This window comes from Perognathus longimembris, chromosome 5, assembly GCF_023159225.1.
Source record: "Perognathus longimembris pacificus isolate PPM17 chromosome 5, ASM2315922v1, whole genome shotgun sequence".
NCBI classification, from domain to species: domain Eukaryota; kingdom Metazoa; phylum Chordata; class Mammalia; order Rodentia; family Heteromyidae; genus Perognathus; species Perognathus longimembris.
In genome coordinates, this window is record NC_063165.1 from 74,840,142 (window position 1) to 74,900,876 (window position 60,735).

Below are 60,735 nucleotides of genomic sequence, written 5' to 3' on the forward strand. Positions count from 1 at the left end.
TAGGTGCCAAGACAATGCTCCACCTGCTACACTCAGGCTGGAACTTTGAGCCTCCAAAATGGAGAGCTAAATAGCTTCTCTTTACTTCATAAGTTGTACCAGCTATTTTGTTGTAGCAACAGGAAACTGACTAGTACAAAAGGGGATGGTAAAGCATTCTGTTTGTTCTGCCTGTTCCACGGGACTTTTAGTGGCTGCAGGACAGTATTGGAACAGAGGTTTTTCACTGTGTTATTTTTCAGGCCATGTAACCATACGCCCTGTTTTTTAATTATTAGATTTAAATATAAAACACAAACTGCAAGGAGCAGCAAGGGCACCCAGCCAGTGTCACTGGAGACAAGAAAGCTCTAATCAAGAAGCAAGCAGTGGGCACTGCCCACTGAGAACAGGAGGAGGAGGCTCCCAGAGTACAGCACACCACAGCTGGTCTGCAGCCTGGCTTCAACCCTGGGAACAGGAGCTGGTCCTTCCAGCCACGCCTGGCACTGTGGTGACAAAATGTGACTAGCATGGTGACAAAATGTGACTAGCATAGTGACAAAATGTCCCAAATCAGAAGATGGAGCAAGATTGCAGGCATGTCATCCCCCATGGAGAGAAACAAACCTGTCCTGTTTGGAAAAAAGCAGGTGCTCTAGAAAGTTCCAAAGCCTCTGGGTACTGGATTAGGCCAGCCAACTTCCCAGGAGCAGGGAAAGAGGCACCTCAGCAGAGCCCAGATCATTCCAGAAACATCTCATTTCTAAATGTTCTCAAGAAGCAGTGTGGGTTTTAAAATGTTTTTGAGCCTGGACAAGTGGGTGGGTGGTGACTGTTCACACTGCATTCCACTCAGATATTTACTTGAACTGCCAATCATTTTCCTGTAAAAATCTGTGTCTGTGTCTGTGTGTGTCTGTGTCTGTGTCTGTCTGTCTGTCTGTCTGTCTGTCTCTCTCTCTGGTCTCTTAGCTTTTTCTCTAATTTAATTTTCATTGTTATTATAAAGGTGATGTACAGAGGTGTTACAGTTACATAAGTCAGGCAATGAGTACCTTGCTGTTTGGACAATGTCACCCCTTCCCTCACTCTCTCCCAGGTGTTCCTTAGCTTTTTTGTTCAAGGCTGGTGCTATTCCATTTGAGCCACAGCTCTGCATCAGGCTAGTTAATGAGAGACAAGAATCTCATGAAATTTCCTGCCTGGGCTGGCTTCTAACATAGATCCTCAGACCTCAGCTTCTTAAGTAGCTGAAATTACAGACAGGCTTTAGCCCCTGACACCAGGCCCTGTTTTATTTTCTTTTCCTCCAGTTGTTAAGTTCTTTCACAAATGTCATTGTTCACAAGCACAGAAAGACCAGTTCTCTGCTTGTAACCTTGAAAATAGGGGAGTGTTTCAGAAATGACACAATAAAAGTTGAAGTCACAGAATAAGGAAAGGAATCTCAGACAGAATTGCCACAATCATCTGAGACTGACTGAGAACTAATAAAAGCCACACACACAAAGGGATGTTTTCATTTTTTCCACCTGTCATTCCCTGTTGGGTTTTCTTGCTTTTATTTTTTTTCCAACTTTAGCCACAGAAAATGTTTGTAGGGGGCTGGGATGTAGCTCAGTGGCAAAGCACTTGCCTAGCAAGCGCAACATCCTGCCTTCAATCCCCAGTACCAAAAAAGAAAAGACAAAAAAAAGTGTAGGCATGAAAAACATGGGCTGGGTTTCCCAGAAGATGCTCGTTGTTTAGAACATAAGCAAACAAAAGGAGACTTTGGCATCTTAGCAACTCAAGGAAGAGTTCCTATCTCCTTTCTTCACTGGAAAGAGAAAAGGAGGAGGGAGGGAAGGAATTGGGAGAGAAAGAAAGGAGGAAAGAAGAAAGAAAGGGCAAATAAGCAAGTAAGCAGGCAAGGAAGGAAGGAAGGAAGGAAGGAAAGAAGGAAGGAAGGAAGGAAGGAAGGAGTAGAATACTTGCCTGGTATGTAGGGTCCTATCTTTTAGTTTTTCACTCAAAGCTAGAGCTTTAACATTTGAGCCAAAGCTCCACTTTGAGCTTGTTGTTTGTGGGGAGTGTTAATTGGCCACAAATCAACTGCCTGGGTTGGCTACAAACTGTGATCCTCAGATCTCAGCCTCCTGAGTAGCTAGTATTATGGGCATGAACCACCAGTGCCTATCACTTTCAGAATTTTTAAAAAGTAATTTTTTATGTAAAAAAATCAACTAAGATATCCTGCTTTTATTCAAATGTCTCTCTCTCTCTCTTTCTCTCTCTCTCTCTATATATAATTTCCAAAGTTTATATGCTGTGACTTAACTCTCAAAGGGATGGTATGAAGTGGTTGGGGCCCTTGGGAAGTGATGAGTTCTGCCCCCATGGGTGGCATTAGTGCCCTTAGAAAGGGTGTGAGGGACAACGTTTGTCCATCTTTGCTCTTCTGTCCTTCCTCAACGTGAGGATACAGCAAGAAGGGGCCATCTAGAAACAAAGAAAGCCCTGAGCAGATGAGCAGACACCATATGTACTGGTGCCTTGAGCTTGAACTTTCCAGATTTCAGAACTATGAGAATATGTTTCTGTTCTTTATTAATCACCCAGTTGGGGCATTTTGATATAGTACACATGGATTAGCATAGGATATATAGGTATGTGAGTGTTCCTGAGCCTGAAGCCAAAGTGTGCTTGGTGGTCTCTACTCTTTCCCAAGCTATGGCTTCCAGAAGTGCTAGTTGACTGAGAAATAAACGTGAAGGGGGTTGTGAAATTCAGATGCATTTATCCCACCTTAACAAAATCTTAGCACATCACTTACTCTCTAGGTTGTTATTCTTTTTTTTTTTTTTTTTTTTTTTTTTTTGCCAGTCCTGGGGCTTGGACTCAGGGCCTGAGCACTGTCCCTGGCTTCTTTTTGCTCAAGGCTAGCACTCTGCCACTTGAGCCACAGCGCCACTTCTGGCCGCTTTCTGTATATGTGGTGCTGGGGAATTGAACCCAGGGCCTCATGTATAGGAGGCAAGCACTCTTGCCTCCCCAGCCCCTAGGTTGTTATTCTTGTTCCATCATATGATAGAGAACACATGCTGTCATTAGCATAGACTAACCATAGGACATACTCATTGGTTACTGAAAACCAAGATTAATGAGAAAGTAAAAACAAAACAAAACAAAAAACAGCAAGCTAATGTTGGTAGCTCATGCCTGTAATCTTAGCTACTCAGGAGGCTGAGATCTTAAGATCATATTTTGAAGCCAGCCTGGGCAGGAAAAGCTATGAGACTTTTATCTCCACTTAACTACCAAAAAGCTAGAAAAATTGCGGTGGCTCAAGTAGTAGTACAAGAAAACCTCAGGGATAGCGCCCTGGCCTTTAGTTCAAGCTCTAGAACCAGCATAAGAAAAAAAATAGATCAAGTAAGAGTTTCGTTTTCAAATTTAAGTGTAAAAGATGAGTGGGGAGAGGGCACAGAGAAGAGGTTAGCAGTATGTGGAATCTCATAAAAGTACTTCAGTTTAATAGGAGTAGTCCACTGTTGTTTACAAAGCAAAATAATGCGAAACATACCTTAAACAATGGGAAAAAATTAAATATACGTTGTTTCCTTGTTCCCTAATCTGGGCACAGTAGCATCAGTAGAACTAGTGTGTCTTAGTTAAAACAGCAAAAGTTGAGCTGGGCACTGGTGGCCCATGCCTATAATTCTAGCTACTCAGGAGGATGGAAGTTCAAAGCCAGCCCAGGCTAGAAGGACCATTAGACTCTCATCTCCAGTTAACCAGCAAGAAGCTGAAAGCAGAGGTTTAACTCAAGTGATAATAGTACCAGATTTGCAGGATAAAGCTAAGGGACAATGTCCAGGCTCCAGTTCAAGCACCAAGATACCCAACATAACACACACACACACACACACACACACACACACACACACACACACACAGAGTCTTGCTTGATTTTAAATAATTAACATTGGTGTACATCCTACTATCCTGGGTTCCTTCATCTCCCTCAGTCTCTCCATCACATGAATTCAGCAGGAGGAGCTAACAGCAGATGGAAATAGGGAAATACAGAAGTATCCATACCACCTGCAGTATCGCAGGAAAGTAAAGAGCTAGTCTCTACTTTCCAGCATCTATCAAATCACTGAACACCTACTTGGTGCAGACTGCACCAAGTTACTGTGAGGAATAAAAGGTAAAGATAGGCAGGGCACTGGTGGCTCACACCTGTAATCCTAGCTACTCAGGAGGCTAAGATCTGAGGAGTGCAATTTGAAGCCAGCTCTGGCAGGAAAGTCTGTGAATCTCCAATTAACCACCTAAAAACTACCACTTTGAAAGTGGTAAGAGTGCTAGCCTTGGGCAAAATCTCAGGGACAGTGCCCAGGCCCCTGAGTTCAAGGCCCATGACCCTCCTGACCCTCAAGATTGAGTTAATGATAGGCATCAATTATTTTTCACTTTAAGTTCTTCCTTGAAGTTGGGTTTTGCTTTTGGTTTCTGCAAGTTGTTGTTTATCTCAAATGTTTACGAAGTGAAAAATGATGATTCAGAAATAACTGAACCACCAAACTATCTTTTTCTTTCTTTAATGTTACTAACTATAAAATGGGGTAAGAAAACTTCCTCTCATCTGTCTCTCACACACTTAGGTATAATACAATCAATGTATGATGGAATCAATTAATAAAATCCCTTTCAGCCAGGTGCCTGATACACTACCCTAGACAAGATAGTTGAACAAAGTAGAGGCAGTCTTCTATATTCATGGGTTCCTTGTTTGTAGACTCAACCTACTACAGGCCAAAAAAAATGCATAAAATGTGTGCCTACACTGAACATGTACAGTTTTTCTTGTCATTATTCCCTAGCCAAGATGGAATTTAGCAATGGATACAGTACACATATTGTATTAGGGATGAGAAGTGATCTAGAGGTAATTTCAAACACATGAGGGAGATGTGAGTAGATTATAGGCATAGATAACTATTCCATGATATACAAGGGATTTGAACATATTAGGGTCCTAATCCTCAAGGATATGGAGCAGAAATGTAGTGTTTTAATATCAAATATTTCAATGGTAATGAAAAATGGTTGTGTCTTCATAAAAATTAATATATTTCATAGCATCTACCTACTCTCAGTCAACCTCTTTCATACACTAATGCTCTTAAGGGCATTAGTATTGAAAATTGGGACTCTTTGTCCCAATTAAAAAAAATAACTCCTAATTATGACTTACAGATTTCAGTGCTAATAACTCGTATTTCATGAGAAAAAGTAATTCAATTAAGCCATTCACTTTGAAAAGTTCTTAGTAGTGGAGTTGTAGCTCAGTGGCACACAGATTGCTCAGCATGTATGAGGTCCTTAGTTTGATCTCCATCACTGCAAAAACAAACAAGCAAGTAAAAGAATCAATACTTTAGAATACTATTGCCTAAGAAGTGGTAAGTATAGACAACACTTAGTAAAGAGTGACTCTTTTTTATGCTTTTAGCATCAGGCCTGAAATAAAAATAATTTTCCCCATATGTTCCCATATAAAAATGTTACCTTTTAGTCCAGCTTAGAACTGTCCTTTGGAATTGTCAATCATCATTTCATGCTTCTATAGTCTATGTAATCCGAGGCGGACTAATTCATTCTGTTTCCTGAGCTGTGAATCTTTTCTTAAACTTTTATTTACTTATTGTGTGCTGGTACTGGGGCTTGAACTCAGGGCCTCATATTCTCACTTGGCTTTTTTGACTCAAGGCTGGCTCTTCACCACTTGAGCCATAGCTCTACTTCGAGCTTTTTAGCTATTAATTAGAGATAAGAGTCTCTCCCATTTATCTGCCCAGGCTGGCTTTGAAATGCCATCCTCAGATCTCAGCCTCCGGAGTAGCTAGGATAACAGGAACGATCCATGTTAACAGGAACAATCCATGGGGGTCTGGTTTGTGATCTTTATGTACTATTTTGCTTACTCAATTAAGTGAGTGGTTGAGTGACAAGCCCATTGATATTTTTTTCTGTCATTTTTGTTACTATATATCCATTGTGGTATTTTCATATGTACATACAATATACTTTGATCTAATTCACTTTCTTCGTGCCTTTTGTAAACAATTTTAATGGGCTTCATTTTCCTATTTCATACATACATATGAAGTATTTCGGTCATATTCACTCTCCCTCCCTCCCTCCCTGCATCCTGCTAGTTTCCCTCCTATTTTACACTCATGCCATTCTTTTTGTTGTTGTTGTTAAGTCCACATTCTACATATGCAAAAGGACCGGCAATATTTGTCTTTCTCAGTCTGGCTTATTATTTCACTTCTGATGATTTCCTGTTCCATCCATTTTTCTTACAAACAAAACTTTATTCTTCTTTGTAAGCCATTGGTATCAATATAAAATACTAATAGCCAGCTGATCAACTAGGAAGCAATGAGTAGTAAAAGATTCTGAACAAATTGTTAGATGATGATACTAATTTCCATCTCCTCAGCAATTAACTACCTTCTCCTCAAATCACTCACAAGAAAAAGCTACTATGGGACTGGGGTGTGGCTCAAAGTGGTAGAGCACGAGCCAGGGCAAAAAAAGCCCAGTGAGAGCACAAGACCAAGTTCAAGCCTTAATACTAGCGCGCGCGCACACACACACACACACACACACACACACACACAACTATCATGGATAAAAAAAAATCCTTCTGCTGTTTTAAAGGAATTATTTCTTATTTTTGGTGCTTAAAAAGCAAGTATTGCTAAGAGGTAGATGACTGTAGTTGAAGGCCTGAAAATATCAGGGAAATGTTCTCAGCTCTTATTTATCAAATTGTACCAGTGCTTTCTGTAAACACTTGTAATCTCTATTTTGCAGGTGACATAAAACGTCAGTGGAGTTCTATTATCAAAGCAGGGCATAGCACTGTGTTTGACACAATGCCAGCAAATGGAATACCTCCTGCACAGAACCTGTTGGATTACTCATAAATGTCAGAAAACAGGTCAACCGTTTAGCAAATTGGCTAGACATCCCATATAGAAAGACAGAATTTCTACACGTCCACATTTTGCATTGTTCCAAGAGAAGTTGAGTGACGTCTCTGTTATGGTCCAATGCACCGGAGGCACAGACTACGTGAGGGGAAAAATAAGTTTCAGGTTTATAATAAAACTAGACTCTGTCTTGCAGATACTCTGCAATGTGTTACATTAAGTAAGTATTTTTCACAATTATGAGGAACAAAAACTTGAAGTGCTTTGAACAGAGAACACAGACTTTGAGGACCAAGGTAAGTGAGACAGAAGAGGCTGGATGGATTGTAGATATAAAAGGCTACTTCATTGCCATTTGTAAATATAATTCGTGAATGGTGAATCCTTGAAGGAAGAGAGGAGAGATTGGTAAGATTTCTGAGAATCAAACGGTGGTCACATTGGGGATAAACCTGCTTGCTTGGGAAAGACAGAGAAAAAATTCAGAGAAACCATGTAGGAGACTTCCAAGACAGATTCTTCTGATTTTTTTAAATTGTTGTTATAAAGGTGATATACAGAGTGGTGACAGTGACATAAATCAGGTAAAGAGTGCATTTCTTTTTGGACAATGTCACACCCTCCCTTGCTCTCTCCCAGTTTTTCCCTCTTGTTGCTTCCCACAAGTTATATAGTTCATTTTTGACATAGTGTCTAGTGAGTACCACTGCTGCATTTGTTCACCCTTTGTCTAACCTTTTCTGTGACCCCCTGACCCTTCCAAAGACAGATAAGTGAACAAACAGAACAAAAAGAAAAAAGATGAAAAGAACAACAAAGAAAAAAATCCCATTCCCTGGAGTTAATTTTGCTAAATATTATTTTATATGATCAGATGCACATAGGCCCTGCGCCTTTGCAGGGTAGATTCCTTAGGAGAATGTGATTGGGAAAAGGGAGAAGCTGAAGATATCCAACCACCTTCCAGGTGACCTGCAAGGAGTGTGACTGCAAAGGCTGAGTCTAAAGCACGGTCCTCTTCCACAGGTAGACCCTCAAAAACTTCCTTCCTTCTCTAAGACCCAAGGTAGATGGTCTCCAACAGGATGGACCACATGGCTGAAGGGTGGATCCACATTATTTCTCTTGAGGGGATAGAATCAGTTTAAAGCAGTCTGGGTGCGAGCTAGGTAATGCCATTTTCTTAGCTCTACTGTGGACCAACATGGCAGTACAGGAGCAATAGTAGGCTAGCAGCAGGCAATCTCTCCTGCTTTCCTTTCCTTTTGGTTCTCTTTCTTCCTGACAGGTCTCTCTCTCTCCTGAGCACGCCTGGCCCAGCTACAGAAGGATTTGGGTTATTGGCTATGAGAAAAGAAGTTTCCCAGTGAGCTTTTGCTTTAAGCAGAACATATTACACATGCTGCACATGTGTAATACATGTAATCCAGACACAGGTCCTGGTGTCACATGTGTGATATGCAGTGAAGAGCAATCTCTGAGAGGTGTCATGGCAGGAGCTGTGGTAGTTATGAGGACCCGGATCCTCAGGGCGGGAGCACCACAGTGGATTGCTGATCACCATGGGGGAGACAGCCTCATTTTCTTTTTGTGCTTCCTAAGGCACCTATGAGAAGGACAGTACACATACACAAGTAAGAAACAGAGTTCTTAGGTTCTTACGGCTCATCACCTTTCTGGAACTTTCTCACCATTTCTGAAGTGAAATGGTCTACTTCTCTATATTAGGAACATAATTGTGAAACAAATATGTGTGGCTACTCCCCCAAACAGGAGCATAGAAGGCATCGGAGGCAACTAAAGATATTTTATTCTTTTTTTGTCACTTATGATACTGATATATTTATTTCTTTAAATTTTTATTATTATATAGGTAACGTACAGAGGGGTTACAGTTACGTGTTTTATTCTTTATCAAATAATTAAGAATGTGGAGAGGAGACTCATAGGAATGGATAGATGAAGGTTTGAGCATCAGTAGATTTGGGATTTAGCATCATTTTCCTTCAAACTCAGCTTAGCTAAACACACACACACACACTCACACACACACACACTCACACACGAATATTCCTGCTCATAAGCAATGCTTGAATCCACAAATCTGCTGGATCAGAAACTCCGAGGAGGCAAGATCTGCACCTTTCATCCCTTGCCTGTGTCACCAACCTGGCCCACAGGCTCTTAGTGCAAGTGTGTAGACTGAATGAATTGTTGAACAGCAGTACTGAGCACTAGTTTCCTAATTAATTCGGAAAATCTGCAGGTCATGAATACAGACCTATTATAATACATGTGTCAAAAGAAGAAAAGGAGCCAAGCACTGGTGGATCATGGTCTGTAAAATTGCTAATCAGGAAGCTGAGACCCAAAGGGTCATGGTTCAAAGCCAAGGTAGGAAGAAAAGTCTATGAGTCTCTATTTCCAAACAACCAGAAGAAAGCTAAGCTGGAGGCCTGGATCAAATGGCAGAATGCCAGCTGAGCAAGCGCAAAGTCCTGCATTCAAACCCTAGTACCAGAACAAAGGAGCGGGGGAGAAAGTTAGCCTAAGAACTAAAGAATGGTTAGATTAATTTTCGTGATTTTTTGGTAGTGCTGGGGATTGAACCCAGAGCCTTGAGCATGCCAGACAAGTGCTTTGCCACTGAGCAACACCCACAGCCTGATTAGTTTGTCCCCCACCCCACACCAAATGGCTTGAAAGTAATTAGAAACTTAAATTATACTGTTTTCTTCCTGCTTCCCATCAAAGACCAAGTGCCAATCTATACTGAGAAAGTAATAACATTTAAAAAAATAATGTGTTTGAAGCTTTGTTTTATGAGAATAACTTCTTAGAGCTGTCAAACAATTGAATGCAGCAGTCAGCCCAGTAAATTTCTAAAAATAATCCATCCCCAAAATAAGAATCACCTAACAGGGAGTGAGTCAGAGGGGGAAGTGAGACTAGTAGAAAAGTAGTTTCAAAATGTGTGTGTACAGTTTATAAGCACTCAAAGTTTTTACAAGATGGCAGGTAAACAGCTACACGGTGACATCTTGTTCTTACTATCAGACACATAAGACTTTAGACTTGTATAGAGACTCATACAGTGAATTGGCTATAGCTGTTTCTTTTCTTTTTCTTTTTATTTGTTCAGGACCAGGACTCAAACTTGATATTTGATGCTTTTGCCCATTAGCTAGTGTTCTAGCATCTGAGCCACAATTCCAACCCCCCAAACAGTCTTTTCTTATATCAGTAATGAAATAACAATAACCATAACAATAACCGGTAATGAAATAACAATTTACTATGGAAGAGAAACTGCAGGCAGGCATGACAGCACACAAGTTTCATCCCAGCATTTAGGAGGCTGAAGCAGAAGGATTTCAAGTTCAAGATCAATCTTCCTTCCTTCCTCCTTTGTTTTCTTTTCTTCCTTTGCTTTCTCTCTTCCTTACTTTCTTCTTTCCTTCCTCTTTCTTTTTGCTTTCTTCCGGTCTTTCTTTTTACTTCTTTCTCTCTCTCTTTCTTTTTCTTTATCTCTTTCTTCCTTCCTTCCCTTTTCCTTCCTTCCTTCCTTTCTTCCTTCCTCTTTCTTCTCTTTCTTTCTTTCTTTCTTTCTTTCTTTCTTTCTTTCTTTCTTTCTTTCTTTCTTTCTTTCTTTCTTTCACTAATATTGAACTGAGGGTCTTGAACTAAGAGTCTAGAATTTGCTAGACAGGTGCTCTACCACTTGAGCCACTCTACCAGCCTTTGTTGTGTTCTTATAATGAATACGAAGTATACCTAAAACTAAGTGTGTTTGAAGAAGAGTTAAAAATTATTTCTATATGATGACATAAGTAACATGCCTACCCTCCAAAATCCCCTTTACTGAAGTACCCACGAGCCTTTAACCTGGACCAGATTTGGTCTCCCTTTCTTCCAGTCAAAGTCCTCAGTGCCAGAGATAGCCTCCCATATTAGCTTCTGGTTCTTATTTTATTCATGGCTCTAAAATTATGCACAGTGCTTCTTTTTATAATAGTGACGTGCCAAGATGACATGGCAGAATGTTTTCCTTAAAGCAATACTGAGACACATCTGTTCAAGTCACTCAGTTATCATTTAGCAAGAACAAGATACCAAAAGTCATGGTATAGATGGAGCCACATGATCCTTTTAGCACTGGAAATATTATTGTTTTTATTTTTAGTCTCTCATGGCATCTGATAACTTACAGTGATTTTTTTTTGGGGGGGGACTGGGACTGGGACTTGAACTCAGGGCTTTAAGCTTTTGCTTAAGACTGGAGTTCTGCCATTTCCACTTTCCGCTTTCTGGTGGTTAATTCACGGTAAGAGACTCATTTCCTGCCCTGGCTGGCTTTGAACTGCAGATCCTCAGATCTCAGCTTCTTGAGTAGCTACAATTGTGGGCACGAGCCACCAGGGCCTGGTTACAGTGATCATTTTATGAAACTTATGAAAAAGAAGATTAATAACAGGACAAAAGGTCATGTGTCATATGACTCTTCCTTATAGTGAGGATTAGAGGAATAAAAAGTGGACAAGAAAGAGTGAAGCATGGGGGCTGGGGATATGGCCTAGTGGCAAGAGTGCTTGCCTCATATACATGAGGCCCTGGGTTCAATTCCCCAGCACCACATATACAGAAAATGGCCAGAAGTGGCGCTGTGGCTCAAGTGGCAGAGTGCTAGCCTTGAGCAAAAAAAAAAAGAAGCCAGGGACAGTGCTCAGGTCCTGAGTCCAAGCCCCAGGACTGGCACAAAAAAAAAAAAAAAAAAAGAGTGAAGCACATTTCAAGTTTGTGTTTTCACTCAAGGCTGTTGCTTTATCGCTTAAGCCACACCTCCATTTCCTATTTTAAGTTACTTTTAAAATAACAACTGGGCACTAGTTAATCAGCTTACTGTCATTTTTAAACAAAATTAAGGAAAGTTTGAAACTTGGGAAAATGTTTTCTCATCTATATCCAAGCAAAGTGATCTAGAGTTTAAACTAGCAATTCACAAGTATATTTCATGTCAGAGGAAAAAAAAATGTGTTCACAGTAAAAATGAAAGCAAGCAAAATTCAAATTAGTATGGTTTGTGGGAAATGATTTGGAAAGCCCTGCTTTAAGAAGACTACAAAGTAAATGTAGGTAGCATGCTGTTAGTATTTATTAAATACAATTTGTTTATTTTAGTTCTCCACTTCTGCAAAACAGATTGCCCCAAAGTGACTATAAACAATGTGCATTTGTGATCTCTGTGTCTGTGGGCTGAAGGTCTCCAAGTGGCTTAGCGGGAGCCTCTGGCTCAGCGTCTCTTATGAGCTGCCACCGCACTGTGGACTGGAGTTACAGATGCATACAGATGTATACAGATGCCTGAACAGTGTGTAGCTGTTGGCAGGCTTCAGAAGAACCATCACCAGGGCCAGGCCCCACTGGCTCATGCCTGTAATCCTAGCTACTTGAAAGGCTGAGATCTGAGGATCGCGGTTGAAAGCCAGCGGGCAGGAAAGTCTGTGAGACTCTTATCTCCAACCACCAGAAAACGGGATATGGTGTTATGGCTCAAAGTGGTAATGTACTAGACTTGAGCTGAAGAGCATAGGGACAGTGTTCAGGCCAAGAGTTCAAGTCCCACAACTGACAAAAAAAGAAAAAAAAAAAAAAAAAAGAACTGTCCCAGGTCTGATCATGTGAGCTTTCCATAGGACTTCCAGGAGACGTGGAAGCTGGCTTATCCAAGAATGACCTCATCGTCTCATTCATTAGAGAGGACTCAGGAGGCCCAGGTTCCAAGGGAGGGGACAGCACAATGATACTAGGAAGAGGAATTGTTGGGGATTATTTTTTGTTTTTTTGTGGTGCTGATACTGAGGCTTAACTCAGGATCTGGGTATTATTCATAAGCTTTTCTGCTTTAAAAGGATGGTGCTCTACTACTTGAGCCCAAACTCCACTTTCACTTTTTAGTGGTTAACTAGAAATCAGAAAAATTAGAAATTAAAATTAAAAATTAGAAATAACAGTCTCATGGACTTTCCTGTGGGGGCTGGGTTCGAACTGTAATCCTTAGATCTCAGCTGCCTGAATAGCTAGGATTCCAGGCGTGAGACTACTAGCACCCAGCTTGTTTAGATAACTTGAAGTCTGCCTACTGAACTTTGTTCATTTTAAATGTAAGATTCTTCAAACAGAAACAACATTCTCATGGTTAAAATTTCAAAATTTCCACTCCAGAGGATGTGGAGTAGGAAGTCTTCCTCATGGCCATTTGCCAATCTTAAGCAAATTGCTCCCATTTTCTTCTATGTCCCTTCAGAGGCATCCTCTCAAGCATGGCCTTGGAAGAGTGGGACCCTACGTAGAATACAAGCAGAAAACCACTTTAATTCTTCCCTCCCCCTCTGCCAGTTCCAACCTGCTGGGGCAGAGATAAAGCTTCTCAACTCTGTAGATAAAATCTGAGGTGATGACTAGTGCTTTTTATCTCCCTGTTTTATGATGAGTCCGCTAGACATGGTTCGTCATTTTATAGTTTCATTTTTATATATTATATAGCTTCATTTTAGAAATGAAATTCCTAGCCCCGGGGAACACATAGTCAAAGCTCGGAACTTTAAAGTGAAGGCTTCGCCTGTTCCCAACCGGATCTACTTAGGTTGGAAGCCACCTTCCCCCAGCAGGTGGGGGCCTCTTGGGCCTCTCTCCATTCTCCCCCTTGATCTTCTGTCTTCTCTACATCTCAGCCTTTTCTCTCCATCAGGGCTGGGGGAGAGGAAGTGAGGGAAGGGAAGTAGAAACTTCAGCTTCTTCAGAGGCTTCCTCACAAGAACTGTAGCTTTCCTGAGGTGCAAATTTTCTCCTTCATTTTCTTCAGCCCCTGGTGATTAGGTCACTTCTGCCCTCATAGGAAGTGGGAAAGGCCTCCAAGACAGGTCCAGAAAGGCCAGCTTTCCCTCCTGCTTGCCCTCCATGTGTTCTGGGAAACACTGGCATGCCCTTGATATCATCTTAGACTCTGGAAAACTGGCCACGACTGTTCTTGCTCCTTGAGGACTTCCTTTAACTTCTCATGTTGTCTCTTTCAATTCTTTTAGGAAGCATTGTATCCTGGGGAGAAGGTGTGCTCAATGTATCATTCCAGGAATTAAAATCCACAGGAGGAGATGGATCTGCTGGTTGAGCACATGCCTGTCTCCTGTGAATAGGAAACGAGGGCATTTTCTTGAGGAGGGTACTTCCCACATGCTGAGATACCTTTGAAGATAAAACAATGATAGGAATTAAGTCTACAGTCTTTCAATAGTCTTCCTTGACTGAAGGCATCCAGGAGAATCTATATTCAGATAGGGTCATAACTCTGGTAAGAAGAGAAAAAGAGCCTGGCTAGGTGATTTGGGCAAAGGTCCCTCCACAGGGGTTCTGCCTCCCTCACCATGGCCTTGAATGGTCCTGCATGGAGACCCCTAGACATCACATCACCATGGCCTTGAGCAGTTGAGCTTGAGGGCCCTTCCATTGCCCCTGAAAGACTTACACATGACATGTGGACTGATTAGACCCCAGAGGTGAGCTCCAGGGCTCCAAACAGAAGGGCTACAGGACACATGGAAAGCTCTTGCAGGCTCTGATTCTGTCTGGGGACTGATATGGTTCCAGGCTGTCCAATGATCTTGAGAGTCTCATATCTTTCCTCTAGGGAGACCTGCCTTTACCAGGTAGGGAGATGCCATTTCATTAAGATAACTCTCCATTCTTTTGCTTCTGCCTCCAGAATAGGGCTCCAGAATAGCTGGGATTAAAGACATGTGCCTTTATGCTAGGCACTGTGGTCTTCCATCGAAGTGAAAGTGTTTTCAGCAGTGGATTTCCAATTCCCCTACCTGGTTCTGCTGTGGTTCATCTGCCCTTGTGGTGATTTTACCCCAGAATCACTCCCCACTCATGCCCTTCACCAATGGTCTCAAGAGGTCCTGTAGTTACTAACAGCTAACTTGTCCTAATTACCACTGAGACATAAAGGAGGAGGCTTCTCTAGAGTGTGGGGGCTCACTTAAAACAATAACCTCTAGGTCCTGTCATGGACTTCAGTTGTCCTTTCTACAAACTTAATCTTGGATGGAACAGAAGTCAACTCCAAAGCTGCCTCTGTTCTGATCATATGTGAGAGAATTCCAAAACCCTAGCAATTTTTATTCTTCTCCCACCCTTCTCCTTGTACTCCAAGTTCAGGTCCATTTTCTGAGTTTTTGTCCTGGGTGTGCCTGTGGGCATCTTTCTTCTTGCCCCTTCTGGCTATAAGCGTCTTGCCACCTGCTTGGAGATTGAGACTTTGTTACCTTATCCAGTGATGAATGCCTGCCTGTTCACCTTCTGGAACTTCTACATCTGCTATTTCAGTTCCTAGTCCCAAGTAGCCCGTGCCTGTCCTGTTTGATTGATGACTACCATCAGCGTGGCTTCTAAGGGGACTCAGTTCCTTCATCCTGGCAGAAGACTGTAATTGCTCACTTGGGCTTCATGAAGGTGGGTACTACCAGAGGGGAAGCCCCCAAAGGAGCCATAAATTGAAGTTAGAGAATACTCAATTTGAGGGGAAAAAAAGCCCCACCCATGAACTATCCTTGTAATTACGCCATTAGATTTAGCACCTTCATTAAAGACAATCACTTAAAATTATTGTATCAATATCAATTTCTTAATGTTTACAATTGTGTCACATTTTATTAGAGGTTAATATTAGGAAAAGCTGAGTGAATTCTCACTATTATCTTTGTAACTTTACTGTCTCTAAAATGATTCAAAGATTTAAAACAGAGTAATACAAGAATACCAATAGAAACATTAAAGTGTTTACCTTATCAAGTACTGTGTGTGTGCGTGTGTACGTGTACACACACGCACACACACACGCCATTACTGGGGCTTGAACTCTGGGCCTAACCACTGTCCCTAAGCTTTTTTGCTCAAGGTTAACACTCTACAAACTTGAGCCAAACCTCCACTTCTAGCTTTTTGCTGGTTAATTGGAGATAAGAATCTCACTGACTTTCCTGCCCAGGCTGGGTTTGAATTGCAGTCCTCAGATCTCAGCCTCCTGAGTCATGCTAGAAAGAAATTTTGACCCTAAATTTCTCTAAGATAAATAAGAATAGGAGGTATTGAAATCTTAGCTCCTGGCACACACATTTATGATGGTAAATAGGTTCCATCTTGCATAAACTATGGGGCAAATTAGTTGCTGCTTTTTGGGTTCATTTTTGTGAAGGTCATTCTTTCAAAAATAATAATTAATGATCCTTTTTGAGGGGCTGGTCCTCGGGCTTGAACTCAAGGTTTGAGCCCTGTCTCTAAGCTTTTTTTTTTTTTTTTGCTCAAGGCTAGCACTCTACCACTTGAGCCACAGCTCTACTTCTGGCTTTTTTGGTGATTAATTGGAAAGAGAAGTCTAATGGACTTCTTCCCAGGCTGGTTTCGAACCTCAGTCTTCAGATTGCAGTCTTCTGAGTAGCGAGGATTACAGGTGTGAGCCATCAGCACTGGGAAATTATTAACCTATGGTGGGACTTGCATTTTTCAGGATATATCAGTCCACCAAAGAGATACAGCTCCCTATCTCCTGATGCTTATGTTTAATGGGGGTAGAGAGAAAACAGAAATAAATAGTGAACATCAAATAAATAGGTAACATGGATGATTGAAGGCAATATTGTCATATGGGAAAAGGAAAAGGCATCAAGATCATGTATGGGGAATGGACAGGCTTTAGTGGAGAAACACTTGAGCAAAGTTGGAGGTGAGGGAGTCAAGAATGGATTCATTGGGTGGAAATATTCCAGAAAGAAAGAAAAGCCAGTGTGGAAAGATTTGGCCCAGAGCATGCCTGAAGCATTTGAGTAGCCAGGGTGAGTGGGCGAGATACTGAAGGGGGAAAAGTAGAAGGCGAGGTCAGAAGGCCAGAATGATGGGGGGTAGTGGAGAACACTGATGATAGAGGACTTTGGTTGGCTCAGAAGAAAATGGAAGCCTGGGACCCGTGGCTCACCTCTGTAATCCTAGTTATTCAGGAGGTTGAGACTGAAAGGCCAAGTACAAAGCCAACCTGGGCACACAAATCTGAGAGACACTTATCTCCAACTAACTAGCAAAAGCTGGGAGTGAAAGCGTGGCTCAAGTGATGGTGTGCCGGCCTTGAGTGAAAAGAATACAAGCTAAGCTACTGTTGAAGCCCCAAGTTCAAGGCCCAGAATCAGCACAAAAAATAGGCAAATTAAAAAAAAAAAAAAGGAAATGGAGATCTATTGCAGAGTTTTGAGCAGCAGAGTGCCCTGATCTGACTGATGTAGAAAAAGGACCACTTTTTTTGGCGTTTTGTGAACAGACTATGGCGGGCAAGAACAGAGGCAAGGAGAGCACCTCGAGGGCCCACACAGGAATCCGAGACAGATGATGGTGGCTTCCAGGAGACAGCAGTGGGGTGGAGGAAGGCATGGCTTGGAGGGGGCTAGCTCCAGCTCGCCAGAAACAACGATCAGGTTTTGGGAGGTTTGCAAGCCAATCGTGAAACATGCCAACATGAAAACTTAAATATACTCGCAATTAAATTAATTCTATTGGAAATGAAAGTAATACTAAAAGATTCATCACTTTTTAGTCCTTTGTACTCAATTTGACACCATTAGTATTATTATTAATTAGTATCCATGTCCTTCAGGTTATTTGCATCTGAAATGTGATGTACCTAATTACTCTCAGATGGGAGGCTGCTATGCACTTCCCATTCCTTTTTCAGTGACATTAGGGGGATTGTCATTTAGAAGTAATCGGCATCATAGACACTGGCAAATGCTATTCACTAGGGTTCTTTTTTCCCCTCTCTCCCCTAGCCCCTGCTAGTACTAAGATTTGAACTCAGGGCCTCATACTTGCTCAGTGTGTTTGCTCAGCTGGCTCTCTACCACTTGAGCCATGCCTCCAGTCTAGCATTTTAGCTCTCAGCCTCCTGAGCAGCTCCATGAACAGGTGTGATCACTAGCCCTGGGCTATTTGTTCGTTGTCAGAGTGACCTAATTGTGAACATTGACCAGCCCACCCTTGGACCATTGAGGTTCCTCCTATCCAGAAGCCCTTGCTTTTATCATGTCCCTAGTTTATAGTCACACCAGGGGAAAAGCTAACAAAGAGGCTTCAAAAAGTGTCATTTCTGTGACAGCAGCATAAAGGTAACACACTTCCCTTAAGTGTCACACCACTAATATGTAGGAAGGAAGTCATGTGAAATCACCATACCTGAGACTGAATTTTTAGTGCTGGCCCTAGCTTCAGGCCCAGAGTGCTTCGAAGATGTGCCTCTGTGAGCAATGGTAAAGTTTCCCCATCGATTGCATGATCTTTAAATACCTGGTGACATACAAAAGGTGTATGTTAGATTTGTACTTTCTTTTACTCTCCCTTCCCCCCACTGGTACTGGGGCTTGAACTCACAGCTTGGGCGCTGTCTCTTAGCTATTTCCACTTAACACAGGCTCTACTATTTGAGCCACAGCACCACTTGTGACTTTTTGGTGGTTAATTGGAGATACAAAGTCTCTGGGGATTCCCTGTCTAGACTGGCTTTGTGCTATGATCCTCAAATCTCATCCTCCTGAGAAGTTAGGATTGCAGGCACGAGTCACTGGTGTATTTTTTAAAGTTCTTATTCTCTATACAGACATTTCAGTGTTGTAGGAAACATTAGGACTGCTAGAGGATGGTATAGACATTTACGAAACTTCCTATTTTTAGTGGCTCACTGTTCTGTGCCCCAGTGGCACATTTTTCATATTCTTAAACACCTTTGGAGTGAACTATAAATCTGTTTATGGGACTCAATTGTAACCTGGCCCAGTTATTATTTGAGGTCTTATTTATCCCTTATGCTCCCCTGAGCCATGATGGTATATGGTAGACACACAGTAAACATTGCTGGATAAATCAACAAGTGGAGAAATGCTCTTGAATAAAAGGATGTGGATAAAAAGCATCATGAATGCCATCTCTGCTATTGAGAGATGCAACGTCTTTACTGACTTCTATGTGGAGTGAGAAGAGGAAAGGTCACTGGAAGCCTGAGGCTCAAGCCCGTCATCCCAGCTATGTGGGAGGCGGAAATGGGGAGGACAGAGTGAATGCAATGAATGCAATGGTGCCCCATCTCGTCCCAAGGCTGGAGAGCTGCAGGTGCATAGATTCTAGGACAGATGGTAGGACCAACCACAGGTTTGTGGCGTCCAAATTTCACCTGCTGCAAGCTTTCCATATTCGCTTGGGGCTTGCTTTCCTTCTATTTTAAGTCTTCCTCACCCTCCTCCAACTTTAGATCCCACAGTGTTCTGCCTTGTTTTCAGCAGAGCAGACAGCTTCCCAATTTAAAAAAAATACAAAGGAAGAAACCAGTAGACAGAGTTCAACGTTTGAGCTATAAACCTAAAAGCAGACATAGTCTCCTATTGTGCTGATTAATGGAAGCAGAGTCACATCTGTCTGTCATCTATCTATCTAGCAATCATTTATTTATGGTTGTCACTGGGGTTCTGAGCCTCAGGGCTTTGCATTTGCTAAGTGGGTGCTTTACCACTTGAGCCATCCCCAGACCTTTTTTGGCTTTTTTTTTTCCAGGTACTATCTCATTTTTCCCCCTGTGATGGGCCTTGGATTGCAATCCTCCTACCTACTCTCTGAAGTAACTGGAATGATGGCTGTGTACTTGAATGCTCAACTTATGAGGTATTACTAACTTTCCCAGGGCTGCTTGGAACTAAGACCTCCAGCTGGGATTACAGGTGTGAGCGGAGCTGCCAGTCCTGGCTGTTGAACTCAGTCTCCTTCAGCTTGCTTGCTCACAGCTAACACTTTACCACTTGAAGTGTGGACTTTTCTGACCCGGCTGGCCTGGAACTGTGATCCTCTGGATCTCAGCCTCTTGAGTAGCTGGGTTTATAGTCATGAGCCACCATTGCACAGCTTCCCTTCTTCCTCCCCCACCCCTTTAATCTTTCCCTTTTCCCTTTTATTTTCTCTTTTATCCTTTCTTTCTTCATCTTTTTCTCTCTTTTTATTAACTTATTTAGTCCACTGGGGTTTATTGTGATATATCCATATATATACATGTTGTATCCTAACAAACTCACCCCCTCCACCATGCTCCCAGCTCTTCTTCTACTTCTTTTTGTTTCTTTATTGTCAAAGTGTGATACAGAGGGGTTACAGATTCATATGAAAGGCAATAAGTACATTTCTTGTTCTACTTGTTACCTCCTCCCTCATTTCCCCCCTTCCCCTCTCCCCCTCCCCCCCGAGTTGTGCAATTGGTTTACACCAAATGGTTTTGTAAGTACTGCTTTTTAAATGGCTTGTCTTTGCAATTTCAACAGGTTCCACTGTTCTATTCTCACCTCCCTCTCCTGCTTAAAGCAACACAGGGAAGACTTCCTGGTGGGTAGTTCTTGTTTTTGTTTTGTTTTGTTTTTTTTGTTTGCCAGTCCTGGGGCTTGAACTCAGGACCTAAGCACTGTCCCTGGCTTCCTTTTGCTCAAGTCTAGCTTTCTACCACTTGAGCAACAGCACCACTTCTGACTTTTTCTGTTTTATGTGGGCTTCGTGCATGCTACGCAAGCGCTCTACCACTAGGCCACATTCCTGGCCCATTTCCTGGTGTTTTTGCTTACCTTATTTGGCTGATGGGTTCATACTTTATTGAGTTATGTAAATGATGAATTTAGCATGTATAGAACATTTAGCATCTACCAGTATCAGGCACTCAATGCTCACACAAATTGTTTGAAAATGTGTTTTTGCCAGGCATTGGTGGTGCAAGTCTGTGCTAGTTACTTGGAAAGCTGAGTTCTGAGGATCAAAGTTCAAAACCAGCCTGGGTAGAAAAGTCCATGAAATACTTATCTCCAATTAACCAGCAAAAAGCAAGAACTGGAGCTGTGCTCAAGTGATAGAGCACCAGCCTTGAGTGAAAAAGCTAATGGACAGTGCCCAGGCCCTGAAGTTCAAGCCCTAGTACCAGCACACACGCACGCACGCACACACACACACGCACAAAGAAAAAGAAAAACAAAGAAAAAGAAAAAAGATAAACTAAATACATAAATATGTAGTTTTGACATAAACTTCAAAAACTTACCAGCCATGATAATTTTTACCACATAAATGAGTATAATATTCAACCCATCTGTCTTGACAGTTCATTGAAACTTTTCAAAAGTATCAGTCTAGCAGATGGAATTATATGTATGTTTATTTTCATACACATTATTACAGCATAAATGTAGAATTTAAAAATAGTTGAGGCTGGCTCACTAGTAGATCACTTGCTTAGTGTGTGCAAGGACCTGGGTTCCATCCTCAGGACCATAAAAGTAAAATAAATGCATTCAAATAATAAAACAGTGGGCTTCCTATTTTTCAGACCGAGTGGCTTCCTGTCCCTTTGAGTAATGAAGCATATCCTTCCTTCCTTCCCTCCCTTTGCTAGTCCTGGGTCTTGAACTCAGGGCCTGGGTGCTGTCCCTCAGCTTCTGTTGCTTGAGGATAGCATTCTACCATTTGAGCCATGGCTCTACTTCTGGCTTTTTCTGTGATTAACTGGAGGAGATAAGAGTCTCATGGACTTTTCTGTCCAGGCTGGCTTCAAACCATGATCCTCAGACCTCAGCCTCCTGAGTAGCTAGGATTACAGGTATGAGCCACTGGCACCCAGCTGAAATATATATTTCATTTAGGATAGATATCCTCAAAGTTCTGATGCACACTATGTACTTCAAAAAACTTTGCTACATGCATGAAAAAGAATGCAGCAGGCTTTTCCATTCTTTGTGCATGCTGACCCTCCTTCTAATTAGTAGAATGCTTACTTCTCAGTGGTCTTGATTGGACACAAACTAAGGCCTTACACTGATTTTCCCAGCTGGGACTGCCCCTAACACTGGCCACATGACCCACATCCACCAGTCAAAGGTCCCTCTGTGGAAAGAGGGTTACAATGACATAAAAGGAGGGGAAATGAGCAAGGAATCCTCTCTGGGGTCAATGTGTCAGTTTAACAAAACTCATTATGCAGGGCCTATCTTCCAAGCTGTTCTCATGTTATGAGAATACTTAAATATTATGTCACCTGGGCATAGTCTGAACAACCTGGAAGGTTGCTAATGAAGTTGTGTACGTCGTCCACGGTCCATGTCTGAATATCTTCATCCAAAGACAGGTTTTCTCCCGATGTAGTCAGTGTATGTGCTCCTTTAGAACAAAAGGCAATCACATTGTTGTACAAAATTTCCCAGAAAAGGAGGAAGCTTAGAACACAGGCTTTTTTTAGTTATGTGAATTTCCACAGAGTGATCTGTTGTATATGTGGTTTTGTTTTTTTTTTTAATTTTCTGCAGGTACTCTGGCTTGGACTCAGGGCCTAGGTTCTGTCCTTCAGCTATTTTGCTCAAGGCTGGAGCTCTATCACTTGATCCACAGCCCCACTTCTAGCTTTGTGCTGGTCAATGAGAGATAAGAGTCTCAGACTGTTCTGCCCAGATGTGAGCATCAATCTTCAGATCTCAGCCTCCCAAGTGGCTAGGGTTATAGGGCTCCAAAAAAACAACAAACAAAAGTATGCAAGAACACAAGGCCCTCAGTTCAAATCCCAGTACCAGCACAAGAGAAACAAATTAAATATTTTTTCCTAGAGGACTTTAGTGCTACTTTTGGTAGCAGCATGTTAACAATTTTCAATGAGACAGAACGACAGCAGTAATGGCTCTAAAAGCTAAGAGTCTTGCTTAACTGCCTACTTTTCTACCTTTAGATATAAAGAAAATATCTATATACTTTTGTCCAAAAAAAAAAAACAAAAACAAAACAACCCCACAACCCTGAGTGGGTTTTTTTGGTTAAAAAATTAAGAGTAAATTCAATTAATTTTTTCATAAAAGTTCTGGTAGTTCCCATATACTTCCTTATACTCACCTCAGACCTTTTTTGAGAGATCTCTACACACAGCAGACATATTTAAATAGCAACTAATCACTAGCATGGCTTATTACAAGTGAACTAAGGAAGTGACTTCAAGAACGGGTTATTTTAAGCAGGGTTAAGAAAACAAGGGGTGAAGAAAAAGAGGGATGGTGGTTATAGTTTCACAATTGTATAAGGAGGGAAGAATTTGACGACCTGCCACTCGTGAAGTTGGCCTTTAACCTCTAAACACTCACCTGGTAGAGACAGGTGAGAAATGGGAGCACAAATCCCATCCTTTTCAGTGTAGGCTTCCAACCCCTGCTCCGAAGGCTTGTTTTCCCCCCCATCCATAGCCTTCGTGTGTAGAAGCATAGTGGGGCCTCCCCAGGGTTTTCCGAGACCCGGCTGATCGACTCCACAGTGGCAGTCCCCAGCTGTGGTTGGCTTTCCATTGGTTTCACCTGACTTCTCATCGGGGAATAGTTCGGTTTCTGGCTCTTTTTCATACTCCTCTTGTTCAGAGGGAATTGCATGTGTCTGGACCAGGATATTTTCTTCTGCTTGGCTTTTGGAGTTTTCTGTATGGCTGCCTAGAGGTTTTGGATGCCCTGCACCTCTTCTGAGCTGACACTTCTGCTCCCAGCTCTCTATAAAGTGAGGTCTGGTTGCCACTAGCATGGGGTTTCTTCTCATGGCACTTCTGTGAAAATGCAGGTCCCTGGCAGGAAGCATGGTCCTGCCATGGTAGGGGGCTGGGCCGCTGGGCCCATAGAGGCATGGCGCCCCGAGGCCAGCTAGTCGCTTGGGATTAACTTTTTCCATTCTCCTTTGCTGGTAAATAGCATACATTTCCATTTCATCCCTAAAAACAAAGCAATATGCTTTATACTATCTTAAGAATACCATTAGAGGTATAGTTTTCATTTTAGCCATTAGAGGTAGAATTAAATAGAATTTCAAACCATTAAACATGATAACCTTAGTATAATAGAGATTAGAAGGAAAGCTTTTCCTGCGTCCTCATACTGTTTCACTGAAGTTGTTTTGTGGAAACAGGAAGCTCCCACCACACCAATGGGCAGCTGGCTTTGGGGGAGGCTCAGGAGTGGAAAGGTGTGGCTGAGTGCCATCGCAGAAATCCCACAGCAATAAGAACAGAGTTCCCTCACATACCTGGCGCAGACGTACTAGGGGGCCTGGCAACGAGGCACAGGGTAGTTTCTTGCCAGACATGAATTCTCAAAGAAACTAAGGCATCAGGAAGAGCTTCTTTTCCACCCTTCAGTATACTCTTAGTGGGCCCTAAGAGGCGATTAATCAATGACAGTCTACATGATAATAAATTGTCAGAGGAAAGTGGGAAAGGGAGACTTACTGGTTTTTGCTTATTGGTTCCCACTATGACCCCTTAGTGTTCAGTGAACATGATCTTCTCTCTCCATGAAGCCATACCCTCGTCACTATTGCTTTGCTTTTCTTTCTCTTTCCAGCTACAAGGGAAGGCCACTGTTGAGCAGATGTGATGTTGTCTGGGATTGGCTGATATGGTCTCATGTGGGGCTGGCAAACTTGGATCCTATCTTTGGACAGAGCTAAAGTTATTTATGTAAGCTAATAGCATGCTTAGCTGCACTTTGTGGTTTTCTAATCTTGCTTTTATGGTTTACCTACCTGTAAACATTTTTGCATGTTTTCTTTTTGGAACCTGTGAATATACTTTTAATAATCAATCAGGGTATGTATGTATATGTATGTGAATGCTTTGGTATGTCATATATTTGTTTATTTTATGTAATATAATTACATATACATAAATGTATATTATACATATAACATTACATATGGAATATAAGAAAATATATTCACACACATATATACCACACACACAGAAAACTAAGTAAGACAATATCATTAAGTTACCTGGCAATAGGATGCCTTTGAATGATTTCATTTCTTCTGGTCACTGCCTTTATAGAATCAGGTGGTAAAATGCTCCAACCTTAAACAAAAAAACCACCATCTCATCCCACAAACAAATTGAAATCATGCATTTGAAAATCATAAAATTATTTAAAACATTCTGCAACACAGCAACAACCCACAGCAGAGCACAGTGTTGGAAATGATATCAAGTTATTGATGCTCAGGATTTTAGATTGACTTGGGAAGAAGCATGATAAATGCTAGATAACTTATGCTTTCGCACGCATGTGCGTGTGTGTGTGCGCGCGCATGCATGCGCACATACAGGGGCTTGAACTCAGGGCTATGTGCTCTCACTTTCAGCTGTTGAGCTATTTCTCTGCTTAATTGAAAATCAGGTTTCATGGATTTGTCGGTCTAGGCTGGCTGTGAACAATAATGCTCAGATCTCAGCCTCCTGAGTAGCTAAGATTACAGATGTAATCCATTGGTACTAGCTAAACTTGATTCTTTTCTTGGATTGTTGGCCCTATGATTGGTGACATTTCCCTGCTATACTTTAAAATAAAAAAATAGCTCTGTATCTCTGTTATGTCTTTCTTCTGTCCTATGTAGTTGTTGTATTTATGGAAATACAACAAAGTACAAAGTAGTATTCTGATACATGTATACAATGGGGCATGATTAAATCAAGCTAATTGACCTATCTGACATCTCCTATTTATCCTTATCTTGTACTGAGAACATTTGAAATCTACCTTCTTGACAATGTGCAAGTGCATAGTACATCATTACAAGCTATATGCATCTGTTACATAATAGATCGTGCTACATGACCTTATTTCTCCTATCTGAAGTATTTTACCCAGTATCCTGATCTTTTGCTTTTGAAGTAAAAATCACTGCTTCTTTTGTCCAAAAATTAGTTGCCTTTTTAAATAGAATGTTACTTGATGTATAGAAAATTGGTGCAATAAAGACTTAAGTAGATAAAGTTACACTAAGTTCTCTGTGGACTTTTCAGTATATCTCCAGCAAAACACATTTTCCAGGGTAGTTTACCAATGGAGTTAGGCAGAAATTATATCCTTTTGTTCATGGCAGCCTTCCAAAATACCCTGAACAGTAGTAGGCTGTATTTGTGTGTGTGTGTGTGTGTGTGTGTGTGCACGCATGCGCACGCGACAGTCCTAGGGCTTGAACTCAGGACCGGGCGCTGTCCTTGAGTGTTTTTGGCTCAAGGCTAGTGCTCTACTGCTTGAGCCACAGCTCTACTTTCAGCTTTTCTTCCTTCCTTCCTTTCTGCCTGCCCATGCCCCTCCCCCTCTGTCTGTCTGTCTGTTTGTCTGTCTGTCTGTGTTGTGTTTAGTTGGAGATAAGAGTCTCACAGGCTTCCCTGCCCTCAGGCTTTCCTCACAGGCTGGCTTTGAACTGAGATCCTCAAGTCAGCCTCATGAGTAGCTAGGATTACAGTATAAGCTACTGCAGCCTTGCGAGGCTCTTTTTTTTTCTTCACTATTTTATTTTTGTTTGCTTGTTTTAAAATAAGGTCTTGTTGTAGAGTCTGACTAGTCTCAAATGCTCCATGTACTCAAGTGTGGCCTTGAACTCAAACCCTCTAAGCTGTGCTGGGATTACTGGTGTAAGCCATGCTGGCTTCAAGGCTCTACTTTTCGCTGGTATTTTCGTGCTGTATTGATTGACCCTGCCTTTGGATCTGTATCTTGATATTTTTCAAATTATCCATGGTGAAGGACCATCTTTAAATATTTTTTTTCCTTTTATACTCCCAACCCACCAGGGAGCAATATTTTATTTCAAAAATGCAACAGAAAAATTTCTAGGAAATTGAAATTAAAATGGACAAAACAAGCACAACCTCACATTATTAGAATTGACAGACATAAAATAACACCATCAAACTACTGAAACATTTCTAATCCTTTACTCTTATTTGCACTAATACCTCACAGGGCAATCTAAGTTTCCAGACTATAAGAGTGATGAGCGTATAAACTATACTTAACCTGTACAGCTTTGTGCAGTGACAATTTTACATATGCAAATTATTCTTCCCCACAAGAGGATAAATGACTTTGAACAAATTTTATTTCATTTTGTTGGTGGTGGTAGTCATGGGGCTAGAACATGGGACACTGTCTGTGAACTCTTTTTGCTCAAGGCTAGTGCTCTATCACTTTGAGCCACAGCCCCACTTCTGGTTTTTGACTTAATTAGAGATAAGAGTGGCACAGGGACTTTTCTACCTGGCTGGCTTTGAACCGTGATCCTCTGATCTCAGACTCCTGAGTGGATTACAGATGTGAGCCGTCAGCACCCAGCAAAACCTTATTTCTTATACTCACTTTGCACCATATGAGTAGAGCTCATTAATTTACTAGTAATAGCCAGACCCTGGTGGCTCATGCCTGTGATCCTAGCTGCTCAGGACACTTAAGTAGTCTCCTTTGGCCCTTCCCTGCTCCATGAGTTGAGTCTAGTTTCAGATGTGGCCTGTGCTGGGGTGCTCACTGTCATAGATAGAGCCAAGTGGAAGTCCAAGTCTACTACTGAGCTACAGCCCAACCCAGTCCAGGCTGTACTAACTGCCTAACCCACTGTTGTGAGATTGTACAACTCTGCATTTACTCCTGAGTACATTGATGCTTCAAGGAGATACGCAACTCACACTTAATCACAAGGTGATGGCACCATGATATGAACCCGAGTGGCCACTGCAGAAATGAAAAGCCTAAAGCTCTCCATTGAGCACTAAAATCCTCTTTACAGGACAGCAGATTAAACATCAAATGATCATACCTGAGTAGACACAACTGGACAACAGATGTGGCATATTTGCATTTGGTAGAACAGAAGAGCTGAATTGAGAAGGAACACAAAATTGCCTTGGGTCAGGTGAAGCTATGGTAGAAGACAAGACATCTCTAGATGGAAGGGAAAAAAAAGATATAAAATAGGTAAATTGAGGTCAGAGTTGTACAGAAGTTCCATTGCTAAGGCAGTAAGATTATTTTTGTATGTGCCAGTACTGAGACTTGAACTCAGGGCCTGGGCACTGTCCCTTAGCTGCTTTCCTCAGGGCTGGTGCTCTACCATGTGAACCACAGCTCCACTTCCTGGCTTTTTGCTAGCTAACTGGGGACAAGAATCTCATGGACTTTTTTGCCTGGGCTGGCTTCAAATTGCAATGATCAGATCTCAGCCTTCTGAGTAACTAGGATTACAGGCGTGACTGACCAGTGACCATGTAAACAGTAAGATTTCCTATTGTCATGTAGGATTCTATTATTTCTTTCTAAATGGAAGTACAAATATCTGCAGTCTATATTGGCTTCAGTGGAAATACGGTGAGAAGTATCAGGAGGAAGGTCTATAGGAAGGCCCAGTTAACAACAACAAGAAGTCAGAAAACAGGAAGGGAAAATGTTAAGGATGTCTCAGAAAAAAAATCAATCAAATCAAAAGCACTTTCTGATTTCTTATAATCAACGTTCTCTTCTTCACAAATTCTGTTCTTATTTAATGGACATAGTTTTCTATCAAGGATCCATGATTGACTATCTGGGCACATAATTCATTTATCTGACAAAATTTCAATGGTCTTCATTGACTCCAACTTTATTGTTCACCCTCCATGGACAAGAATAAGCAGTGAGTCTTATTTCCCTTTCAGAATGTCAAAAAAAACAAACTTCAGGGCTCAAGTGGTAGAGCCTTGCCTACCAACTGCAAGTTCTAAGTTAACCCAGTACCAGTAAAAACAAAACCAACCAAAAAGAATCAAAATACTCTAAAGAAGGGCAGATAGAGAAAAGTTAGAGCGTGTAGACAAAATACTTAGGATTTCATTGTTACTGGGAAAAAAATGGTTTGATCACTAGAAATCAAGGATACCCAAATGTTATAGATTTAATTATTTCCCCTTAAAATCATGTTAAATCTTTAACTTCCAATATGTCTTTATTTGGAGACAAGACATTTTCTTTAAGAAAGCAGTGAAGGTTAAATGAGATCATAAGGGTAGTGTCCCAGACTTACAGGACTGAAGCTAGGCACAAGTGGCTCACTCCTGTAATCTGAGGATCGAGGTGTGAAACCAGCCCGGGCAGGAAAAGCCATTAGACTTATCTCCAATTAACCACCAAAAAGGTAGAAGTGGATCTGTGGCTAAAGTGGTAGAGCACTAATCTGCCTTGAGTGAAACAGCTAAGGGACAGTGCTCACGACTCGAGTTCAATCCTCAGTACAGGCACAAAAGAAGAGGAGAAAGAGGAGGAGCAAAAGAAAGAGGAGAGGGGGCTGAGGGAGAAGAGAAGGAAGAGGAGGAAAAGAAAGAAGAGGAAGAAGAAGAGAAAGAAGGTAGAGGAGGAGGAGAAAGAGGAGGAGGGCTCCAGAGGTCTCTCTGCCCTTGCACTTAGAGGAAGTGCCACGTGAGAAACAGTGGGATGTGTGATTGCCAGCCAGGAAACCACACACTTTGTCTTGGATTTCCAGCCTCCAGAAATGGAGAGTCCAAGTCCAATTATGTAAGCTACTTGGTCTTTGGTGCTTTATTATGGATGCTCTCTACGTGAATAAAACACCAGTGTTTGCACTTGACAACTCTGTTGTCTTCTGAGTGCTTGCTGGTTGTTGGCCCAGTGAGTCAGACAAACAAATTCAAGGGAAATGAGTAGCAGCAGTTCTAAAGGTAAAGGGAACAGTGTCTGGCACTATGGCACTGCATTTCACTGAGACAGGCCATAAAACAACGCTGGGGTCAGTGTCATGAAGACTCAATTTCTAGATCGTCATTTCAACCAGATTCTAAGCAATCATAGTGGAGAGAAATACCTGTCCACAGTGGGAAGTCCAAATGGTGAGGGAACAAGCGGCGTCTGCGGTGACCCTGATGCTGTCAAGAAAGGGTTTACAGCCATCTCCAGACTTGCCATTAGTATCTCTTGCCTCTGATGGAGTTCTAGAAAAATCCAGGCAGGTACAGTAATAAATAACTCTACTTTGTGTAAGATATTTGAGTTCTTCTAGAGCACAGTGAAAATCCTTCTCATTACAGTAACACTTGAGAAGACTAGCTACTATATAGTGTTTGTTTCTGCTTTTTCTAGTATTGTTTTGTGCTGGTACTGGAGTTTGAACCTTCAGGGCCTGGGTATTGCCTCTTAGCTATTTCACTCAAGGCTTGCTCTCTATCACTTGAGCCACATTTCCAGCTTTTTGGTGGTTAATTGGAGATTAGAGTCTTACAGACTTTACTGCCTAGGCTGCAAACTGTGGTCCTCAGATCTCAGTCTCCTGAGTAGCTAGGATTACAGGCACAAGTCACCAGTGCCTGGTTTATACCAAGCTTTTAAATACATGCACACACACACACACACACACACACACACACACACATACACACACACACACACTCATTGGAAGCACCCAGCTGTAACTGTAGAACTCTGTGTTTTATAAATGTGCCCTTGGTATCATATCACACTAAGAAAACAAACAATTAAAAAAAACTAATAAAATTAAACCAGCTCTGAAAGAATCCAGGTGTACCCACTTCCTTTCTTATAACTTATTTTGATTCTTATAGTTCTGGAGTTACAAAGGCATAAATTCTCCCCTATAGCCTTGGAAAAATATTCCTATATAGTTGATAAGATTGAAACAGAAAATGGAGAGGGAAAATCTTCATGGCTAAAAAACATATCTAGGGTGAATACAGGCAGACGGCATGAGACTATTTAAGTAGAACACGTGATCAAATTATATCCTAGTTTACATAAACACAGTGTCTGGCATGAACATTTTATCTTCAGAACTGAGTGATCAGAAAAAAGGGACAATTGTTAAAGGACAATATTTGCCTTATATTTTCTTGTTAATAATTAATATCCTTTGAACAATTTCAACTAATATACATACAGCAGTCAAGCCATTTAGCTTCTCCTTCATTCATAATTGTTACCTTAAAAAAAACCTGAGGGTGGGATGTAGCTCAGTGGCAAAGTGCTTACCTAGTAAGCACAGTGTCCTGGGTTTGACCCCAGCACCAGAGCAAAAACAAAAACAAAACCACAAATAAAACAAAAACAAGGAAAGGCAGCTTAAAAAGAGAAAACCAGAGCAGCAGTATTGGTTGGAGGCATGGCCAATGCAGGTCCAGCCAATGAGCAAAAGCAGATACCATTCTTGAGTCTCAAGTCTGGCACAAAAACAAACAAAAACCTGAGATAACTCCAACCACATATGAAAAAAGGCAATCCAGAAGGAAATGTTTTACTTTACACAGTTATAATTTTTCTGTTGTTTCTTTTTTGTTGTCGTGACACAATAGTATTTAAATATTTAGCCATTTCTTTCAATTCTTTTTCAGATCTAAACTTACTAATTCAAACCAATGGGTCACCATAGCTGACTCTGACTTTGATGCCTCCTTTACTTTTGTGAAGTTCTTGAGTGTGTGTGTGTGTGTGTGTGTGTGTGTGTGTGTGTGTGTGTGTGTGTTAATGGGGCTTGAACTCAGGGCCTGAGCGCTGTCCTTTAGCTTTTATGATGCTCTACCACTTCAGCCACACTTCCATTTTCTGCTCTTTGGTGGTTAGTTAGAAATAAGAGCCTCGCAAACTTCCTGCTGGGCTGGCTCTGAACTGTGATCCTCAGACCTCAGCTTCCTGAGTAGCTAGGGTTACAGGTGTGAGCCACCAGAGAATGATGTTCTTTTTGTTCATTTACTCCACTGAATATATGCAAGATAGATGTCATTTCCTGTCCGGTAGTAGCCCATAGAGAGATTAGACACAGCTCAACCAGGAGTGGAATAAAAATTTCTGCCAGGTATGGACAAGCTGCAGTGAGAATACCAAGGAGGAAGGCAGTCTGGGTCACATATAAATAAGCTTGGGGTTTTAGTGGGACTACTGCCCTTCAGCTTTAGATTTGGAATGTTCCACATGATATTTGGTGCACAGTTAGTCACCTTTCTTCTAGACCAGGGCCCAACAGAACAACATGGGCTCCATTTTGAAAAACTACGGATCCCCAATTAGAGGGTCTCTAGCAGATATATGAAATGGTTGGTGAGTAAGATGTGAAGTTACAGAATGCTATGAGAACCAGGGTTGCTCTAGGCACCAGTGGCTCCCTCCTGAAATCTTTGATACTCAGGAGGCTGAGTGCTGAGGATCATGGTTTTAAGCCTTAGACTCATCTTTAACCAGGAAAAAAGCTAGAAGTAGAGATGGGGCTCAAATGGTAGAGTGCCAACTTTGAGTGAATAAGCTAAGCAAGAGTGAGAGGCTTTGAGTTCAAGACCCAGTCCCACCAAGAAAAAGAAAAGAATGAGAAGGAAAGAAAAAATAGAATAGTTCTTATCTGCAAGTGTTCTTACCACAAAGCAAGAAATGAAGGCACAGCGTGGCAATGAAACTTTGAAAGGCATGGGGCATCTCTGCCATGCTGTGGATATATTCACCAACCTGTATGTATTAAATACGTGTAGTTTTTTCATATCAATTAATCCTTAATCAACCTATTTCCCAAAATGCAGCTTTCATCTGATGAGGTATCTGAATCCAATCAGGGGCAAAGAGAAGGAAAAATAGAAGGAAGAAAGGGAGATGAGCAAGCACTGCTCAGGACTGACCACCTGTTCTTCAGCTTTCCCCTATGGAAGTGTTATGGCACACAAGCTGTCGTACTTCAGGGGTCCCAACGCAGACCTTAAGACAAGGACTTACATGCAGGCAGTGTATTTGAGAGGCAACTGGAGGATGTCAGCCACAGTGAGTGAATGGGAAAAGGAGGCCCAGAGAAAAGCCACGGAAGGGTGAGTTCCTATGTTGCTTAACACTGCAATCAACCAGGGGTTAACCCTACTGGAGAACCTGAAAGAAATCACCCTAAAAGGTGGCCCTGAATTTCAGTTGGCCATTGCTTGAGTGCATACTTCTCCATCACCTTGGCCAATACCATGTTAGATTCAGCAAGCTCCTAAGGTGTGGAAGAAAAGCTTCAGACTAAGAAGCAGAGGTGGAGAGGCCTGAGATAGGACCTGATCCACTTTACAGGTGGACTCAGAAGGGGGCAGGTGTAAGGGAAAGCAGCTACAGTGTCCAGTGCTGCAGAGATCATTCCACTAGACAACCACAAACACCTTTCTTAAGAAGCACCATGTTTGTTCAGCACAGACACTGTTTTGTGAGGCTGGGAAGGGGCATGCAAGATAGTTTTCACTATTGGTTATGATTTCAATGAAGCAAATAGGATACTCAACATGATCAAGCAAACGAGAAAGGATGCATCAGAAGCAGGTCTTAATTTGCCATCAAAATTCACCATTAACGTTACCTGCTTTGGCTGGGTGCCAGTGGCTCCCACTTGTAATCCTCACTATTCAGAAGGTTGAGATCTGAGGATTGAAGTTCAAAGCCAGCCTAGGCAGGTAAGTCCATGAGATGCTTATTTTCAATTAACCACCAAAGAACTAGAAGTGCAGCTGTGGCTCAAGTGGTAGAGTACTAGCTTTGAGTACAAAAATTCCAGGACAGTGCCCAGGCCTAGAACTGAAACAAAACAACAAGAATTTTGCCTAATTTACTATTAAAATAGTATTCCTGGCCCCACACATGCCTTTTGGAGGAACAGGGTAGGTGCTAGAGATTGAATCTAGTGCTGTGTCACTGAGCTACATTCCTAGTCTCCCCATCTGTTCTTGATCCTATGGTTCTTAAGCCTGATGTTACTTCTTTATACAATGTCAGAGAATTGAATCTAATCTATACATTTTGGTTATATTTCCAATGTGTTTTACCTAATTGCAAATGATTCTCAATATCTATGGAAATGTTTCTACATCATGGAGATCTCCAGAAAGGACAAGGAGTCATTGACACTATGATAACTCTGCTGTAAATTTTAGGGTGTTTTTGTTGTTATTGTTTGTTTATTTGGGTGCCAATACCGGAGCTTGAAGTCAGGGCCTTAATGTTGTCCCTGAGCTTCTTTTTGCTCAAGGCTAATACTCTACCACTTGAGCCATAGCTCCTGTTCTAGATTTTTTGAGTGGTTTATTGGAGATAGGAGTCTCACAGAGTTTTCTGCCCAGCCTGGCTCTGAACTGCCATCCTCAGATCTCCGCCTCCTGAGCAGCTGGGACTACAGCCATGAATCACTGGTGCTTGGCTTTGAGAGCAGTTTTACATTGACATTAAAACTGAGTGGATGGAGCAAAGTTCTCATAGACTCTCCTCTTTACACACACATACACACACACACATCAAACCTCCCCTACTACTAACATCCCTGACAAGAATATATATTATGTTTGTTAGAATCAGTGAAACTATATTGATATCATTGTCATCCAGTCTATAGTTTACAGTAGAGCTCACTCTTGCTGTAAATTCTATAGGTTTGACAAAAGTATAATGGCATAATGTAGTTTCAATGACTCATGCCTATAATCCTAGCTTCTTGGGAAGAAGAAATTAGAGGATCGAAATTTGAAGCCAGACCTTGCAGAAAGAGTTAGTCAGACCCCCACCACACCAATAGTTAGACGCAGTGGTAGATGTCTTTCCCTGAAGCTATGCAGGAGACTGAGATCAGGAGAATAGCAGTTTGGGCAAAAAGTTCACAAGAGAAAATGTTGGGTGTGGTGGAATTTTAAATAGGAGGGCGACAGTGGCAGAAATAGTGAGACCATAACTTAAAAATAACCAGAGCAAAAAGGGCTGGAGACGTGGTTCAAATGCTAGAGTGTGTACCTACAAAGTATGAAGCCCTGGCGTTCAAACCCCAGCTGTGAAAAAAATACTATAATGCCATGTGTTCACCATTGGTGCATCATACAGAATAGTTGCACTGCCCTAAACTGAATTATATTTTAAGGCAAATACAGCCAATCTCTTTTGAGACAAGTTTTTGAAATTGATTCAGATCTTTCTTTTCAGCAGTCAGGTAAATACAGCTCCGAGTCTCTGTGGCTTCGAAACCACCATTTGGAAGGTGCTAAATCATGTGAGTTTTTAAATCATAACATTCCCATTTTCAAGGTATTCCTTTCTATTGGAGACGTGGAGACAATTAGGAAGACGCGGAGGTCACACTGCTGCTTCCGGAGGAAATGTTCTTGAATGGGCAGGGATAGAAGACTAAAGTGCCTAGTAATCAGTCCCCAGGCAGGGAGTGCAAATGGTGCTTAGGTGTGCACCCCGGTGGATTTCTCTGACCCAGCTCTAATCCTGGATGTCCAGCACCTTAGGGAGATGAGGACTCTTTAATCTCTGTCTTCAGACTCTTACCCTCAGCAAAACCCTTCCCACAGCACACAGACGATTTAGCTAGTGCTAATTCTGTCTCAACTGATTAGGGCTGGGGTGGTAACACATGAAGTTCATGAACTAAAGCCCTTGCTGCCTCAGCAGGTATTTGTGAACGGTTGCCTCCTGCCCAGGAGCCAGGTGCTAATTTGATTCCCTTTAGCTCCCCTTAGCAGAAATGTAATCGTTCATTAAAACCTGTGCATCCGAGTCAACAAATCCTGGCCTTGAGCAATTGTATGTAGCTAGATTGTATGCTTGTATATATTGCACATATGATTCTGTACATTGAAGGGAATTTAATTTTGAGTAGTTACTCTATCTGGGAAGTTCTTATGATTGAGAGGTACATTACTGGAATGCAATGTTTCCTTCATTTTCAGAAAAATAAACATCAAATCTTAAAGTGAATGGTAGAAGTCAGGCACCAGTGGCTCATGCCCTGCAATCCTAGTTACTTAAGAGGCTGAGATCTGAGGATGGAGGTTTGACGCCAGCCCAGGTAGAAAAGCCCATGAGATTCTTACGTTCAATTAACCACCAAAAAGACAGAAGTGGAGGTGTAGCTCAAGTGGTAGAGTGCTAACCTTGAGCTAAAAAGCTAAAGGAGAGCTCACAGCTTGAGTTCAAGCCCCAGGACTAGCACACACAAATACACAGACACAGACACACATACACACATACTTGCTAGACATCTTTGAAGATTTTTACTTAAGACATGAAGCACCTTCAGTAGCTTCAGATACTTATTCTTTGCAAACTGTGAGTTGTGGAAAGCATATCAATGCCAAAAGGGATTCACATTTCCTTAAGCGTTTTTCAGAATAACAAAAGGAAAATTATAGTTAAAATAGGAACACCAACAGGAATGCCTAAAGGCATTGCATTCTCAAATACTTACAGGAGAAAAATTGTTCTGGCAGAGTAGAGATCATGTTAATTTTGCAGAGCTACAGTGAAAAGGACAAAACGTCTAGTTTTATATCCAGCAAGAAATAACTTTTCAAAAATAATTGGAGATCTGGGTGCAGGTGACGCACACCTGTAACCCTAGCTCCTCAGGAGGTTGAGACCTGAGGATTAGAGTTTGAAGTTAGCCTGAGCAAGAAAGTTGAAGAGACTCTTATTTCCCAATTGGCCACTCAAATGGAAGTGGCGCTGTGGCTCAAAGTGCTGGAGCACTAGCCTTGAGCGAAGAAGCTCAGGGATAGTGCCCAGGCCCTAGGACTGACAAAAAAAAGAGAGAGAAGTGTGTAACTTTTCAAAAACAATTGTAGGATGTTAGTGGCTCACACTTGTCATCCTAGCTACCCAGGACACTGAGGTCTGAGGATCACAATTCCAAGTCAACCCAGGCAGGAAAGACCATATGACTCTTATATCCAGTTAACCACCAAAAAAGGGAGACAGGGAGCTGTGGCTCAATTAGTAGAGCGCCATCCTTGAGCAAAAATTAAAAAAAATAAAAGCTTAAGTATATTGTCTGGGACCTGAGTTTAAGCCCCAGGATTGGCACACACCACACACACACACACACACACACACACACACACACACACACACACATACACACATACACACGAAGAAAATAATTATATGAATACCTAAACTACATTTATGAGCAGAAATAGTTTGTGGCAAAACTAGATGTACAAACAAAAATTGAACTATTTCTAACTGCAGATTCACATCTTTTTTTTTTTTTTTTTTTTTTTTTGCCCGTCCTGAGGCTTGGACTCAGGGCCTGAGCACTGTCCCTGGCTTCTTTATGCTCAAGGCTTGTGCTCTGCCACTTGAGCCACAGTGCTACTTCTGGCTTTTTCTATATATGTGGTGCTGAGGAATCGAACCCGGGGCTTCATGTATATGAGATGAGCACTTTACCACTAGGCCATATTCCCAGCCTTTTTTTCCCCCAGTCCTGGGGCTTGAACTCAGGGCCTGAGCACTGTCCCTGGCTTCTTTTTTTGTTTTTGTTTTTTTTTTTTTTTGGCCAGTCCTGGGCCTTGGACTCAGGGCCTGAGCACTGTCCCTGGCTTCTTCCCGCTCAAGGCTAGCACTCTGACACTTGAGCCACAGCACCGCTTCTGGCCGTTTTCTGTATATGTGGTGCTGGGGAATCGAACCTAGGGCCTCGTGTATCCGAGGCAGGCACTCTTGCCACTAGGCTATATCCCCAGCCCCCCCTGGCTTCTTTTTGCTCAAGGCTAGTACTCTACCACTTGAGCCACAGCACCACTCCTGGCCTTTTCTGTTTATGTGGTGCTGAGGAATCGAACCTAGGGCTTCATGTATTTGAGACAAGCGCTCTACCACTAGGCCATATTCCCAGCCCCAGATGCACATCTTTTCTGGAATGACTATAACAGGATTCTGAAATTAGTTCAAGTATTTATTTCAAGCAGATGAAAGTGTACACTGAAGATATTTCCAACTGAAATATACATCATGGTCATGTATGGTAAGATGAATTGCACGGCTTCATATCATCTGAGTGACTAAAGTCACCTGGAACATCTTTGTGATATCTGCAAGACTTCAGCTTATACCTCCTCATCATGGTGAGAATTCAGGCTGGGACTATGCCCGCTTTGGGCTCAGTCTAACCCAGGGCAAATGTCCCCTCTCGCTGCTCTAAACAGATTTCACCTAAATCCAGTTGAACGATTGCATAACCCACTTTGCTAAAGTCCTGGCTTCCACTGGGGTCGGGGGTGAGGGGCAGAGAGAATGTCCAAACAACTGAGCTGGAAGTTAGACTTCTACATTGTTAATATTCTCTTGAACAATGTTCACAATCCAAGCTGTGGTTTCTTGGCAGTTTTTCTCAGTTGTACCCCAACAACAGTTCTACAAACTATGTTCTGCAAAGGCCTCTTTAGCCTCCTACCCACAGTCTATTTGGTCACCATCCAAGTGGGCTTTCTACTCTGGGACTCTGTCTATCTTCCTCCCCTCCCCATCTCTGCCAAGGGTTACAGACAAGTGTAGAGTTTCTTTTTTTTCTATTGATTTGAATTAATATCACTAACAGTGTGCTTTAGAAGTCAGCTAGACTTAATTTTAGTTAAGTATTTTCCAATATATTAACAGAGTATTAATGAAAATAAGTTATCACTCCAGAGATGTATACTGTCTATAAGGGCAGTTAACACTGAAGAACTTGGCATTGACCTTGACCTTACATTAAAGGTAGTGACCTTTCACTAAAGGCAAAGCTTTGACAATTGTCTGAATGCCTTCTGGCACATACCATGTAAAGTGTTGTAAAAGACAGAGAACCATATCCGTTGCTCCCTCTTGCTTCTTCACATTTTGGAAAGCTGTTTGCCATATACACCCATGCCTCCTGCAAACTACAGGCATGCTCATAATTATTGTAATGAAAACGACAAACCTTGAGAGACAGAGGAGAACAATGGAAGGCGTGACATCGATGAAGATGCACTGTGCTCATAAACTGATGAGTTGAATTGAAACCCTTTTGTCCAACTATTTAAAGATAATAAAAGAATTTCTAAAAAGACAAACCTCTATCATCATTGGGCAAGTAGAAGTCTATTATTTCTTTTCTACTTAGATTTATCATAAATTATGGGCTTATATAGTTTGTGCAAATTTTGTTAACTTTCTTCAAAAGATTGTGAAGTAAAGTACATTCTATCCAAATTTTTGCACATAGATCAAAGTGAAATTATAGAAGTACTCATAATTAAACTGAATACAAAGTACTATAGTTAGTTTTAAAGAATGTGTTAAGAAATAACAACAAACTCATCTGACTTACGAAACTGTAACTGCTCTGTACATTACCTTTATAATAACAATTTAAATATTGAATGAAAACATAGCAACATCATTTTCTATGATTATTATTGATTGCTCCTTAGGGTTTTCTTCTGAAATACCTTGATTATACTTCTGAAGTACCCTGATATTTCATGGCTCACAGATCAATGCAATTTTATGAGTGAAGTTAACCACAGTAATCTCAGACATTAAATTAATAGTGTCTGAGACAAAGGATAAAAAGACAAGCAACTCCAAAAGTAATACTTGCAAAATCATTTGGTGTAAACCAACCGAACAACTCATGGAGAGAGAGGGAAAGGGGGAAAGGGAAGGGGGAGGAGGGAATGTGGAGGAGGTAACAAACAGTACAAGAAATGTGCCCAAGGCCTAACGTATGAAACTGTAACCTCTCTTTGACAATAAATAAGAAAAAAAATTAATAATGTCTGTAGAGCAGGGCTAGGGGCAAACATACAACCCCAGCACTGGGAAGGCAAACACAAGGAGGACTATGAGTTTCAGGCCAGCCTGGGCTACATCAAGAGATCTTGTATTGATCAAGACAAGCAAAACAAAAATGTACAATGGTAACACAATGGTTGATATTTAATCTGCTTGAAATTCATAAAGCACTTAACAAAGTGTTTAGTCTATTTTATATTAAAAAGTTATATACAATTTAGTGTTGACTTTACCTTAAACAGACTTCCTTTTATTTTCATTTTAATTAAAAAAAAACACACTTAAAACAATGAAATCTAAGGCCAGGCAAAGTTTATTTACTTGACAGGAGTGTTATATCATTTCTACTCTTGAATAACCTAAGTGATTACTTATTCACTAGCATATTGTTAACCAATAAAATTTATAAACTTAACACTTCTTAAGAGGTGAATATTCTTTATTTATATATATATATATATATATGTATATATAAAGAACATACACACACGTCAGGCGAAACCTACTCCCAGTTAGGACTAAGAAATGTACATACTTATAGATGTACATACGTGTAGATATGTATACTTACATCCTTTATAGACCAGTTTGGGTACTGCTGTTCGGAAGAGCATCAAAGACTTTCTGTCCCTTAACTCAGACACTTCTTAGGCATTGAGTAGAGAGCACAGCTGACAATTGTTTCTGAAAGTGATGTAATGAAGGTTAACTTCACCCTAAATATGGATTCAACTAAGGTGATTGGTTCTATTTCATGACACAAACTTTGCCCTCTGCTATCTCTCCAGATAGGCTAAAAGACGTTAAGCCTGAAGAAAGTGCACTGAAGGGTACATAAACCTGTCTCAGAGCTGAGCCTTTAGTGTAATCCTGCCTTAGCCTTTAAGATGCTTTGTGGGCCTTTAATGCTACTGTTCAATTTGACATGAGAGGAAAATACTCTGCGTATTAATAAGTAACATGCCTTACTTTGGTGTAACTACAATTGATTTCCTGTTTCCAGTAGGCTTTGAGTGGAAACGTTCCTCTTGCAAGTAGAAATAAAAAAGTAAATTGTTTTACCTAGAGCTGCAAAAGTTACTGCAAAATAAAATGAACTACGAATGAAGCTTCTAGAATTAATAATTGCTTTAATTCTTGTAGTGAGAAAATTCTTCACAACCAATGTGAGAGTTGTGATTTATAAAAAGGGAAATTTATAAAAATAGAAATTTGAAAATGGGACCTGCTTTATTTTCTAGACACATATTTGTAGCCTTAAAAATGAATGTCTAGGGGCTGGGGATATGGCCTAGTGGCAAGAGTGCTTGCCTTGTATACATGAAGCCCTAGGTTCAATTCCTCAGCACCATATATATAGAAATTGGCCAGAAGTGGCGCTGTGGCTCAAGTAGCAGAGTGCTAGCCTTGAGCAAAAAGAAGCCAGGGACAGTGCTCAGGCCCTGAGTCCAAGGCCCAGGACTGAGGGGGCAGTGGGGGGGGGGGGGGAAGAATGTCTATATTTTGATGTTTCTTCTAATTAATTAATAGAAAGTACAAAGTAAGAAATATAATGCTAGCCAAACAGGGATGGCTCATGCCTGTAATCCTAACTATTCAAGAGGGTGAGATCTGAGGATGGCAGTTCAGGGCCAGCCCAGGCAGGAAAGTACACGAGACTCTTATCTCCAATTAACCACCAGAAAACCAGAAGTGGTGCTGTGGCTCAAAGTGTGCAAAAGAGCTCAAGGACAGTGCTCAGGCCCTGAGTTAAAGCCCCACAATGGATAGGAAAAAAATGCAATGGCAAACAAAATTTGAAGTTACAAGTAACACATTGAGTTTCAATTTAAAGAGCTCCTTGAGTGACATGGAATTGGCTGTTGGAGCACATGATAAGAACTTACTGTGTTTAGAGCTTACTGGGTTATTGTTCATAAAAAAAAAAAAAAGTGCTTGAGATCAGGGGTTGGGATGACTAACAGTCAAATCCCAGCCCCACCATTTATCTTCCTTGACCTGGACATGTTACTGAGCCCCAGAGTTCTCATCTTGGAAGAGCCCCACAGAAGCCTGGCACTGTGGCTCACACCGGTAACCCTAGCTAAAAGAGGCTGAGATCTGAGGGTCATGGCTTGAAGCCAACCCAGGTAAGAAAGTCCTTGAGACTCTTTCCTCCAACTATCCAGCAAAAAGCCGGAAGTGGACATGTGGCTCAAGTGGTAGAGCATCGGCCTTGAGTAAAATGCTAAGGGACATTGCTCAGGTTGTAAGTTCAAGTCCTAGTATACACACACACACACACACACACACACACACACACATCAGCTGTACATTTGCATGCTATTCTCAGTACAAAGAAAAGCCACTTTAGAACTAGGGGCATGCAAGCTGCCCTGTGACTGACTAACACACACACACACACACACACACACACTCACACACTCACTACAAGGGACTGCCTGCCAGCTGCCCTAGGAATGAAACGAGCAAATACCTTGGTCTGTTCAGAATGTCTTTCCAAAGACAGGTTGTAGTAAATAGTAGATATTTTCATTATAAAAATTAGTTTCTTTGAAGCTTTAGCTGGAGGTACAGCAATGGTGTGGTGTACCACAAATACTGCAGTGGAGTCAAATAGTTTTCTATCAAATCATTTTTGTAAAAGCTGTGTTTTTATAGAACTTGTGATAAATAAATGTTTATTTTAGAATTAAAAAAAAAAGAACTGGGGGCATGGCTCAAGTAGTAAAACATCTGCCTAGCAAACACAAGACCATGTTCAACTATAGTACCACCACAAAAAGGAAAGTCCCTTAGCTCATTTGCAACAGACCTAGAACCCCCCCCACCCACCCGCCCTCAGAAGTCTTACTCTGGATGAGAGAGATAGGAAAACTATGGTTAGCCCACGTTGGCCAAGTCACCCCTTCTAGATCACAGAAAGAGACAGTGATTGCCAGTTAGTCCCTTCTGGGACTCAGTTGTCTCCTTTGGAGACATCTCCCATTCCTCCTCAATGTAGCACTTGAGTTGGGGGAAGAGCTTGTGATGTCACCATCCATGGTGGCGTGGTTTGGAGGTGGGGGGAAGGGAGGGATGGAATTGAAGGATCAAGTCTTCCCTTTGGCTCTGCTGGAGTTTCTGCTGGCTTCCTGGCCTCCCTGTCCATTCCTTGCTGGCTCAGGGTCATGTCTGCCTCCTCCAGAGCCCTGGAGGTGATACCTGCCCATTCCTGGCTTATGTGGTCCTTGTGGTAGTTCTTGATCACTGGGGTCCGTGGCCTTTGGTGACTACCCTAGCCAGCTTCCCACACAGGCGTCCTGCTTCTCTGTCATTCAAGGTCTCACTCTGGAAAGCTAAGCCAGACTGGCTCTCGGCCTGGCTTCTCTGACCCAAGGCTATTCCAGGTCACAGTGCTGCAAGGTTTTCTTCCAGGAAACCACACAAGGGGTGGAGCAAAATCCATTCCAAGATGAGCTCCCCTCCCCCCACTGGCCTCCCAAGGCTTCCCTCCCTTCATTCCAGAATGTTCTGAGCTGCCCTGGAGTCTGAGGGCTAGCCCCTTCCTTCCCAGCTTGTGGTGGCAACCTGATGAGTCCAGTCCTGGCTCCTGAGTTGTTAATGGAGGGAATGGTCTGGAATTAAGTTACATATTCACTCTTCACAAAGTCCAATCATTTTTTGTTTTGTTTTGTTTTTCTGGTACTGGGGCTTCAATTCAGGGCATCTCATTCGTGTGTGTGTGTGTGTGTGTGTGTGTGTGTGTGTGTATCCGTCTTGGAGCTTGAACTCATGGAATTTCCTGCCCCAGCTGGCTCTGAACCATAATTCTCCTACCTCAGCCTCTAGAGTAGCTAGGATTACAAGGCATGAGACAAGAGAAAATGGAAGGAAGAAATCTACTAGATGAATCTGTGGCCTCCAGCTGCCCATGTAGGGTTTGGCTTCCCTTGTGGGTAGTAGAAAGTCACTTTCTTGAAAGATGTTATTCCTTACAGATTCTCTTAGGAGGACGTTGGCTGGGACTAGGTGGGAAAGGCACTTGAGTCCTGGCTCTCCAGTGCACCTACACGGCTTTGGGCACGTCACTGAACTTATCTGTGCCTGGGTCTCTTGGTCTTGTGGAGGTCAAAGACAGCATCACATAAATACAAAATAAAATCTATGGAAGCTGGTTTATTGGGAGGAAACAAACATAGCATAAAAATTCCTAAGGGGCAACATTGATCAAGATGCCTTCTACAGGAATGGGAATGTGGCTTAGTGGTAGAGTGCCTGCCTAGCATGCATGAAGCCCTGGGTTCAATTCCTCAGTACCACATAAATAGAAAAAGCTGGAATTGGCTCCAAAGGTAGAGTGCTAGCCTTGAGCAAAAAGAAGCTGAGGACAGTGCTCAGGCCCTGTGTCCAAGCCCCAGGACTGGCAAAAAGAAGAAAAAAAAAAGCATTGTACTCATAAACTGACATGTTGAGTTGAAACCTCTTTGTACCAAAAAAAAAATTTAATTTAATCACAATAACCACCCCGCCAAGAATTTGAATGGAGGTTTCTAGAACTTCTGGGATTCAATACCTTTTTGTAATGTGGATAACACCTGTAGTGGAGATTGTGTCCAACAGTAACTTATGTTAAATAATTAAAAAAAATATTTCCAGTGAGGAATGCTGACAGAAAATGGGAACTACAGCTCTCAGTTGAGCTCTCTGGCTGAGCTGACATAATTTATGGGATCCATATTTTACTGCCATGAGAACATTTGCAAAAATTAAGCTAGAATTACCTCAGTTGACTGCAATTAGCCAAAACTCCAAGGTTGAGCGCCAAAAATAAATCCTCGTTAATGACAGACCTCAACAGTTGTACAAAGCAGGCTTTCAAAGGTTGGTTTCTGGAAACTAAATATTACTTACTGTGAAAAAGGATGAGTCATTAATGGGGTAGGTTACTCAGACGACTAGACAAATTTCCTCTTAACAATGTGACAATGTTTATAGAAATAGCAAAGTGAGGTGGATGGTGATAGTTTTTTCTTTCCTAAAACATTTCCCTTAGTAAGGGACTCTTCAGTTTTACAAACATTATTCCACTCACACCCCAGTTTTATTTTTAGAGGTTTGTAACAGTGTTTGATCAAATCCTCAGAAATGTAAAATAATTGAATTCCCTAGGTGTGGGATCACTGGTGACACCTGAGGCGACCCTCATTCCCCAAGCTGAGTCTCTGACTCTTGGCTTGAGCTGTGGATGCTGTTTCAAAGCAAGCGCAGATGCCAGTGTTTCATAACTAGAGGTTGGATCACTTCCATGAGTGCCATGTGGCATTAAGTTGCTTTTTAAAAATAAAATAATATCCAGGTTACCATCTAAACACTTTCAATTGTACAGTTTGGTAATACGTACATTTAGCTTGTTGAACAATAGATATCTAAATGTGTTGTGTGTGTGCGTGTGTGTGTGTGTGTGTGTGTGTGTGTGTGTTTTGTGTGCCAGTCTTGGGGTTTGAACTCAAGGCCATGGCACTGTCCCTGAGCTTCTTTTGCTCAAAGCTGGTGCTCTACCACTTGAGGCATAGTTCCACTTCCTGCTTTTTTGGTAGTTTAGTGGAGATAAGAGTCTCAAGGACTTTCTTACCTGTGCTGGCTTTGAATCATGATACTTAGCTCTTAGCCTCCTAAGTAGCTAGGATTTTATGTGTGATCTACCAGTACATAGCTCCAAAACTATTTTTGATCTCACAAAAGTAAGTAACAGCTTCTCTGTTCCCTGGGAATTACCATTATAGTCTCTAGCTCTCTGAATTTGACTACTTCAGGTGCTAGATATAATTGGGATCATACTATTTTTTTTTTCTTTTGTGACTCCTTGTTTCATTTTGGCATATTATCCTCAAGGTTTGCCCATGTTGGAGAACATATCAGAGTTTTCTTCAAGGAACTCATTGTGTGTTTATGCCACATTTGTTTTTCCATCTATATTCCTATGTGGACCTCCAGGTGGACTCTATCTTTCAGAGTTTTGAATAATGCTGCTACAAATGCACAAATACAACTTTGAGACTTCATTTTCAACACTTGGAAGTGGAATTGCTAAATCACACGGCAAGTTCACTTTTAATTTTCTTTTGGGGGGGGAGATTTCTATTCTTCTTTTTCCACAGCAGTACCCTTTCACATTCTCACCAGCAAGACAAGAAGGTTTCAAATTCTCTACATCATCACTAACTCTTGTTATTTTCTGTTTTATGGTTAAAAAATAGTAATTCTGTTGTACGACAGGTGGTATTACTTTTGTGGGGAAAGGGGATCCTGGGACTTGAACTCAGGTCCTGGGCCCCTGTCCCTGAGATTTTTTTTTTTTTTTTTTGCTCAAAGCTATCATTATACCACTTGAGCCATAGCTCCAACTTCGAGATGAAAGTCCATGAGACTTTCCTGCCTGGGTTGGGTTGGTACCACGATCTCAGTGTTTTAGTATTACAGACATGAGCCACCAATTCTCAGCTTATATGTTCAGTATCTTTTGATAGGCCTATTGACCATTTGCATATTTTTTCTAGAAAAAATGACTTCTAGTCATTGGCCCATTTGTAAATCAGATTGCTTGATTTTTCTTTGTTGGTTGTTGAATTGCAGGAATTCCTTATATATTCTGGATATTGATTCCTAGTCAGATGTATGATTTGCAAATGTTTTCTCCATTTCATGGGATGTTCTTTCAGTCTGTTGATTATAACCTTTGATATACAAAATTTTTAAATTTCAAAGAAAGACAACTTATCTTTATTTATTTTTTGGCTGTGCTTTTTGAGTCATGTACAACAAATCATTACCAGAACGAATGTCAAAAGCCTTTTCCTCTGCTTTTTTCCCCAAACAGTTTCATTTTAGCTCTTCTATATATGATTCATTTTTGGTTAATTTTTGTATGGTGTAGAGTGAGGTTCTGTCTACACTTTCTTGTAGATGACTATTTTTCCCCCAATATGATTTGTTGAAAGGACTTGGAATATCATTTTAAATGTATCATGGCACTTTCAAATCAGGATAGTGCTGAGGAACTTTGCATCTTAGGTGTGATGTCTTCTCGAGGAAGATTATGAAGATGCACCATCTGGAATCTCCACTTATTTTCATCAGTCTGAAAGCCAGGGAGCTGTAACAGCAAACTCTATAAAATACAAAGATGAAAAAAGGCTCTTCACTCCTTCATGAATCAAAACAGATTTGTGTTGATATGACCCATGAAGAAATCCAAGATCTTAGCAATAAAAGTAAAAACTATGAGGACTATTAGATACAGGAGGAATAGATTGGCCTTACTACCATTGAATTATATGCTTTACTCGTGTGTGTGTGTGTGTGTGTGTGTGTGTGTGTGTGTTATAAATGTAAAATTTGGGGATGGAGGTATGGCTTAAGTGGTAGAACATCTGCCTAGCAAGCAAGTTCAAATTCCAGTAGATCAAAATGTAAAATTTCAAGTAATAAAAAGCCAATCAACCATGAATCAAAAAAAATCTTGTTAGTAAACAGAGTGAAGTATAGAAACTATATTATACTAGATAAACCTTTTTAGTCTTTGTTTGCTAAATGGGATGATGTCTGACAGAAAGACAATTTCTGGGTTTCCACTTTAAGTGTATGACTGAAGGTGCTAGTAGATTTGGCAAAAGGAACAGGAAGATGGTGGATTATTTTAGCCTCGTCTTAGAGTACTGTGTGGCTGAGCAGTTGATCTTTGCTCTCAATTCATGAGATGGAACCACATATCTATGTCTAGACGGTGCCGGGTGAGCAGATGCTAAAGAGATATCAGGACCCCGGCATCCCCCTCATCAAGGCCACTAGGGAAAGAGATGTTGCTCTGCTTGGGAAATAGATGTACAGGTGCAGAAGGTGGGATGCAAAGGCATGTCTTTGCCCACCAGCAACCTCAGAAACACAGTAGATGACCATTCAGCTAGCATAAGTAGCAAACAGTGTCCTAGTATGTAATTGGATGGTGGAACTCTGGTTGTATTTGTCTAGAGTATCATTGGTTGGTCCTGTGCAAAAGGATTATAATGGGTAAGTTCAAAGAAGTTGTCCAAGCCAGGTGCTGGTAGCTCACACCTGTAATCCTAGTTACTCAGGAGACTGAGATCTGAAGATCACAGCTTGAAGCCAGACCAGGCAGGAAACTCTGTGAGACTCTTATCTCCAATAAACGACTCAAAAAAGCTAAAAGTGGCCCTGTGGCTCGAGTGGTGTAACAGTCACCTTGAGCAAAAAGAAGCTCAGGGACAGTGCCTACATCCGGAGTTCAAGCCCCACAACTGGTCAAAAAAAAAAAAAAGTTGTCCATTTGCTGTGTGCTAGACTGGAGCTGATGGAAGGCTTGTATATCTGAGGATTTGATTTTGGGGGTACATTAGGTTAGCCCATACGAGATTGAATAATGGTGCGTTCAAGATCATTCGCTGCATGATTTCCTTTTTCCATTTCATTGAATGAAATAGTTGGCTGACCCACATGGACAGGCTTTCTATGAATATTAATTGGACTTTGAATTTGGTACAATACCATTTTGTGGGATGATGTTCTGAATAGGTAAAGATGTTTGAAAATTTGTTTTATAATGCACTTTCATGGTAACAAGCCTAGTTCCGTGAAAGCCAGAGCTCAGTTGGAAGGTCAGTGGGGTTGGGAAAGATGAAGGAAAATGACGAAGGGGGGACACTGATCAAGATGCAGTGTATGCTTTTGATCATATAAAATAATAGTTATTGAAATGGACTCCAGGCAACGGAAGCAAGAGGGATTTTTGTTATTGTTTTCTCTTTTTGTCTTGTTTGTTCATGTATCTGTCTTTGGGAGGGTAAGGGGGGCACAGAAATGGAGGGGGAGGGAGAATGCAGCAGTCGCACTCACTGTTGAAAGTGAACTATACAACTTGTGGGTGGGGATAGGAGGGGACAACTGAGAGAGAGGGAGGGAAGGGGAGACATTGTCCAAAAAGAAATGTACCCTTTACCTGACTTATGTAACTGTAACCTCTCTATACATCATCTTTATAATAACAATTTTAAAAATAAATTAAGAAAGTAACAACGATGCATTCTATTCACAAACTGATATGTTGAGTTGAAACCTCTTTGTGCAACTACTTAAAGATAATTTTTAAACTAAACAGCAAGACCTCTCATGAAAAAGACATTAATCCATTTGTGATCCAAACACCTCCCAATACTCTCGCACTAAAGAATTAGATTTCCAACATCAGAAATGGGGGGCGGGCAAATCAAAACGATAGCACATCGTTAGTTGGCTCATTTGATTGATAATCAACCTTGTGTGATGACTACTAATAATGTATCTCAATTCATACCAAAAGGCAGTAGAGAGCAAGCCTACCAAATATGATTCAGAATAGCAACTCCTTCTTTAGGAACAATGGTTCTAGTCCAATAAGACAGCTAGACAGAGGACCATCAGTTGGAACAAAATCTCAAACATCTTTATCTGTTTATAGCATCATTCTAGAAAAGGATCTTGTACCAAATTCAAGTAAACTTAAGCTCAAGAGGTCAAGAGGCCTTGAACCCAAGTTATTTAACCTGGAAATTTTAGACCAGAGGTTGATGCAGGGGTGGTGTACTCTCTAGGGGTTTTAGAAACCTACCAAGAGTTTGAGTTGGTTAGTTTTTTGTAAAGAGAATATTATGGGCTTTAAAGAAAGGTTCTATAGATATGGAAATCTATAATGTGTGGACTGTTTCTGCTCAGCAAAGAATTTATTTTGCCTCATGTACGATTTTAACATGCTTCTCTGGGAATTCATGAAGATGACTTATTATTAGAAGAGCTTGGAACAAAAATCTGTTTTACATGAAACACAAAACTTTCTTGGTGTGACTTTGTTATACTTTGATTTTTCTTGTTATTCAATTTTAATATAAATTGGGAGACATTTGTTTCTTTTGTTCCAGTCTTTACCAAGAATTTTTCACTATCACAAAAACCATCAAGCCAGCAGAAACAACACTTTTTAGACTATTTGAGTTACCAAGCCAATAAGTACCATTTTATGTTCTTAAAGTATATGTAGTTTTATCTATTCATTTTTATTTTTTAGTAGTCATACAATGGGGTTTCAATTAAACATGATAGTTTATGAGTATAATATATATTGATCAGTGTCACCTCTTCCATTTCTCCCAATCCCTTCCACCCATCAAGTTACCTGATTTCATTTTCACATTCACACTGAATATTGTGTTTGTATTTTCCCACCCTTCCTTTTTCCATTCATCTATCCCCCTCTCTTTGGCCTCTTCCCTCTCTGACAAAACACATCATCTTCCTGGTAAGATTTGCTCTATAACCTACAATATAGTCTATTTTGGAGAATGTTCAATATGCTGCTAAGAAAAAAAGGGCATTGTACAGCTAAGGGATGAAACCCTCTACAGATGTCTGTTAGGTCTAAGTTGTCATTTAAATCTGAGGTTTCTTTGTTGAGTTTGTACCTAGATGATCTATCTATTGGTTAGAGTAGGGAGTTAATGTTGTGTTGGTGTCTGTTTATTTGTGCCAGTACTGGAGCTTGAACTCGGGACCTAGGCTCATACTCTGCCACTTAAGCCACCTCTACTTCCAGCGTTATGCTGGTTAATTGGCGAGAAAAGTCTCAGGGACTTTCCTGTCCTGGCTAACTTCGAACTGTGATTCTCAGATCTCAGCCTCCTGAGTAGCTAGGATTATAAGTGTGAGCCATGAATACCTAGCTATGTGCGTTTTAAGTCCAATGATTTTTTTGGTGCATATATGCTAAAAATTATTATGTCTTCTTGATAGAAAGTTCCCTTTATTAATATGAAATAACTGGATTTAAAAAATCTTTTCTTGGGGCTGGGGATATGGCCTAGTGGCAAGAGTGCCTGCCTCGTATACAAGAGGCCCTGGGTTCAATTCCCCAGCACCACATATACAGAAAATGGCCAGAAATGGTGCTGTGGCTCAAGTGGCAGAGTGCTAGCCTTGAGCAAAAAAGAAGCCAGGGACGGTGCTCAGGCCCTGAGTCCAAGCCCCAGGACTTGCCAAAAAAAAAAAAAATCTTTTCTTACTAAATATGATTGGAAATCTACTTTATCAGTTATGAGTATCTCTACTGCAGTCTGTTTTCACAGTTCATATGGTTGGAAGATTGTTTTTCCAACCTTTACCTTAAGAAAGTATATGTTTTGCCTGTAATCCTAGCTATTCAGGAGGCTGAAATCTAAGGATCTTGGTTCAAAGCAGCTTGGGCAAGAAAGTCCATGAGACTCTTAGCTACAATTAACCACCAGAACAGTGGAAGTGGAACTGTGGCTCAAAGTGGTAGAGCACCAGCCTTGAGCAAAAGAGCTCAGGGACAATGCCTACAACTTGATTTCAAGCCCCAGCAACCAATACCCTCCACCCCCTCCAAAAAAGAAGGGTATATTTTTTCCCCATCTATGTATACTACAGTGCTAGTTTAGGGGTGATAAATGGCTTTCGGGTTTTTATTTTATGTCCTGAGTATTTTGTTGGCTTTTTGGTTATGAATGAAAGCTTGGTTTGCTAGAGTATTCTGGGTTGTCAGTGGTTTACTTTCAATGTTCCTTGACTTACAATTTTTATTGGGAGGTCTGCTTCTATTCTGATAGATTTTCTCTTCAAAGTAACCTGTCCATTTTCCCACATCAGCCTAGAGCATTCTTTCTTTATTTTCTGTAATAGTAATGTGTCATTGAGAGGTTCTTTGCTGATCAGGCCTGTAGGGTGTTCTCATACATGGAAGGGCTTTTCTTTTTCAGGATTTGGGGAGGTTTCTGCTATTCTTTTTTTTTTTTTTTTTTGGCCAGTCCTGGGGCTTGGACTCAGAGCCTGAGCACTGTCCCTGGCTTCTTTTTGCTCAAGGCTAGCACTCTGCCACTTGAGCCACAGCGCCACTTCTGGCCATTTTCTGTATATGTGGTGCTGGGGAATTGAACCCAGGGCCTCATGTGTAGGAGGCAAGCACTCTTGCCACTAGGCCATATCCCCAGCCCCTCTGCTATTCTTTTTAAATACATTTCCTATGTCTTTAGTTGCCTTCTCTTTTCCTTCCTCAATATCTACAGATGTAAATTTGGTCTTTTAACTGAGGCCTGAAGTTCTTGCAAACTCCTTTAATAATTCTTGGAATTTTTTTTGTATATTTGTTTTTTTCTTTCCCTGTCAATTATATCTGTTCTTCCTTCAAGCCCAGAAACTGTCTTCCATATCATCTGTTCTTTAAGTGAAGCTTTCTGTTTTAATTTTTATCTTTTGGCATTCAGCTTGATCATGTTTCCTCCACATTTCTATCTCTTTATTGAGGTCCTTCTTCATGTCTTGTATTTACTTCCTTACTTCATTAATTTGTTTGTGCCTTCTTTGGTTTCTTTTAGCCATCTAACTCATTTTCTTTCAACTTATTTAGCCTTTTACTTGTACTCGCTTAGGTTTTCTTTAGCTTTTTATCATCTGTGTTTTCATTGAATTCCATTATTTCTCTCTTAGTATCCTCTTTGTGTTCACAAATTTGCTTCTAGAGATCCTCTTTCATTTCACTGAACATTTTATTAACAGTCCTTTGAGCTCAGTGTATGAGGGTTCTCTTACTTCACTATCATTCTGTTCCTTTGTTAATGATTGTTATTCTCTTGGTGTATTGTATTACACTGCTTTCTTATATTTGCATTTCTGCATTCACTTTACTCATTTGAAGACTGTTTGGGACATGGGCTTTCAGATGCTTGAAGTCTTCCTGCTCAGCTGTTCTCTGTGTTTTCAGTGGACTAGGTGTTAGGTGATAAGCCATTTCCCACCACCTGTGTAGGACTATATCTCAGCATTAATACCATGTCCACACAAAATGCAGTAAAGTTTTTACATGCAGTAGAATACCATTGGTAGCTTGATCTGTACATCTAGACTCACTACATGTACCGGGGGCTGGCTTTTTGTACAGTAACATAGGAATAGAGGGGATGAGGGAAGAGACATGGAGTAAAGAAGAGAGTGAGACAGGGAATAGGTATGCTTGGTGTGGAGATACACTTCAGCTGTGAGGAGTGGCGCTATCAGGAGTTAAATATAAATAAAAAAAAAAGAAGAGGCTTCTCGGGTAATGGGAAAGGGGGAAAGGTAGGTTACCAGAAAGAGCAATGGAGAAAAGAAAGTAATAGGATTTTGGTTTTATTATTTTTAGAGTAGTTTTAGATTTGTAGAAAAACTAAGAGGAAGGCACAGAAATTTTCCACATATGCATAACTGTTACCAATATCCCTCACCAGACTGGTCTATTTGTTGCAATTATCATCCAAAGTAAGGTTCTCTCTGTGAGGTTTTGTTCTATTTGATTTTTTTTTCTTTTGTCAGTTGTGGGGCTTGAACTCATGGCTTGGGCATTGTCCCTGAACGTTCTCACTCAAGGTTTGCACCCTATCATTTTGAAATACAGCACCACTTCTGATTTTCTTGTGGTTAATTGGAGATAAAAGTCTCATGAACTTTCCTGCCTCGGCTGCTTTGATCCTCAGATCTCAGCCTCCTCAGTACCTAGGATTACAAGTGTGAACCACCTTCACTTGGCTTGTTTTGTTTTTTATTTGCTTATTTGTTCATTCACTCATTTAGTGTGGGACTGGAGTTTGAATTCAGGGCCGCTCTACCACTTAGCTGTCCAGAGGTCTGGACAAATATGTAGGAACATGTACCCACCATTACTTTGTCATATAGGCTATTTTCACAGCACTGCAAGTCCTATGAGCCTTTGGAAGTATGTGTGTGTGTGTGTGTGTGTGTGTGTGTGTGTGTGTGTGTATGCATACATACATACATATATAGATACTTATGTATACATATACATGTATGCATATGTACACATTTATATATGCACACATGCATGAAATCATATGCATCTATATGTGATTGAATATATACGTATATATGTATTGTGAATTTTACTTTAGGATATTAAGACAGTCTTGAAAAATGTTTGTTCCAAAAATAGAGTGTTGCTTCTCAGTGGAGTGAGCATTGCTATGGGCCCAAGGCTGACCTGAACATATCACATCAGGGTTTCCATTTCTGCTACACCCTTGCTTCATTTCAGTGAGGATTTTTGTTGTTGTGAAGTTGACCCTCCTGGTTTCTATACCCATAGCAAACAGTGGGTGTCCTCTTGAATCTCTAGCCACCAGCCTAAGGTTGCAGGCACATTAAAGACTTGTAGGACTACAGTGACAAAATGTATGACTGAAGAAATAATAGTATCTGTAAAGTGCAATAGAATAGTCAAGCATTGGTGGCTCAATACCGTAACCCTAGCAACTCTAGAGGCTGGGATCTGAGGATCGTGGTTTGAAGCCAGCCTGGGCAGAAACGTCTCTGAGACTCTTACCTCCAGTTAACTCTCAGAAAGCTGAATGGAGATGTGGCTCGGGATCATTTGCCTTCATATGGCTTAGTTACAAGGCAATTTTAAAGACACTCTTAAAGTCATGCTATGGAAATGATAATAACGACAGAAGGGATCATGTTATTGGGGTTAGTCCCGGGAAATAGAGTCGACACTACAGAAGTGCTGACTTGGACATCAACATCTCATGTCAGGAACTATGCTCAAACAGTGGGTGTAAAAACTCATCCCCTAGCTGGGCACTGATGGCTCATGCCTATAATCCTAGCTACTCAGGAGGCTGAGATCCGAGGATCATGGTTCAAAGCCAGCCTGGGCAGTAAAGTCTGTGAGACACTTACCTCCAATTAATTGCAGAAAAAGCTGGAAGTAGAGCTGTGGCTCAAGTGGTAGAGTGCTAGCCTTGAGCAAAAGGAGCTCAGGGACGGTGTCCAGGCCCAGAGTTCAAGCTCTAGGACCGGCAAAAATAAAATAAAACAAAAAATTCCTCATCCTTTAAAGTAAGGCTCTAAAACAAAACCAAAAATACCTGATCCTTTAAAATAAGGCTCTAAACACTCTGTGGTTTGAGTCAAGGTTCAGGAAACCATGAGAAATCAAGGTCTTGAAAACACATCTGGAAGGTGTTGATGGAGATGCAGCCTAGCCCTTGTAGTTTAGCAAACATGGCCTTCCTTGTCTGTCTCCCAGCACACACAAAGGAAGTAGTCACCTTTTCATACAAGTCGTCTCTTGTTTCCTTTTATTTTCTTTGTTACCCACCCCTCCTGCATCTGGTTTAAAGCTTGCAGCCTTATTACAAAAAGTAATAAGGTGTCCCCAACTTTTAACTAAACAAAACCCCACCCTGACAAAACAGGAACAAACCCTGATCAAAGCCGTGTGCTTCCTACCACACCATGTGACCAGAAACACAGGCTCCCTCCGCTGGGAAGAGAAATATACTTCAGAGGGGGGAAAACAAGCTGCAGCTGGCAGGTGCTGAAAACCCAAGCCATGACTTCCTTCAGCCCGTCAGCCCTCCTTCATCCCAGAAGAGACCCAAGGAGACTGGGAACTGGGAAAACAGGCCCCAGCCAGAAGAGGCAAAGAAGGAATCCTAACTACTTAGGAGGCTGAGTTCTGAGGACTGTGATTCAAAGATAACCTGGACATGAAAGTCAGAGAAATTTTTATCTCCAATTAACCAGCAAAAACCCAGAAGTGGAGGTATAGTGTAAGTGGTAGAGCACCAGACATGAGGGCAAAAGCTAAGGGATAATACCCAGGCTGAGTTCAAGCCTCAGGGCACCAGATTGGAGCAAAAAAGCTTCCCAAGAGGGTGAGGCTCTGAGTTCAAGTCCCAGAACTGGCACACACACAAAAAAAGAGAATTCAATTAAAAACACAAGCAACTACCAGTATGTCAGTTGATATTCTGGGTTAATTATAACTTCTTTAGATATAGCAGATAGATATAGCATAAGTAACTTTTTCCTTTGGACAAAACATATTTTCTCAAATTTTCCAATCAATAGCCTTTCCTACCTTCTGTTTACTTGTTGTTGCCTCTCTAAAGATGCTCAAGGAAATACAAAGGAGGAACTCTAATGTATCCTATGTAAAGATGATATTTCAGCTTCTATTCCTTCTTCAAAAATCATGGCAACATCTTAATGGGCAAATAGTTCAAGAAAATGTGGTCTATGTACACAATGGAATTGTATTCACTATTAGAAAGAACGATAGTGCATCTTTTGCAAAGAAAAAGGACCTGGAAAAGATTCTGTTACGTGAAGTTGGGTCCAGAGAGACAAAGTTTGCCTGTTTTCTCTCATATGAGGAAGCTGGAATTCATTTAGAAATATATAAGCAAATACATTGGGTGGTACACAAGTATACACAAATGGATTAGTAATAACACTAGCAATAATGATTAGCATTGGTGATCTACTCTGTAATAAACACCGTTGTCTCCTGTACTCCCCGCAGACCAGTTGCTCTCAGTTACAGATGAGGATGCGGGAGCAAAGATGTGGTTAGAACTACAGAGCTATGAGGAGACAGAAGTGAGATTTGAACTCACATCTGCTTGGCTTCATAACTTTCTCACCACTCCTACCCAGCCTTAGGTTGATGTTGAGTGGTTTTGAGCAGAACTCACTCTGTCCCACGCCTATCCCCTCTCCCAGGTCTGTGCCTTTAGAATTTCTCAGTCTTTTCTTGGTTCTCTTGTCTCTGGTCCTATCTTCCCACAGGACTCATTTAGTATTGTTGTTTTTATTTGCAATTGAGGTTTCAGAATGCAATGACTGACGTTGCCTAGTAGCCTGGGGCACACCTGCCACTTAGAAATCACAAGACTAGCACAAATGTCTCTCAAGTTTCAGGTTAACAATGCCTGGCACTTTTTAGCTAAGAGAAATGGGAGCCCTTAGCTGTCACATGTGGACTATCAGAAACATGGTGAGGAAGAATGCAGACAAGCTAGCCACAGGTCTAGGTCACAGGTCTGACAGGTTAAGGCTTTTTCTTTGCTTGTTCTGGTAACAGATGGCAGACAGCATTGATGATGGTTTTGTGAGGTAATCCTTACATATTGAGGGCTCCTGAATGCTGGGTTTGTGCATGAGCTCCAGGGGTCATAGCAAGTTACTAAGACAGATTTGAACAAGAGTCCCTCACATGAGTGCTTGATATTTCCTTCCCTCCTTCCTCCCTCCCTCTTTCCTTCCTCTTTTCCTCCTCTGACCCCACCCCCACAGCATTGGAGTTTGAACTCAGAACTTTGTGCTTATTAAGCATGGTGCTCTACCACTTGAACCACACTCCCAGCAACCCCGGGGTGTGAATCTGGAAGATGAAAAGCTCTTAGGGAAGCAAGCTGAGGAAGCTCAGAAGAGATTGTGAAGAAGGCTGTGCTAACTCCGGGAGTGGGGGTGGGGGTGGGGTGGAATTACCTTGAAAGGAGAGTGATAATGTGTCCTGAAGAGAGAACTAAAACTGAAGCCATCCAAAGAGAAGAGAATTAAAGGCCAGTAGGGGAGAGATGCTCTATTACCTACCCATGTCCTCCAGATATGGAAACCATGTTCCAAGTTCCTGAAAGGGGCAGGAGCTCTTTGAAGACAATCCAATCCAAGGAATAGTAGCCAGCAGAAGGCTTGGCCACTGGAGGTTGGCAAAAAAAAATGCTGGTGGGGTTGGGGAGGGCAGGGGTGGAGGCATGGCTCAGGTGGTAGGGTCCCTGCCAATGAGTGATACACATTGAGAGAGAGAGAGAGAGAGAGAGAGAGAGAGAGAGAGAGAGAGAGAGAGAGAGAGAGAGAGAGTTTTTAGGAGTCGGAGGCATGGTTCAGTTGGTAGAGCACTAGCCAGCCAGTGACCAAAAGTATTAGGTCCTAGTTTGAGTCCTGGTCTTGCAGGAAGGGAGAAAGTCTTCAGCTTTAAATTTTGTGCAGTAAAAAAAGAAAACCTGAGAAAGAAAACCTGGCAGAGCCAGAAGGGGTGACATTAACCCACAGTCCTGGGAGGGTGTCAGAAGCCAGGCAAGAATGTGATTTGGGAGCCCAAAGACCAACGAGGAGTCTAAGCTAATGCAACTGCCCCCAAGGACAAAGAGGCAGGGTCATGATGGCATCATGACCTTTGTTATGCCAAGTTGCAAAACTACTACCAAGAAGACCACCGAGACTCAGACATTCAGAAATGCAAAAGCAAGGCAAGGCTTTATTCAAGCGGGCCTACCCACCGACACAGCGGAGGTTAGGAGGCAGCCTCGAGCTGCGATTGCACAGGGCTTATAAAGGCAAAAGCCAAAGTTACAGCAATCAGGTGTTCAAGCAAGCAAGATTACGGGTACAAATCTGATTGGCTCAGGGCTCGAGGCATTCTGGGGGCGGTTAGAGTTAAGCATTCCCCAGCGGTTAGAGTTCTTGACCAGCTGGGCCCTAATAAGCTTGCCCTGGGTTTGCTCATAGTTTAAACAGACAACAAAACGGGGGCTGCCTGAAAAATGGGGTTTACTTTAACTCTTCATTCCCCCTTCAACCTTCTCCCATTCATGTGTTGGAGTCCTATGTGCAGCGCCTCTCAGAACGTGACCTTATTTGGAGATAGTGTTTATAAAAGCATCAAGCTAAAGTGAATTTGTTAGAGTTTAGAATGCGTTTTCCAGCCATATCTCAGCTTGACACATAGCCTTTAAGGTTGCAGAGTTGCAGCACACTGCCAGCCCTTTTGATTTTGTTAGATAGGGTGTTGTATTTTCACCCAAGATCACCTGGACTGCAATCTTCCTACTTTATGCTCGTTAAATAGCTTGGATTATAGGCATGAACTACTGTGCTGACGTAAATTCTTCTTTCTTTCTTTCTTTTTTTTTTTTTTTTGCCAGTCCTGGGCCTTGGACTCAGGGCCTGAGCACCTTCCCTGTCTTCTTCCCGCTCAAGGCTAGCACTCTGTCACCTGAGCCACAGCGCCCCTTCTGGCCGTTTTTCATATATGTGGTGCTGGGGAATCGAACCGAGAGCTTCATGTGTAGGAGGCAAGCACTCTTGCCACTAGGCCATATTCCCAGCCAGGTAAATTCTTATTTCTGAGGAACATATTTTCTGGTAGATGGCTTAACATGATAGTGACTGAGGATTAAAAGCCTTTAACCCCTTTAAAAAGCCTTTCACCCCTTTTCTTGGTGCCAATCCTGGGACTGGAACTCAGGGCCTGTGTGCTGTCCCTGAGCTTTTTACTTAAAAGTTGGTGCTCTACCACTTGAGCCACGTGTCCACTTCTTGCTTTTTGCTGATTAATTGAAGATAGGAGTGTCATGGCCTTTCCTGCCCAGGCTGTGGTCCTAAGATCTCCGCCTCCTGGGTAGATAGGATTACAGGCATGAGCCGCTGGTACCCAGCAAAAGCCTTTTTTTTTTTTTTTTATTATGGACAATTTCATACATGCACTAAAGAAGACATTAGAAAATGAGCATGACTATACATATTATGAAACTACAACCATAACAAGCTCTCAGAGATTTTGTTTATAAATTTGAGTTCTTGGCTGGGAATGTGGCTTAGTGGTAGAGTGCTTGCCTAGCATGCATGAAACCCTGGGTTTGATTCCTCAGTACCACCTACAACAGAAGAAGCCGGGGCGCTGTGGCTCAAGTGGTAGAGTGCTAGCCTTGAGCAAAGAAGCTCAGGGACAGTGCCCAGGCCCTGAGTTTATGCCCCAGTACTAGCATAAACAAAACAAATAAATTTTAGTTCTTCTTCCTCCACATTGAATAATGGACAGAAGCAAGTGCCAGCTTAGACCTTATTTTATCCACAAACATTTCAGTAAAGTATCTCTAAAAATGTAATATGTAAAAAAAAAACCTCAAAACAAAACAAAAACTCCTATTGCTATGAAACCATGGACATGCACTGACTGTCTTTTATTAAAAAATAAAATTTGCTTCAGAATCCCCAAATAATCTATAAACTGCATTTGGTTTATGTGTCCTGAGTTTGTTTTATCTATGGGTTGTTGTTTTTTTCCTCCTCTTCAAAGTGGTTTTTTTTTTCAGTCATGGGGCTTGAACTTGGGGCCTATGCACTGTCCCTGAGCTCTTTTGTTCAATGCTAGTGCTCTTTTACTTTGAGCCACAGCTCCACTTCCACTTCTGGTTAATTGGATTGAGTCTCATGAACTTTCCTGTCTAGGATGTCTTTGAACTGTGATCCTCAGATCTCAGCCTCCTGAGTAGCTAGGGTTACAGGCTTAGGCCACCAGCACCCAGACTTCCCCTCTTCTTTTTCCTTGAAATAATGTGACAACAATTCATCACTTTTCTCAGTGAGTTTCCCACTGTCTGATTTTGCTTATTGTTGCTGGCATTTTTTCCACTCCTGATTAATAAATTCAGATGGTTGCTCTGAGTCAGGCTTCAGGAAGGACTGTTTTATAGGTGGTACTGGATTTTCCACCATGCTGCACAACATCTTCACATATCTCTCTTCATGGGCTGTTAGTAGTTACGGGTAGTCCTACCTTCTATCTTAATTCACCCGAGATTTGCCCAAAACTGACAGTATGCTCCCACTCTTCCTAGAGAATGAAGGTGTGTGTATCTTCATCCACTTTCTGTTACTAACACAGAATGTTAGAGGCTGGCTAACTTATAAAGCAAAGAAATTTACTACCATAGTTCTGCAGGCTAGGAAGTCCAAAACCAAAGATCTGGCACCTGCTGAAGCCCTTCACGTGGCAAGAGGGAAGACGGGGTAGGGGGTGGGAGGAATCTTCTCAAGATTCTCTTCTTTTGAGCCATTAATCCCATCATGGTATTACCTCATTTTACCCCATTCCTTCTCAAAGACCTTACCTCCAAATCCACCACCATGAGTTTATGGATTAAGGTTTTAGGACATGAACTTGGGTCGATAATCAAACCACAGCTAAGAAGACAAGTCCCACAGAAAAGTCAACCCAGCGCTTCTTGGCTGTTTTCAGAATAATTCCAGATATTGGATCACTAACATCCTTTGAAGGGACCAATGAGTTTATTTTTAAGTTTGCATTGTGGTTGCGCAATGGTACATCATGCTTATAATCCTAACTTCTCAGGAGGTTGAGAACTGAGGATCACAATTTGAAGCAAGCCCAGGCAGGAGAGTCTGTTAATCTCTCATCTCTAATTAACAACAAGAAAACCAGAAATAAAGCTGTGGCTTCAGTGGTAGAGCACTAGACTTGAGCACAAAAACTATGAGACAGTGCCCAGAGCTTGACTTCAAGCCCTAAGACGGGTGCACATTTTTATTTTATTGTTTATGCTTATTATGAATTTACAGATTTTTAAAATGTATTTAAT

General features: G+C 41.5%; 1 protein-coding gene across 1 annotated transcript; it reads right to left on the reverse strand.

Moving 5' to 3' along the window:
- Positions 1-13,842: 13,842 nt before the first annotated feature.
- Positions 13,843-40,187, reverse strand: Samd7 (sterile alpha motif domain containing 7). The gene is made up of 8 exons (XM_048346016.1): positions 40,044-40,187; positions 29,736-29,862; positions 27,702-27,826; positions 24,879-24,957; positions 23,213-23,820; positions 22,126-22,247; positions 18,252-18,362; positions 13,843-14,219 (listed from the first exon to the last, which is right to left on the reverse strand). Exons 2-8 carry the CDS (start codon positions 29,834-29,836, stop codon positions 14,025-14,027), a joined length of 1,341 nt encoding a protein of 446 aa, XP_048201973.1. The 5' UTR covers positions 29,837-29,862; positions 40,044-40,187; the 3' UTR covers positions 13,843-14,024.
- Between the last annotated feature and the right edge of the window lie 20,548 nt (positions 40,188-60,735).

Excerpts from the sequence above, each read along its gene's own strand:
- Samd7 (XM_048346016.1), bottom strand. The coding sequence starts at position 29,836 with ATGGCAAGTCTGGAGATGGCTGTAAACCCTTTCTTGACAGCATCAGGG. Across the intron at positions 24,958-27,701 it reads GTCCAGTTGTGTCTACTCAG|GTTGGAGCATTTTACCACCT; the intron begins GTATGATCATTT and ends TTTTTGTTTAAG. Across the intron at positions 23,821-24,878 it reads CAAAGGCATCCTATTGCCAG|GGATGAAATGGAAATGTATG; the intron begins GTAACTTAATGA and ends CTTTGTTTTTAG.